Genomic DNA, 72,089 nt, shown 5'->3' with positions numbered 1-72,089 from the left:
GGAGTTGCAGCAAGCACTAAGCAAATATGGTGACTAACATACTAGTACAAGAGTAAGATGAGAAACTACGCAACGGACGCAGAGCTAGAAGTGATCCTGAACTACTTACGTTCAAATATAACCCCACCGTGTTCACTTCTCGAACCTCGTCGAAAAGAGACCATCATGGTTACACACGCGGTTGGCGCATTTTAATTAAGTCAAGTGTCAAGTTCTCTACAACCGAATATTAGCAAATTCCCATCTGCCGCATAACCGCGGGCATGGCTCTCGAAAGTTTAAACCCTACAGGGGTGTCCCAACTTAGCCCATGACAAGCTCATGATCCGCGGAGACAATCCTCCATCGCGGGACCCTCCGACTAGACTTGGAAACTCGGTGCACAAAACATTTCGACAATGGTAAAACAAGTCCAGCAAGACCTCCCAATGTGCCGACACCCCGATAGGAGCCATGCGTATCTTGTCTCAGGCCACGATCGGATAGGTCAAGCTATGGGTAAAACCAAATACCTCATGTTTCCCCGAGGCGGCCCCGCAGGCTGCCCGGTTCGGACCAACACTCATGAGGAGCACTGGCCCGGGTTGTTGATTAAGAATCCTCGGGTTAATTACTCCCTATGAAAGTTTTAGTTATTATTAGGCAAATGGTAAAACCAATGTTGGGCCTTGCTGGAAGAGTTTTATTCAAAGCAGACTGTCAAGAGGGGCCCATAAACCCTCACCGTGTTAGGGACGCAAAATCAAGGAACATAACACCGGTATGACAGAAACTAGGGCGACAAGAGTGGAACAAAAGAGCAAAAGGCCAAGCCTTCCACCCTTTACCAAGTATATAGATGCATTAATTAAATAAGAGATATTGTGATATCCCAACATATTCATGTTCCAACATGGAACAACCTGCACTGCACCTGCAACTAGCAACACTATAAGAGGGGCTGAGCAAAAGCGGTAACATAGCCAAACAATGGTTTGCTAGGAAGGTGGGTTAGAGGCTTGACATGGCAATAAGGGAGGCTATATAACAAGTGGTAGGTAGCGCGACATAGCGATAGAACGAACAACTAGCAAGCAAAGATAGAAGTGATATCGGTGGTAATGATCATCTTACCCGCAAAGTTCTTAGGGTTGTCGAAAGCTTGCTCCTCGTAAACGTACTCAACAGGATCCTCATTCACGAACTCATATCCCGGCTCTACCCAAAGCAATAACACAAGAAATAGAACAACAATCAATCACGGTGCAATGTGCAAGCAACATGATGCAAGACATGGCATGGAATGCAAGGTATGATGTGCAATGCACATGGGTACTCCGGAAGGGAAAAGATGATCATGGCATTAAATTGGCAAACCAAGCATGCCACTAGATAGATTGAGAGATTTCAGTCGAAAACGATATAAAGATCACCGGGAACGGACGCACGGTTTGGAAATGAGAAGCCAAACAAAATGCAACGCAATTTGCCGAAAATAGCAACATACCAAGTTGGATGCAAAGTTTAAACATGCTACAACACCCAAACATGGAAACAAAATACATGATAGTGAAGTAAAGGAGAAGCTCCACAAATCATGAACACTGAGCTACTGCTAGAACTCACTAGAACAGGTCTGAAACAGCATGGCAAAAATGCAAATGCTAACTGGTTTACAGACTTAGTGAAAATACTAAACATGGCATAAACAGCATCAGATTGCAAAGTTTAGAGCTAGTAACCTACATGCTGCAGGAACATAACATGGCAAACTTGAGCATGGCATGCTAGTACTAAAAGCAATGAACAAAACTCCCTTACTGAACTTGAGCCAAAGACCCACAGAAAAGATGATAGCATCAATGCAAACATGGCAAGTGATATGAACAGATTCAAACTTAGTAGAAATACATGGCATGGCAAAAGCAGATTCATGTAGGCATGTTTACGAGCTTGTGCAACTCACCACAAAGCATTTCATGGCATAAAAAAGCAACCAACAGTAAGAAGACACATTTATGAAGGTAAACATGTAAAGAGCATGGTCATAGGATGCATGGATCACTAGCAAAACACATGGCAAAAATGAACTTCCTGTTAACAGACTGACATCAATATTATTTGGCAAAATGAGAGCATGGTAATGACAAGCTACAGTACCCCATAATTTCAAACAAAGCCATGGATGGATAGATCATAACAATATCTGCAAAACACCCTTACTGAGCATCATCAAAATACACATGGATTCACTTGTAGCATCAAATTAACATGGCAACATAATGTAGCAGGAAAAGACTTAGCAGAAAAACTAAGTCACTGAAATCAGCAACATCAAGTAACCAACTTTGCATGCTTGTGCTAGTCACCACAGAGCACATAAAAATACAAGGATTGCACCACTTCAAAGATGGCATGAAGATTATCCTAAGACATGTCGACATGATGCTCAAAAGATAAACACACAAAATGTTATGGAAACGACAAATCAGCAAGTTATGATAGATTCCAGCAGATAACATCATTTAGCACTTTTGCAATGAAGATTAGGGCATCAATATGGACTGTAACATGCAAACAAACTACACCAACATGTAGAGCATCACGAGATGAACATTTAGATATATCCTATGCACAAACCGGAACTACGAGCACGAAGTTATGGCATGATGAAGGGGCACACATCATCACAGATCTGGGGACTTAGCAATTTCACCTCACCGAGAAAGTCAACGGGCGGAGTGGATCGGGTCGGGTCCGGCGCGGATCAGGGCAGAGAAGGACCCGGGCCGGCGAGGCAACGGTGGTCGGCTCCGACGACGACGAGGGGGCGCCGGGGATGTCGGTCCGGCCGGATCCTGCGACCGCGCGCCTGCGGACGATGGCGGCAGGCGCGGGCAGCGTGACGGAGGCGGCGGACGGTGGGGAGGCACGGCGGAGGCGGCGGTCGGCGGCCGAGACGAGGCGTTGCGGGCGACGGACAGGCGGTGCGGGAGGCGCACAACGAGGGGCGGCGGCTGATGGGCCGGGCGGGCCCCGCTTGGGCCGGGCGGGCCGCGCGGGCGACATAGTGGACGGGCGGCGGGGGGTAACATGGCAGATGGCGATTGGGCGCGAGGCGGCGGCTGGACACGTCCGGACGGCGGCGGACGTGTCCGGCGTGGAGGTAGAGGTGGATCTAGGGTTTTTGCCCGGGATTTGAACGGGGGAGGCCTATTTATAGATTGTGGGAGCTTGGAGAGGGCTATTGAGGTGCAGTTTTCTCCCACACGATTGTGATCCAACGACGGAGAGCATGGAGGGGGTTTAGATGGGCTAGCGGGCTATTGTGGAGGGGTGTTGGGCTGCAAAGAGAGAAGGGTTTCGGCGGCTACATGGTTAACCATTGGGGCATCAAACGACCTCCAAGTGGAAAGAAATTTGACAGGCGGCCTACCGGTGATGTACCAAGGCCACTCGACAAATCTCGGCCCATTCCCAGAACATTCTTCTCCTGCTCACGAAACGAGATCCGAGAGGTGCATCGGGTGCATGTGTGAGTGTCGGAGTCCGAAACGGACAACGGGGAAAAATGATCGGATGCAAGAGACGAACACAAATGCAAATGAGATGCACATGATCACATGAGATGAAATGCATGACATGAACAAAATGCAAAAGGAGGACAAACCCAACCACAGAGGATATAACATATAACATTGTCGGAAATGGCAAGAGTTGGAGTTACAATTATGGAATGTTACATCCGGGACGTTACAGAGATCAAAGGCACAAGATGATCATGGGCATATCATATCACTTATTTTGATTGCATGTGATGTTTATCCTTTATGCATCTTATTTTTCTTAGTACGGCGATAGCATTATAAGATGATCCCTCACTAAATTTCAAGGTACAAGTGTTCTCCCTGAGTATGCACCGTTGATATAGTTCGTCGTGCCGAGACACCACATGATGATCGGGTGTAATAAGCCCTACATTCACATACAACGGGTGCAAGCTAGTTTTGCATGTGCAGAATACTCGGGTTAAACTTGACTGGCCTAGCATATGCAGATATGGCCTCAGAACACTGAGACCGAAAGGTCGAACGTGAATCATATAGTAGATATGATCAACATAGTGATGTTTACCTTTGAAAACTACTCCATCTCACGTGATGATCGGACATGGTTTAGTTGATATGGATCACGTGATCATTTAGATGACTAGAGGGATGTCTATCTAAGTGTGAGTTCTTAAGTAATATGATTAATTGAACTTTAATTTATCATGAACTTAGTACCTGATAGTATTTTGCATGTCTATGTTGTTGTAGATCAATGGCCCGTGCTACCATTCCCTTGAATTTTAATGCATTCCTAGAGAAAGCTAAGTTGAAAGATGATGGTAGAAACTACACAGACTGGGTCCGTAACTTGAGGATTATCTGAAGGAAATATGCCCTAGAGGCAATAATAAAGTTGTTATTTATATTTCCTTATATCATGATAAATGTTTATTATTCATGCTAGAATTGTATTAACCGTAAACTTAGTACATGTGTGAATACATAGACAAACAGAGTGTCACTAGTATGCCTCTACTTGACTAGCTCGTTAATCAAAGATGGTTAAGTTTCCTAACCATAGACATGAGTTGTCATTTGATAAACGGGATCACATCATTAGAGAATGACGTGATTGACTTGACCCATCCGTTAGCTTAGCATTATGATCGTTTAGTTTATTGTTATTGCTTTCTCCATAACTCATACATGTTCCTATGACTATGAGATTATGCAACTCCCGAATACCGGAGAAATACTTAGTGTGCTATCAAACGCCACAATGTAACTGGGTGATTATAAAGATGCTCTATAGGTATATCCGATGGTGTTTGTTGAGTTGGCACAGATCGAGATTAGGATTTGTCACTCCGATTGTCGGAGAGGTATCTCTGGGCCCTCTCGGTAATGCACGTCACTATAAGCTTAGCAAGCAATGTGACTAATGTGTTAGTTATGGGATGTTGCATTATGGAACGAGTAAAGAGACTTGCCGATAACGAGATTGAACTAGGTATGATGATACCGACGATCGAATCTCAGGCAAGTAACAACAACGTATGTTGTTATGCGGTTAGACCGATAAAGATCTTCGTAGAATATGTAGGAACCAATATGAGAATCCAGGTTCCGCTATTGGTTATTGACCGGAGACGAGTCTTGTTCATGTATACATAGTTCTCAAACCCATAGGGTCCGCGCGCTTAATGTTCGATTACGATCGGTATTATGAGTTTATGTGTTTTGATGTACTGAAGGTAGTACGGAGTCCCGGATGTGATCACGGACATGACAAGGAGTCTCGAAATGGTCGAGACATGAAGATTTATATATTGGAAGGTTATGTTTGGACACCGGACCGACATTACATGATCGCGTTCATAGGACTGGTTCTACCGATGTGCTTTGCACACAGGTGGCTGGCGGGTGTCAGTTTATCCAACTTTAGTTGAATCGGATTCAATGAACAAGGTTCTTTCTGAAGATCAAAAAGAAATCACTATACCGTGTTGTGGTTTTTGATGCGTAGGTAAGAATGATTCTTGCTAAGCTCGTAGCAGCCACGTAAAACTTGCAACAACAAAGTAGAGGATGTATAACTTGTTTTGCAGGGCATGTTGTGATATGGTCAAGATGTCATTATATAAATTGTTGTATGCGATGATCATGTTTTGTAACATAGTTATCGGCAACTGGCAGGAGCTATATGGTTGTCACTTTATTGTATGAAATGCAATCGCCATGTCATTGCTTTACTTTATCACTAAGCAGTAGTGATAGTCGTAGAAGCAATAGTTGGCGAGGCGACAACTATACTACGATGGAGATCAAGGTGTCAAGCCGGTGGCGATGGTGATCATGACGGTGCTTTGGAGATGGAGATCAAAGGCACAAGATGATGATGATGGCCATATCATATCACTTATATTGATTGCATGTGATGTTTATTCTTTATGCATCTTATTTTGCTTAGTACGGCGGTAGCATTATAAGATGATCTCTCACTAAATTTCAAGGTATAAGTGTTCTCCTTGAGTATGCATCGTTGCTACAGTTCGGCGTGCCGAGACACCACGTGATGATCGGGTGTGATAAGCTCTACGTTCACATACAACGGGTGCAAGCCAGTTTTGCACAAGCAGAATACTCAGGTTAAACTTGACGAGCCTAGCATATGCAAATATGGCCTCGGAACACTGAGACCGAAAGGTCGAGCGTGAATCATATAGTAGATATGATCAACATAGTGATGTTCACCATTGAAAGCTACTCCATCTCACATGATGATCGGACATGGTTTAGTTGATATGGATCACGTGATCATTTGGATGACTAGAGGGATGTCTATCTAAGTGGGAGTTCTTAAGTAATATGATTAATTGAACTTATGAACTTAGTACCTGATAGTATTTTGCATGTCTATGTTGTTGTAGATAAATGGCCCGTGCTACTGTTCCTTTGAATTTTAATGCGTTCCTAGAGAAAGCTAAGTTGAAAGGCGATGGTAGCAACTACACGGGCTGGGTCCGTAACTTGAGGTTTATCCTCATTGCTGCACAGAAGAATTACGTCCTGGAAGCACCGCTAGGTGCAAAGCACGCTGCAGGAGTGTCGGTGTCAAAACCGGCGGATCTCGGGTAGGGGGTCCCGAACTGTGCGTCTAGGCCGGATGGTAATAGGAGGCAGGGAACACTTTGTTTTACCCAGGTTCGGGCCCTCTCGATGGAGGTAATACCCTACTCCTGCTTGATTAATATTGATGATATGGGTGGTACAAGAGTAGATCTACCACGAGATCAAGGAGGCTAAACCCTAGAAGCTAGCCTATGGTATGATTGTTGTGTATGGAGTTGATTGCCTACGGACTACAACCCTCCGGTTTATATAGACACCGGATAGGGTTAGGGTTACATAAAGTCGGTTACAATGGTAGGAGATCTTGAATATCCGCATCGCCAAGCTTGCCTTCCACGCCAAGGAAAGTCCCATCCGGACACGGGACGAAGTCTTCAATCTTGTATCTTCATAGTCCAGGAGTCCGGCTGAAGGTATAGTCCGGCTACCCGAACACCCCCTAATCCAGGACTCCCTCAGTAGCCCCTGAACCAGGCTTCAATGACGACGAGTCCGGCGCGCAAATTGTCTTCGGCGTTGCAAGGCGGGTTCCTCCTCCAAGTCCTTCATAGAAGATTGTAAACACCAAGAGTAGTGTCCGGCTCTGCAAAATAAGCTTCCACATATTGCCATAGAGAGAATAATATTAACACAAATCAAATCTGCTGACGTATTCCGCAGTGCGTCATCACACTACGGCCAAGTCCTTTACTCGAATCGTTTTTACTTTTCCACCTCAGCATGTTTTGCGAGGCGGTTTCCTTGGCACGTCTTGTCAAAGCAGAGATCGTGTGCCCCCCTTTTACGGGATTCTCATCAATACGGACGTGGGTAACCCAATCGTGCCCGTTAGCATGTTTTCTCGATTAAAGGCGAGTCCCAAACGGTTATGGGGAGGGCTCCTGGTATTCAACCTCTTATAAAGAGACCAAGGCCTTACTCCTTTTTTCAATCTCAAACGAGTTCGCCCGTCGCCTCGAGTTCCAACACCCTAGGCTCCAGATTCCAGGCGCTTCGGACCTTCGACAATGTCCGGTTCCGACCTTCAAGGCCGATGGATGCCCTCCTCCGTCACGGAGGAGGACGTGCTAAAGTTGAGAGAGGCTAAGTTCTTGACCGCTGAAATTCCGCATAGGTTTCCTGCTCAAAGGCAGGCTATTCCCAGTCCCCAGCCCGGTGAGAGCGTAGTGTTCATGTCTCACTTCCTTCGGGGGTTAGGCTTCCCGATGGATCCCTTCGTGAGGGGGCTGCTGTTTTATTACGGGCTGGAATTTCATGACTTAGCTCCGGAGTCCATCCTCCACATTTCCTCATTCATCGTTGTGTGCGAAGCGTTCCTTCGTGTTACTCCTCACTTCGGATTATGGCTCAAGACTTTTGGAGTGGAGCCGAAGATGATCGAGGGACGGCACGCAGAGTGCGGAGGTGCTGTCATAAGTAAGAATGCTGATGCTCCATGGCCCGAGGGCTCCTTTCAAGAGGAGCTCGGCTTGTGGCAACGAGAATGGTTCTATATCACCGCTCCCAGGAGCGCCAAGTGGGCGGCGCCTCCTGCCTTTCGCTCGGGTCCCCCATCACGGCTAGCGTCATGGGTCAACAAAGGATTAGATTGGGGTTTGCCCAAAGACGTGCCCCTGCTACAGGGCCGAATTAAGGATCTCTTGGAAGGAGACCTCAGCTTGGTCAAGGTGACGCAGGTCATGCTGATTCGCCGAATATTGCCCGGCAAACGTCGCCCCCTTCGCCTGTGGGAGTTTAATCCAGAGGGACCGCGAGCTCTCCAGAACTTTATGGGCGCAACGCCCGCGGAGATGTATAGACTGTTCTTCGGATCACAAGAGATGTGTCCGGATTTAACCGAGGACGCAGGCCTAAGCTGCAATCGCCCGGATACTCAAGTAAGCAACCTTGTGACCGGACCTTCTATCCGTATAATTGTCATAAACTTGCCCCTAAAAGAGCCGTCCTTTTAAACAGGAGTGGATAGCGAAGTCAAAGCTGATTAGGTGTCCGGCTCCCCTTCCTGAAACCAGGCCGGATCCTGTGCTGGTCAGGATGCTGGAGATAATGCCTTTGGAGGGGGAGGACAAGGAAGCTATGGCCTCCTCGAAGGAGGCTGCTCCGAAGGGAGGAACCGACAATTCCTCTCCTAAGGGGAAGAAGAGAGCCGCCTCTGACGACCCGGAAACCATGGCCTCGAAACGGGGGAGAAAATCCTCGTCAGAGGGTCCGACGCCGGGGAGTTCCTCGGCCGGACTACGCCCTCAAGGGGATCAGCCCTCCAGCGAGCCGTAAGTAGAGAGAGGTTTTCCTTTTGAGGGATGAGAGAAATCCTTGATTTATATCTGAGAAGATTAACCGAAATTTTACCTTGTAGCTCGGACCTCAGCCCTTCTCAGCAGAGCTCGTCTTCGGGGGATCTTCTTCCGGAGATGATGGAGAGCGGGACGCCTCCCCCTGCCGTACCGCCTAGCGAGGCGGGCGACCCTGAGGTGTCGTCGCGGAGGGTTTCTCTGAATCCGGCAGGGGCGGAAGATAGCTATGTGGCCCCCCAAGGCTCTCCGCGTCCGGCCTTCGAAAGAGGCCATAGGACAAGTCCGGCACCGTCTGGTGCTCGGCCGGAGGAGCTAAAGATTCTGCTGGGGCGAGCTTCTATCTCAGAGGAGCACCGTGCATTGATGGGCACGGTGATTGAAAGGATTTCATCCGCAGAAAGCGGATTGCATGAGGCCGTCAAAAGTTTACTGACGGGTTTTGAGGTACGTTAGATAATGTACACTTTTGTCAGTTGCGCATAAGTAAGATGCGCCCTGTGTAGATAGTAGCCCCTGAGACTCTGCGCGTTGTCAAGAAATGACGGCACGCAGAGGATCATAATCCCAGGTCTAAGATGTCGCCTTTGAATGTAGGTGGCGAGGTGTCCGGAATCAAGCCGAACTGATGATGTGGCCGAACTAAAGCGGCAACTGGACGTGGCAGATGCCGACATCGCGCTTGTCAACAAGCGGCTTGATGAGGCTCAAGGTATGTAATTCTTCGGGCGGCATTAGGTAAGAGGAGCTTCATGCTAGTGTCTTACAATGAGTGTGTGCTTAACGCAGATGGTACGGCCGCCATGGAGAATCTTAGGGCAGAGCTTGCCCGAGCTAAGGAGCAAGCCAGAAAAAGCGATGCGGCTGCCGAGAAGGCCCTTGAAGAGCTGAGAGCCGAACAGGCTGCTCACTGCCGAAGCAAACAAGAGATGGCCGAGATGGCCGAGAAGTTAAAGAGCGCTGCAGACCGTTGCAAACTTTTTGAGAAAGAAGACCGGGCGAGACAGACGGACTTAGAGAAGGCCGTTGCCGATGCCAAGGACGCTCGCTCTGCGATGAGAGCTACGAAGGAGGAGCTGCGTCAGGCCGAACAGATTGCGGATGGAAAGCCCTTTATGCTGCGGAGGAAGTTTTGTGATCCGAAGTTTGCTCCGTTGGACCGGATGTGGAGTGTGGAGGATACCTATCTGGACTTGTCAGCGAGTGCTGCTGATGCGACCGAACACTTTCAAGATCAGAAAGATCGCGAAGTGGAAAAGCTTTTCTGGTCGCAATTTCACAATCCAGAGCGTCCACTGGCAGTGGATGATCGTTTGGCTCAATGGGCCGAACTGAATAGGTTGTCTGGACTCGCCATGAAGTACGTCATGGGTCACCTGTGGCCGGGGAGATCGGAGCCGAAGAGTTATTTCAGCTTGGTGCAGCAATTCCTTGACACGGTGCCGCGTATAAATGCAATGAAGAGGTCAGCATGCATAGAGGGCGCTAGGATGGCTCTTGCCCGTGTTAAGACATACTGGGCAGAGATGGAGACCACCGTTGTTGCGTCCCGAGATTCGGACAAAAGCCGAGTACCCTCCGAGCACTATTTTCAGGAAGTTCTTGAAGGCACTCGTGTAATAGAGACGCAGTGCCCGAAAGATGCTATGTTATGATAGCATATGTAATTATAAAGTAATATTTTGATAAACTGTAGTGGCCTTTTTTATACTTGTGCCTCCAAGTATTGGGAACACCTCCTGTGCGGCCGTTTTAAGATATATATATATATATATATATATATATATATATATATATATATATATATATATATATATATATATATAGAATCTGAAAGATGGCAGTCGTTGGCTTCAGCCCCCACGCACATAGTGCGGGGGTGCTCGCAGAAGACGCATTTTCACACTTAACCCAACGTCTTGGTCCTACAAAGGAGGTGATAGCGCAGCGGGCCAGGCAACCGGACTATAATGCTTTAACACTTTCACTTAGCCATAGGAGTTTGACAATGAGACTCTTTAGGTAGCTCCTTGGTGGCAACTGCGCTCGTCCGAATTCGGGGCGCGTATGTGCCTGACCGGGAAGCGGCCCTTCGTTAAAGCGGAGGAATCCGATAGATTCCGATAGGTCATCGAGTGGCTGACCAGTCTCACGCTACATCATGACAGTCAGTTTTCGGCTTTCTCTACTGAGGTGCTCGCCCGGCCGAACCGGGGGCACAATCGCAGTAGTTCTCCTGGTGCTACCTTAGCCGATAGAGCGGAACGTAAGGTAGCCGAACTCAGGAGCCGGGCAACCCAACATTTGACCAAAGACATGATTCGGAGCTGATGCATATAATGCCAAAACTCGCGACGCCGAACACTCCCTAAGGTGTTCGGTCTTTATGAGTGCGGGCGAAACAACACTCTTTATTAAAAAAGCCCCTAGTGTCCAGGTACGTGCAAAAATTCTGACGTGGCCACATGCCAAGACGCCAGCCTCCTCCTTGGTTATATCAGAAAGAAAAAACCAGGGGATGTGTAGCAACAAGAGACAGTAAAAAAGGTTTACGCAGGGTCTTAATCTAAAAAGAATCCTTTAGGACGGGTCCCTACTGCATGTCCGCGCCTGTGTCTCCGTTGTGCCGTATCCTGGACGGGCGCCGCACGACGTTCATCTGTAAAAGAGAGGAACTGAGTTGAAAATGGGTCGTGCCGAAAAAAGTTTAAAATAAACAAAGTATAAAGTAAGATATATTGAGCTTTATTGTCTCTTATTGTATATGCGTGGAGCCCCTAGTGCGGGGGTATATGGCTTCTAGGCCTGCATCAATGATGATTTTGCACCGAACTCGTCTATCCATGTTCGTGGTCTTTAATGACCTATTTCAAAGTTTTCTGGCCGGTGAGGCCATTTTGCTGTGGGGTTGTCAAAGCGGCCGCACAGTCCTCCGCTTGGGGAGGCGCACTTTAGTGCTTCCCCTTCAAAGAGATGATGCCTCGTGGACCGGGCATCTTAAGCGTAAGAGATGCATAATGCGGTATTGCGTTAAAGCGAGCGAAAGCTTCGCGTCCCAGTAGTGCTTGATAGCGACTTGAGAATGGGACGAAATGGAAGGTCAGCTTTTCACGGCGGAGGTTATCGGCAGAGCTGAATATCACTTCGAGCCGGAGAAAACCCATACAATGGGTGTTCGGACCAGGTATTACCCCTTGAAAGGAGGTTTTGCTGCAGCGGATTCTTGCTGGGTTTATCCCCATGTGCTGGATTGTATCCTGATATATCAGGTTTAGTCCACTGCCGTCGTCCATAAGGACATTTGAAAACTGGAGTCCGCCAATTATTGGATCGAGTATCAAGGCAGTCCAGCCTACATTCTTGATATTCCTAGAATAATCTAGCTGATCGAAGATGATCGGTTTTGACAACCAGTGGCAGGACCCTTTGGGGATGGGTCGTGTGGTGCGTACCTTTACGGGCGCCGCATGTTTTGTTATGTGAAGTGAGTTCACTGTTTTTACTTCTTGTGGGAAGTTCTTTTGTTTCCTGGTGCTCTGCTTTTGGGGTTCGTCCTCATCTTCGCTTGGTGTGTCGAGCCCCTTGTGTTCGGCATTGAGTCTGTCGGATTGTTTGAAAACCCAACAGTCTCTGTGGGTATGGTTAGCAGGCTTCCTGGGAGTACTGTGTATCTGACATATCCTATCCAGGCTTTTATTTAGGTTGGATGGATCATCCCTGTTATCCTGGGGAGGCGATTTTTCCTGTTTTTGTCGTGAGCCTTTGAATCCGGCATTGACTGCCGTGCTCTTTGGACTTTTGTCCTTAGTCCAGCGACGGTCCTTGTTGCATCGCAGTTTTCCGTTTCCATCCCTAGTTTCAGATGTACTTGGGTCGCTGGGGCTGCACCTTGCCAACCAGCTGTCCTCCCCTGCACAAAAGCGGGTCATGAGGCTTGTTAGTGCGGCCATTTTTCTTGGCTTTTCTTGGCCGAGGTGTCTGGCGAGCCATTCGTCTCGGACGTTATGCCTGAAAGCTACTAAGGCTTCGGCGTCCGGACAGTCGACTATCTGATTCTTTTTAGTGAGGAATCTATTCCAGAACTGCCGAGCTGATTCTCCGGGTTGTTGAGTTATGTGACTAAGATCGTCTGCATCCGGAGGGCGGACATAGGTCCCTTGAAAGTTTGCTCGGAAAGCATCCTTGAGCTCTTCCCAGCTTCCAATTGTGTTTTCGGGAAGGCTTTTAAGCCAATGCCAGGCTGGCCCTTTAAGCTTAAGGGGTAGATATTTTATGGCGTGGAGATCATCTCCTCTAGCCATGTGTATGTGGAGGATATAATCCTCGATCCAAACTCCAGGGTCTGTTGTTCCATCATATGCCTCTATGTTTACGTGTTTGAATCCCTCTGGGAATTCATGGTCTAGGACCTCATCGGTGAAACATAGGGGGTCTGCGGCGCCCTTGTATTTGGGTGTGCCGGATTCTGATGATGGCTTCATAGCGTTGCTTACGAGAGCTTGCTTTCTTGGCCCATAAATGGACCTGACTGGGCCATGATGCGAATCCTTAAGTGGGTCGCATGCCGATTTAGGTGCGGCGCCGCTTGCCGCTTTATGGGGTCGTCTATCCGACCGTGTGGCTTTTTCGTTTTTTGAATGCGAGGGCTCTAGGGCCTCTTCGTCGAATTCAGGCAGTAGCTTTCTTTTCGGATAGCTTTTAGTGCAGCGACTATCGCCGTACTTATCTGTGGTATTGATTACTTTGCTCCATCTAATCCGGAGTGCATCTTCCGCTGTTTTTAGCTTCCGCTTCTGCTTTTTTAGGCCGCGTGCAGTTGCAACGAGCCTCTCGTGGAGATTCTTCTGCTCCATAGGTTTATTCAGTGTGAGGTCGTCCAGAATGTCGTTTTCGCCGGAGGAGGGATGTTCGGTTTCTCTATCCGTGTTGCCCTGTTCGGATGGTTGCTCTAATGCCTGCTCGTCGTCTACCGGCTCGTCCTGCTCTATGGCTGGGTTTTTGTCGAGGCGGGGCTTCGGTCGTCGTTTACGCCGACGCTTTGATTGCTTTTCGGGGGGTCGATCTCCCATCCCATCCCCTTTTTCCTCGTTGTCGTTTCCTTTAGGGGTATCCACCATGTACACATCGTGAGATGAGGTGGCTGTCCAATGCCCTATGGGCGTTGGTTCGTCGGTATCTCTTGCATCGTCATCCATGATGTCGATGTCTCTGGAGTCGAAGTTGAGCACGTCGTTTAAATTGTCGACAGTGGCTACCAAGTGGGTGGTGGGTGGGCTTTGAATTTCTTCATTGTCCGTATCCCATCCTCGCTGACCGTAGTTCGGCCAGGGCTCTTGTGATAAGGATAGAGACTTGAGAGAGTTCAGGATATCGCCACAAGGCGAGTGCTAAAAGTGTCTGCGGCGGTGAACTCCATTATCGGCGCCCGATCGGATTCGATTGGCAGGGGCGCGGGAGGTTCGGAGTCCGGGGAGGAGTCCGGATCCTTGGAGTCATGGGTAGTGCAGAGTGCGGGGCTAGCGTTCGGCTCGATCGATTTCGGGATCGCAGCCCCCGAGGTGACGTCCAACCGCTCATCCTCAATTGGCGCAATAGGCTCCGAGTTAGGGGTCGGAACCGATGCGTGTGCGGCCTCCAGGACACTGTCCGGGGGCAGAGCTAGATCATGCCCCTCAAGATAGTGCGGCGCGCTTGGCCGTGGCTCGAGCCCGTCGAAGATCAAGTCTCCGCGGATGTCAGCCGTGTAGTTTAAGCTTCCAAACTTGACTTGATGGCTAGGGGCGTAGCTTTCGGTCTGTTCCAGGTGGCCGAGCGAATTGGCCCGCAGAGCGAAGCCGCCGAAGACGAAGATCTGTCTGGGGAGAAAAGTCTCACCCTGGACCGTATCGTGGTTGATGATTAAAGGAGCCATCGGGCCTAAAGGCGACGACACAGAGGAACTCTCAGTGAAAGCACCAATGTCGGTGTCAAAACGGCGGATCTCGGGTAGGGGGTCCCGAACTGTGCGTCTAGGCCAGATGGTAACAGGAGGCAGGGAACACTTTGTTTTACCCAGGTTCGGGCCCTCTCGATGGAGGTAATACCCTACTCCTGCTTGATTAATATTGATGATATGGGTAGTACAAGAGTAGATCTACCACGAGATCAAGGAGGCTAAACCCTAGAAGCTAGCCTATGGTATGATTGTTGTGTATGGAGTTGATTGCCTACGGACTACAACCCTCAGGTTTATATTGACACCGGATAGGGTTAGGGTTACATAAAGTCGGTTACAATGGTAGGAGATCTTGAATATCGCATCGCCAAGCTTGCCTTCCACGCCAAGGAAAGTCCCATCCGGACATGGGACGAAGTCTTCAATCTTGTATCTTCATAGTCCAGGAGTCCGGCTGAAGGTATAGTCCGGCTACCTGAACACCCCCTAATCCAGGACTCCCTCAAGGAGCAACTCCAGATGTTATGAACGTCTGTCAGAGCAAAGCAGATGACTAATCGATAGTTTAGTGTGCCATGCTTTACGGCTTAGAATCGGGACTTCAACGATGTTTTGAACGTCATGGAGCATATGAGATGTTCCAGGAGTTGAAGTTAATATTTCAAGCAAATGCCCGGATTGAGAGATATGAAGTCTCCAATAAGTTCTATAGCTGCAAGATGGAGGAGAATAGTTCTGTCAGTGAACATATACTCAGATTGTCTGGGTACCACAACCACTTGACTCAACTGGGAGTAAATCTTCCTGATGATAGTGTCATTGACAGAGTTCTTCAATCACCGCCACCAAGCTACAAAAGCTTCGTGATGAACTATAATATGCAAGGGATGGATAAGACTATTCCCGAGCTCCTCGCAATGCTAAAAGCTGCGGAGGTAGAAATCAAGAAGGAGGATCAAGGGGGGCGTGAGCAAATATTATTTTTGCACTAGCGCTCGTCCTGCGCAGGTTGCCACCCCCACTACATCAACACACGTGACTGACTCATTATCCGTGCCCATGGCCAAATTGCCTACGTCTATGACGTTTCCAACGCCACGGTCGACTCTCTCGTCTGGACTGGCTTACAACACCGCTGCCGACTCTTCCCGTCCGCACCGGCTTACAACGCCGCGGCCGACTCATCTGTCTGCTCCCGCGGCCGATTCGACCGTGATTGATTCCATCTTCACCATGGTGATCATCAACTTCACGGTGGATAATTTCTGGCCTAACATATTAGGTTAAATCCATCCAGTGTGTTTTTATATTGCTTTCTTTAAAAAGAGTGATTACTTTGTCTTGTGAAGTTCTCCAATGCAGGACAAGTTGTCTATTGCAAAAGGGATTATTATATCATTGAGCTATTGAATGACTCATGCCGTTTATATCATGGTCAAATATGGATAATCTCAAGACAACTCCTCGAGTTGTTTTAAGACTCAGGGTCTACAATGACATGACTCTCGGTTTAAAATCCCGGTTCAAGAAGAATTTATCTCTCGCAAGTTCGAGTTCTCAGAAGAATTAAAGGTTGCCAAAGAGAACTTGCTACCATGATGCACGGTTCAAACATGGGTATCCTGCCTTATGGGCTCATCTTATTATGGTCACTTGGGGGCTTCCTGCTTGTATTCGAAGCATAGCTGTAAATATCCCTCTTGATCGGTGCAATGCCATACTTATAATCACTTGGGGGCTTCCTGTTCAAACATAGGTGTATTCACCAAAGAGAACATAGCGTTACTACCCTTTTGATCCAGTGCAACGCCACGATTATGGTCACTTGGGGGCTTCCTGATTGTATTTGAATCATAGTGTTACTACCCTCTTGACCAAATATGTCACTTGGGGGCTTCCTGTTCAAACATAGGTGTATTCACCAAAGAGAACATAGCGTTACTACCCACTTGATCTTGGTAATTCGCCTATCAAGCCAATATGGTAATGCCATAAGAGCACAGTCTGGTTATCTTGGTAATTTGGCTATCAAGCCAATATGAAAATTCATAAGAGCACAGCTCTAGTTATCCTGGTAACTCGGCTACCAAGCCAAAATGACAAATTCGTAAGAGCACAGCTCTGGTTACCTTGGTAATTCGGCTACCAAGCCAATATGATAATTTCATGAGAGCACAGCTCTGATTACCTTGATAATTCGGCTACCAAGCCAATATGATAATTTCATGAGAGCACAGCTCTGATTACCTTGGGATTTCGGCTATCAAGCCAGTATTATAACTTCACATGAGCATAGCTCTAACCTACTTGGCAGATTAATGACCGGGTTACACAGATCAAAGAGAGTCTGATTGCATAGAACAGCTCAAACATAGGTTTATGGTGACCCGGCAGCATATTATGGTATTAAGTACTTGGAATTATTCGTCTTCTAAGTTTTGGGTTATCACCCTTACTGCATTGGTATGATAAGTCGGCAGTATGAGCAAACATCACAGGTATGATATTTTGTTATGATTATATAAGGTTGTGATTAAACCGGCCCTGGCTTTAGATGTTAAGTCACCAGGGCATATATTGTTTAAACTCTATGCAGGATTTGCGGAACTATGACTTATATAAATAATTAAGTTCAAACTCATCATCAAAATTGATGTTTCAAATGGGTTATCCATTTTGGATTTTCTCAAAGGCTATAAGCCGCCGAGTTATAAAAATTCCGGCTTACGATGAATGCGCATTAAGTCACCATCGTCCAAGAGCCACTGAGTATTTGAAACTCCGGATTTACTTGTCAACTAATAAGGTATTCAAATCTTTAATAGCCAAAATTGGCTAGATTTTCATGATGATATTGAATGATTGAGGTTTTCATACCGGATTATATTATTCAAATCTTTAATAGCCAACATGGCTGATTTTTTTTATTATGGTTATCAATAACCAATATTATGATTGAGGTTTTCAAAGTCGGTTCAGCGCAATGGCTATTATTTAATCAATGGACATAATTTATTCTACAATGGAAGGAATAGTCCCGAGTTGCTGCAGGCTTACGACCCGGCACTTGGGGGCTACATTATTCAAGTTGAGATTACATCAAATATGCAAGTCTCATTCACTGCCAGCATGCACCATGGCACTTGGGGGCTAATGCAAAGTCATTTTGTGCTCACCTTATTGAAGAACCGACTCATCACATTATAATGAGCCGGCCCTTGGGGGCTACCAATTGCTCATGTCAACAATTCAAGGTACACAAATCTTAAATCCATCATATTGAAAGATCCACTACTCAGTCGGAAGAGTACAAAGCTATTAACCTTATGGACGTGGGTTCGAGCCCCATGGAGAGGATTACATCATATGATATTATTTTCAATGAAGTATATATAAAGTCCCAGCTCAGTATTATCTTACTAAGCCGGCCCTTGGGGGCTATACATTGCTGTTCAAGTCTACATAATCATATCTATAAAGTCCCTGCTCATTATTGCATAATGACCTGGCCCTTGGGGGCTACACTGGTTGAAGTTTTTATGAGCATAAGGCAATTACAAGTCCCGGGTTGCTGCAAGCATGACAACCTGGCACTTGGGGGCTACATATGTGGAATACTCAGTTTTGACTACTGACTGCAATGAACAACTGGGATTTCTTCAAGATTGAAATATTTATATTGAAGCAAGTCTTAAGTTGTTGTTACGCTACCTTCTTAAGACTTGGGGGCTACAAGTGATATGCATATAAGAGGTACATTTTCAAGATTGATGTTAACTACAATTATGACCCAGTGTCACCAAAATTTACAAGCCGACAATTTTGGCAATGATAAACCGGCAAGTTTTACATCTTCAAGCCGGCCGAAGAATCAGATGAGTATTTCAAAGACCAATATTTTTTAAGCATTGGGAGCTGAGTCAAATGAATTATTCTTCACCATTTTTCTCTATGAGAAACCAACGTCAGCAAATTGATTATGAAGTTGGCCTATTGAGCCGGATTTTCTAGAAGAAGGAAATGACAATGAATTAAGGATGATTAGGTGTCGGCTTACAAAAGCATAATCTGTCAAAATTGTTCTTGTGTTTGTTTACAAGATCAGTTTAACATGGATAAATCCAAATTAAACTAGGGGCTAATGTCGGGGATATACTCCGCGGTATGACCCGGCTGGAGATATGACCCGACCGGGACCTGGTGTTTTATTGGTAACCCGGAAGATGATAAGCCAGATGGTAAGTCAGATGTTAAGCCGGCAGACGTTAAGCCAGATGTTAAGCCGGCAGATGATAAGCCAGATGATAAGTCAGATGGTAAGCCGGCAGACGTTAAGCCAGATGTTAAGCTGGCAGATGATAAGCCATATGGAAAGTCAGATGGTAAGCCGACAGACGTTAAGCCAGATGTTAAGCCAGACGGTAAGCCAGATGGTAAGTCAGATTGTAACAGAGTCGCCCGACACAGTTAATAAGCCTGAGATGTTAAGAAGCCCAAGACGTTAAGAAGCCCATGATGAGAAGTCAGAATAGTTTAAGTCCCAATCCGAGTTGGACTCTATACGTAACCCGCCCCTTCAACTTATATAAGGAGGGGTAGGGCACCCCAAGAGGGAGAGGTAGGCAAACAATCGCTAAGGTCAGACACAACTAGGAGAGCTGGTTTACGGCGACTCCCTCGTGATGATAATGAGACCTGGCCACAAACAGCATGTAGGGTTTTTACCGGATGATGTTTCCCAGGGCCCGAAGCTGTCTAAGCCCTTGTCTTGTGTTGCGTCTCTCGATTCCGACCAACCTCGTTCAAGCTACCACATAGATGTGTTGGCCTCACGACTAAGTCCTCACACTAGGACATCTGCCGTGACAATTCCACGACACCCTTCTTGCAAAGATGACAACGTGGAAACGCTTCGTGAAGGCCCGTACGATGGCCGCCCCCCCCCCCACCCCCACCCCCCACCCCGAGCGCCGCCGCCTGCACCGAGAGTGCCGCCGCATCCGCATTGAGCGCGGCCACTTCCACCGAGAGGGCGTCTGTGGCAACCGATAGAGCAGTTGCAGCAGCCGAGACGGTTGTATTTGCTGCTGCGACGGCGGTTGCAAACACCGAGAGCACTCGAGTTGCTGTCCGTCCCGCTGATGTTGCCCTGGCCCGGGTCGAGGACATCCACGCCAAGATCGAGGATGCACACGCCAAGATATTCCAGGCCACCTCAGACTCCAGCATGCAACCCACCTCTGAAAAGGCGGTGGTGGCCATGGAGCACCTGCTTCCTCATGAGGTCGCCGAGCGGGAGCTGCAGATGCAGGAGGCGGCGAAGATCGAGGAGCGCCAGGAGGAGGAGTTGCACGTGGTCGAGGTCGAGGTAGAGAAGAGTCTGTCCATCGAGGAATCGGCGGTGGAGTACCAACGCGAGCTCTGGCGCAACCAGTACTACAACCTTGAGGGCGGCGCCGAGGACGAGGATGCGGTCGACTTCAGCAGGGGGGACGCAGAGTCCACCAACGGCGGCATGTCACCAGGACAAGTCATCGACGTCTCATCTCACACCAGCGATGCATAGGCCAGCGCGGCGGTGGATTTTTTAAAATTATGCGTACTTAGGCTTTGTTTTTAATGTTGGTCTTTTGTTAGAGCAATGTTTAGGTCAACTTGCTCTGTTTAATTACAAAAATTGCTCGATTCAGTCTGTTGTACGCTCTTTTGTGTGCCCAAATTAGCAAGCGATGTTAAATTATGCAATGACGTAGCTGGGGAAATTTCCACCAAAAGTTTGAATTATCAAACTCATCCCATGTGCGTAAAGCAGAAGAATTGTTTTCGATGCACACAATCGTTCAAAGTGAATGGTTCGGCGGCACCGCGTGCAAAGTTTCCCTCCACATTTCCAAAATTTTGGCCTACCACCAAAATATCTACCCCGCCCCCTTCCCCCCTTCCGCATCCCCTTTTCTCCTCGACCACAAGTCACATTTCCCCTATTTCCTCCTTCCTTCCTTCCTTACTAAGCTATAGCCACTTCCTCGCTCTCGTCGTCTTGCATCCTACCGCTGGGGTCGCCATGGTCTTCTTCAAAGACCTCTCCAGCGGTTCCTCCTTCGGCGACTACTCCTTCACCACCCAGGTATGCCTCTCTTCTCTCTCTCTCTTGGGCTATGACTTGGAATGAAGGATTTTTACTCAGCGATCAATTTGAGTCATTTCTTCCTCTTGTAGCTCCCTAAGACCATCAGTGGCAATGAATGGAGCGGGGTGGCTGAAGATCTATCTGCTCGTTGTGACCATCAATCTTCATGCGTGAAGCTAGTTGTGTTTGATTCTGTAGACAGTGGGAGGAAGTTTCTGGCATGTGCAGAGAAGGTTAGACCCTCTTTCGTTGTTACAAATCATTTGTTAGATGTGATTCAGACACTGTCACGGTCCCAACCCATTCATACCACACCTTCAACCAAATGCATCCTAAGAGAGTGTCACAGTTTGTAGCTAGTATCTTAAATTGTTGCCATCTCATCAGCGGTGCCATTAGAAAATTATTTGGCACCACTTTAGCAGTTTGTGCAACCAACTTTGGTCCACACATCCGAGTAGCCAAGCAGTAAAATACTAAATCTTTATGGCATGAAGGAACTGGGCATCGGAGCAACTACGTGCTCCGGAGTCCGGGTCCCTGACTTTTTTCCGCTGCATCGGCTCGCTGGTGCAGGGCACCGGTGCGAGATGTAGCAACAGTTGTCTTTACCCCAGTTTTGGCATACATAGTGGACGGCCTTAGTGCTATTAGTTCTATGTTACTAAATTTGTGCATGTACACACCTGTTAGTATAAATATGTTGTCATCCAAACACTGTCGCTATGCTGTTGCAGTTATATTTACCTTCCTCATAAAATGTTCGATATTTTATTTATTGTACATGAGTAAGAACTTGTAGCGTCGTTGTAGTTAATTATAGCTTCTGATGTTCCAGAATTTGGTTGTTTTCTCAGTACCAATTATTTCATTTGCACATTGATCTTTTTGAGAAGATATGTCATAATTAACATGTTTCTTCAGTTTTTCAAATTAGAATTGGTGATTTTCTATGTTTCTATAAACCCATTTCCCCTACAATTGTTACTGATCTAGTTTTAAATATTATAGGATGAACGGAAGTGTTCTTACTTGGAGTGGGTTGATCAAGAGTGGCCACAGTCTTTGAAGATGTGCCTAGCGAAGCTCTGGAGCATGTATGAGGAAGAGAACACACGTAGGCTTAGAGAAAGTGTTGTCAACACTGAAGCATATTTCAAGATTCAGGATAAAAAGTTGAAGGTGGAGAATGAGCTCAGATTTTTTAAATCAGACTTTGCTAAGATGGTGTTGGCAAAGGAGGAGGCACTTTCCCAGTTGGCCCGTGCAAATGGGTTCTTACTGAAATGAAAGTAGAGGTGGATAAGATGAGCCTGGATGATCTCGATTAGTGAAATGAATCTCGCCCGATCGCACATGGCCCCAGCCTGGGTCCCAGGAGGGCCTATCCCCGATGATTTCTGGGTCGTGTGTGAAGGACACCCTATCGCACACACTCACTTGGCGACGGTTCCAAATGTCGTCGCGGAAAGGGGTTAAAAACCGTTTGTTTAGGACCGACGCGCACCAGTGACACCTTGTGTGCTATCAAACATCACAACGTAACTAGGTGATTATAAAGATGCTCTACAGGTGTCTCTGAAAGTGTTTGTTGAGTTGTCATAGATTGAGATTAGGATTTGTAACTCCGTGTATCGGAGAGGTATCTCTGGGCCCTCGAGGTAATGCACATCACTATGAGCCTTGCAAGCAATGGGACTAATGAGTTAGTTACGGGATGATGCATTACGGAACGAGTAAAGAGACTTGCCGTTTACGAGATTGAACCAGGTATGATGATACTGACGATTGAATCTCGGGCAAGTAACATACCGATGACAAAGGGAACAACGTATGTTGTTATGCGGTTTGACTGATAAAGATCTTCCTAGAATATGTAGGAGCCAATATGAGCATCCAGGTTCCGCTATTGGTTATTGACTGGAGATGTGTCTCGGTCATGTCTACATAGTTCTCGAACCCGTAGGGTCCGCACGCATAACGTTCGATGAGGATTTGTATTATGAGTTATGTGATTTGACGAACCGAAGTTTGCTCGGAGTCCCGGATGAGATCACGGACATGAAGAGGAGTCTCGAAATGGACGAGACGTAAAGATTGACATATTGGAACGTTATGTTTGGACACCAGAATGGTTTTGGAAAGGTTCGGACATTTTCTGGAGTACCGGGGGATTACCGGAACCCCCGGGGGGGTTAATGGGCCTTCATGGGCCCTAGTGGAAGAGAGGAGGCGGCGTCCAGGTGGAGGCGCGCGCCCCCAAGCCCAAACCGAATTAGACTAGGGTTGGGAGGGCCGGCCCCCTTTCCTTCTTCTCCTCCACCTCTTTCCCCTTCCCTCCTTCTTCGGAAAGGAAAGGGGGCGGGCCGAATCCTACTTGGACCGGGAGTCCAAGTAGGACCCCCCCCCTTGGCGCGCCCCCCTTGGGTCGGCCTCCTCTCCTCCCCCCTTTATATACGTGGGAGGGGCACCCCAAAGGCACACCAAGTCTTCTCTTAGCCGTGTGCGGTGCCCCCCTCCACAGTTACACACCTCGGTCATATCGTTGTAGTGCTTAGGCGAAGCCCTGCGTCGGTAACTTCGTCATCACCGTCAACACACCGTCGTGCTGAGGAAACTCTCCCTTTTCCTCAACTAGATCAAGAGCTCGAGGGACGTCATCGAGCTGAACGTGTCCTGAACACGGAGGTGCCGTATGTTCAGTGCTTGGATCGGTTGAATCGCGAAGACATTCAACTACATTAACCGCGTTACTAAAACACTTCCGCTTTCGGTCTACGAGGGTACGTGGGCACACTCTCCCCTCTCGTTGCTATGCATATCCTAGATAAATCTTGCGTGATCCTAGATAAATTATTTGAAATACTGCGTTGCCCAACAGTGGCATCCGAGCCAGGTCTATGCGTAGATGTTATATGCATGAGTAGAACACAATGAGTTGTGGGCGATAATAGTCATACTGCTTACCAGCAACGTCTTACTTTGATTCAGCGGTATTGTTGGATGAAGCGGCCCGGAACGACATTACATCACCGTGTTCATGAGACTGGTTCTCCCGACGTGCTTTGCACACATATGGCTGGCAGGTGTCTGTTTCTCCAACTTTAGTTGAATCGAGTTTGACTATGCCTGATCCTTGTTGATGGTTAAAACAACACACTTGACGAAAAATCATTGTGGTTTTGATGCGTAGGTAAGAACGGTTCTTGCTAGAAACCTGTAGCAGCCACGTAACACTTGCAACAACAAAGTAGAGGACGTCTAACTTGTTTTTGCAAGGCATGTTGTGATGTGATATGGTCAAGACGTGATGAGATATAAATTGTTGTATGAGATGATCATGTTTTGTAAAAGTTATTGGCAACTGGCAGGAGCCTTATGGTTGTCGCTTTATTGTATGAAATGCAATCGCCATGTAATTGCTTTACTTTATCACTAAGCAGTAGCAATAGTTGTAGAAGTAATAGTTGGCGAGACGACAACGATGCTACAATGGAGATCAAGGTGTCAAGCCGGTGACGATGGTGATCATGACGGTGCTTTGGAGATGGAGATTGTAACGCCCAATATGCGACTATACTCCACACGTGTCGAGGCATGACTTGGGGTATAAGCGCATATTGGTATGGTCGCAAGAGTGGTCGTATCTTTGCTCATCTCATGTACTGAATAGATAGAATACGAGCGTTGGCTTACAATCGCCACAATGTCACACAATATCATCAAGTTATACAATCATTCAAGATGAACACAAAGTCCGATTACGGAAGAAACCAAATGAATAAAAGAAAACCACCCATGCTAAATCCCGATAGACCCTACCGGGCAACACTACTGATCATCTGGAAAAGAAACGTAGTAACGGCCACGGTCCTCGTCGAACTCCCACTTGAGTTCAATGGCATCACTTGCATTAGTCTCGTCGGTACCTGCAACTGTGTTTGTAGTATCTGTGAGCCACGAGGACTCAGCAATCTCAAAACCCACAATATCAAGACTATTTAAGCTTAAAGGTAAGATGTGGTTATATGGTGGAGTTGCAGCAAGCACTAAGCAAATATGGTGACTAACATACCAGTACAAGAGTAAGATGAGAAACTACGCAACGGACGCAGAGCTAGAAGTGATCCTGAACTACTTACGTTCAAATATAACCCCACCGTGTTCACTTCTCGAACCTCGTCGAAAAGAGACCATCACGGTTACACACGCGGTTGGCGCATTTTAAATAAGTCAAGTGTCAAGTTCTCTACAACCGAATATTAGCAAATTCCCATCTGCCACATAACCGCGGGCACGGCTCTCGAAAGTTTAAACCCTGCAGGGTGTCCCAACTTAGCCCATGACAAGCTCATGATCCGCGGAGACAATCCTCCATCGCAGGACCCTCCGACTAGACTTGGAAACTCGGTGCACAAAACATTTCGACAATGGTAAAACAAGTCCACCAAGACCTCCCAACGTGCCGACGCCCCGATAGGAGCCACGCGTATCTCGTCTCAGGCCACGATCGGATAGGTCAAGCTATGGGTAAAACCAAATACCTCATGTTTCCCCGAGGCGGCCCCGCAGGCTGCCCGGTTCGGACCAACACTCATGAGGAGCACTGGCCCGGGTTGTTGATTAAGAATCCTCGGGTTAATTACTCCCTATGAAAGTTTTAGTTATTATTAGGCAAATGGTAAAACCAATGTTGGGCCTTGCTGGAAGAGTTTTATTCAAAGCAGACTGTCAAGAGGGGCCCATAAACACCCACCGTGTTAGGGACGCAAAATCAAGGAACATAACACCGGTATGACAGAAACTAGGGCGACAAGAGTGGAACAAAACACCGAGCAAAAGGCCAAGCCTTCCACCCTTTACCAAGTATATAGATGCATTAATTAAATAAGAGATATTGTGATATCCCAACATATTCATGTTCCAACATGGAACAACCTGCACTGCACCTGCAACTAGCAACACTATAAGAGGGGCCGAGCAAAAGCGGTAACATAGCCAAACAATGGTTTGCTAGGAAGGTGGGTTAGAGGCTTGACATGGAAATAAAGGAGGCTATATAACAAGTGGTAGGTAGCGCGACATAGCGATAGAATGAACAACTAGCAAGCAAAGATAGAAGTGATATCGGTGGTAATGATCATCTTACCCGCAAAGTTCTTAGGGTTGTCGAAAGCTTGCTCCTCGTAAACATACTCAACAGGATCCTCATTCACGAACTCATATCCCGGCTCTACCCAAAGCAATAACACAAGAAACAGAACAACAATCAATCACGGTGCAATGTGCAAGCAACATGATGCAAGACATGGCATGGAATGCAAGGTATGATGTGCAATGCACATGGGTACTCCGGAAGGGAAAAGATGATCATGGCATTAAATTGGCAAACCAAGCATGCCACTGGATAGATTGAGAGATTTCAGTCGAAAACGATATAAAGATCACCGGGAACGGATGCACGGTTTGGAAATGACAAGCCAAACAAAATGCAACGCAATTTGCTGAAAATAGCAACATACCAACTTGGATGCAAAGTTGAAACATGCTACAACACCCAAACATGGAAACAAAATACATGATAGTGAAGTAAAGGTGAAGCTCCACAAATCATGAACACTGAGCTACTGCTAGAACTCACTAGAACAGGTCTGAAACGGCCTGGCAAAAATGCAAATGCTAACTGGTTTACAAACTTAGTGAAAATACTAAACATGGCATAAACAGCATCAGATTGCAAAGTTTAGAGCTAGTAACCTACATGCTGCAGGAACATAACATGGCAAACTTGAGCATGGCATGCTAGTACTAAAAGCAATGAACAAAACTCCCTTACTAAACTTGAGCCAAAGACCCACAAAAAAGATGATAGCATCAATGCAAACATGGCAAGTGATATGAACAGATTCAAACTTAGTAGAAATACATGGCATGGCAAAAGCAGATTCATGTAGGCATGTTTACGAGCTTGTGCAACTCACCACAAAGCATTTCATGGCATAAAAAAGCAACCAACAGTAAGAAGACACATTTATGAAGGTAAACATGTAAAGAGCATGGTCATAGGATGCATGGATCACTAGCAAAACACATGGCAAAAATGAACTTCCTGTTAACAGACTGACATCAATATTATTTGGCAAAATGAGAGCATGGTAATGACAAGCTACAGTACCCCATAATTGCAAACAAAGCCATGGATGGATAGATCATAACAATATCTGCAAAACATCCTTACTGAGCATCATCAAAATACACATGGATTCACTTGTAGCATCAAATTAACATGGCAACATAATGTAGCAGGAAAAGACTTAGCAGAAAAACTAAGTCACTGAAATCAGCAACATCAAGTAACCTACTTTGCATGCTTGTGCTAGTCACCACAGAGCACATAAAAATACAAGGATTGCACCACTTCAAAGATGGCATGAAGATTCTCCTAAGACATGTCGACATGATGCTCAAAAGATAAACAAACAAAATGTTATGGAAACGACAAATCAGCAAGTTATGATAGATTCCAGCAGATAACATCATTTAGCACTTTTGCAATGAAGATTAGGGCATCAATATGGACAGTAACATGCAAACAAACTACACCAACATGTAGAGCATCACGAGATGAACATTTAGATATATCCTATGCACAAACTGGAACTACGAGCACGAAGTTATGGCATGATGAAGGGGCACACATCATCACAGATCTGGGGACTTAGCAATTTCACCTCACCGAAAAAGTCAACGGGCGGAGTGGATCGGGTCGGGTCCGGCGCGAATCAGGGCAGAGAAGGACCCGGGCCGGCGAGGCGACGGTGGTCGGCTCCGACGATGACGAGGGGGCACCGGGGACATCGGGCCGGCCGAATCCTGCGACCGCGTGCCTGTGGACGACGGCGGCAGGCGCGGGCGGCGTGACGGAGGCGGCGGACGGCGGGGAGGCACGGCGGAGGCGGCGGTCGGCGGCGGAGACGAGGCGGCGCGAGCGACGGACAGGCGACGCGGGAGGCGCACAGCGAGGGGCGGCGGCTGATGGGCCGGGCGGGCCCCGCTTGGGCCCGGCGGGCCGCGCGGGCGACTTAGTGGAGGGGCGGCGGGGGGTAACGTGGCAGACGGCGATTGGGCGCGAGGTGGTGGCTGGACACGTCCGGCCGGCGGCGGACGTGTCCAGCGTGGAGGTAGAGGTGGATCTAGGGTTTTTGCCCGGGATTTGAACGGGGGAGGCCTATTTATAGATTGTGGGAGCTAGGAGAGGGCTATTGAGGTGCAGTTTTCTCCCACACGATTGTGATCCAATGACGGAGAGCATGGAGGGGGTTTAGATGGGCTAGCGGGCTATTGTGGAGGGGTGTTGGGCTGAAAAGAGAGAGGGGTTTCGGCGGCTACATGGTTAACCATTGGGGCATCAAACGACCTCCAAGTGGAAAGAAATTTGACAGGCGGCCTACCGGTGATGTACCAAGGCCACTCGACAAATCTCGGCCCATTCCCAGAACATTCTTCTCCTGCTCACGAAACGAGATCCGAGAGGTGCATCGGGTGCATGTGTGAGTGTCGGAGTCCGAAACGGACAACGGGGAAAAATGATCGGATGCAAGAGACGAACACAAATGCAAATGAGATGCACATGATGACATGAGATGAAATGCATGACATGAACAAAATGCAAAAGGAGGACAAACCCAACCACAGAGGATATAACATATAACATTGCCGGAAATGGCAAGAGTTGGAGTTACAATTATGGAATGTTACATCCGGGACGTTACAGAGATCAAAGGCACAAGATGATCATGGGCATATCATATCACTTATTTTGATTGCATGTGATGTTTATCCTTTATGCATCTTATTTTTCTTAGTACGGCGGTAGCACTATAAGATGATCCCTCACTAAATTTCAAGGTACAAGTGTTCTCCCTGAGTATGCACCGTTGATATAGTTCGTCATGCCGAGACACCACGTGATGATCGGGTGTAATAAGCCCTACATTCACATACAACGGGTGCAAGCTAGTTTTGCATGTGCAGAATACTCAAGTTAAACTTGACTGGCCTAGCATATGCAGATATGGCCTCAGAACACTAAGACCGAAAGGTCGAACGTGAATCATATAGTAGATATGATCAACATAGTGATGTTTACCATTGAAAACTACTCCATCTCACGTGATGATCGGACATGGTTTAGTTGATATGGATCACGTGATCATTTAGATGACTAGAGGGATGTCTATCTAAGTGTGAGTTCTTAAGTAATATGATTAATTGAACTTTAATTTATCATGAACTTAGTACCTGATAGTATTTTGCATGTCTATGTTGTTGTAGATCAATGGCCCGTGCTACCATTCCCTTGAATTTTAATGCATTCCTAGAGAAAGCTAAGTTGAAAGATGATGGTAGAAACTACACATACTGGGTCCGTAACTTGAGGATTATCTGAAGGAAATATGCCCTACAGGCAATAATAAAGTTGCTATTTATATTTCCTTATATCATGATAAATTTTTATTATTCATGCTAGAATTGTATTAACCGTAAACTTAGTACATGTGTGAATACATAGACAAACAGAGTGTCATTAGTATGCCTCTACTTGACTAGCTCGTTAATCAAAGATGGTTAAGTTTCCTAACCATAGACATGAGTTGTCATTTGATAAACGGGATCACATCATTAGAGAATGATGTGATTGACTTGACCCATCCGTTAGCTTAGCATTATGATCGTTTAGTTTATTGCTATTGCTTTCTCCATAACTTATACATGTTCTTATGACTATGAGATTATGCAACTCCCGAATACCGGAGGAACACTTAGTGTGCTATCAAACACCACAATGTAACTGGGTGATTATAAAGATGCTCTACAGGTATATCCGATGGTGTTTGTTGAGTTGGCATAGATCGAGATTAGGATTTGTCACTCCGATTGTTGGAGAGGTATCTCTAGGCCCTCTCGGTAATGCACATCACTATAAGCTTAGCAAGCAATGTGACTAATGTGTTAGTTATGGGATGTTGCATTACGGAACGAGTAAAGAGACTTGCCGATAACGAGATTGAACTAGGTATGATGATACCGACGATCGAATCGCAGGCAAGTAACATACCGATGACAAAGGGAACAACGTATGTTGTTATGCGGTTAGACCGATAAAGATCTTCGTAGAATATGTAGGAACCAATATGAGAATCCAGGTTCCGCTATTGGTTATTGACCGGAGACGAGTCTTGTTCATGTCTACATAGTTCTCAAACCGTAGGGTCCGCGCGCTTAACGTTCGATGACGATCGGTATTATGAGTTTATGTGTTTTGATGTACTGAAGGTAGTTCGGAGTCCCGGATGTGATCACGGACATGACAAGGAGTCTCGAAATGGTCGAGAGATGAAGATTTATATATTGGAAGGTTATGTTTGGACACCGGAATGGTTTCGAATGAGTTCGGGCATATACCGGAGTACTGGGGGGTTATCGGAACCCCCCGGGGGCTTAATGGGCCTACATGGGCTTTAGTGGAAGAGAGAGGAGGCGGCCAAGTGGTGGGGGCACCCCCCCCCAAGCCCAATCCGAATTGGGAGGGGGGCCGACCCCCCTTTCCTTCTTCTCCTCTTCCCCTTCCTTCCCCCTTCTATTAGGACTAGGAAAGGGGGGAAACCTACTCCTAGTAGGAGTAGGAATCCCCCCTTGGGGCGCACCATGAGGGCCGGCCGGCCCCCTCCTACCCTCCTTTATATACGGGGGAGGGGGCACCCCATAGACACACAAGTTGACAATTGTTTTAGCCATGTGCGGTGCCCCCTCCACAGATACACACCTCGATCATATCGTCATAGTGCTTAGGCGAAGCCCTACGCCGCTAACTTCATCATCACCGTCAACACGCCGTCGTGCTGACGAAACTCTCCCTCGGCCTCAACTGGATCAAGAGTACGAGGGACGTCATCGGGCTGAATGTGTGCACATCACGGAGGTGTCGTGCGTTCGGTACTTGATCGGTTGGATCGCGAAGACGTTCGACTACATCAACCGTGTTTCTTAACGCTTCCGCTTTTGGTCTACGAGGGTACGTAGACATACTCTCCCCTCTCATTGCTATGCATCCCTAGATAGATCTTGCGTGATCGTAGGAATTTTTTTGAACCCCAACAGTGGCATCCGAGCCAGGTCTATGCGTAGATGTTATATGCACGAGTAGAACACAAAGGAGTTGTGGGTGTGGGTATATACATAGTGCTTTCCGTCACTAGTTGTTTCTTGATTCGGCGGTATTGTTGGATGAAGCGGCCTTGACCGACATTACATGATCGCGTTCATAGGACTGGTTCTACCGATGTGCTTTGCACACAGGTGGCTGGCGGGTGTCAGTTTATCCAACTTTAGTTGAATCGGATTCAATGAACAAGGTTCTTTCTGAAGATCAAAAAGAAATCACTATACCGTGTTGTGGTTTTTGATGCGTAGGTAAGAACGATTCTTGCTAAGCTCATAGCAGCCACGTAAAACTTGCAACAACAAAGTAGAGGATGTCTAACTTGTTTTGCAGGGCATGTTGTGATATGGTCAAGATGTAATTATATAAATTGTTGTATGCGATGATCATGTTTTGTAACATAGTTATCGGCAACTGGCAGGAGCTATATGGTTGTCACTTTATTGTATGAAATGCAATCGCCATGTCATTGCTTTACTTTATCACTAAGCAGTAGCAATAGTCGTAGAAGCAATAGTTGGCGAGGCGACAACTATACTACGATGGAGATCAAGGTGTCAAGCCGGTGACGATGGTGATCATGACGGTGCTTTGGAGATGGAGATCAAAGGCACAAGATGATGATGATGGCCATATCATATCACTTATATTGATTGCATGTGATGTTTATTCTTTATGCATCTTATTTTGCTTAGTACGGCGGTAGCATTATAAGATGATCTCTCACTAAATTTCAAGGTATAAGTGTTCTCCTTGAGTATGCATCGTTGCTACAGTTCGGCATGCCGAGACACCACGTGATGATCGGGTGTGATAAGCTCTACGTTCACATACAACGGGTGCAAGCCAGTTTTGCACAAGCAGAATACTCAGGTTAAACTTGACGAGCCTAGCATATGCAAATATGGCCTCGGAACACTGAGACCGAAAGGTCGAGCGTGAATCATATAGTAGATATGATCAACATAGTGATGTTCACCATTGAAAGCTACTCCATCTCACATGATGATCGGACATGGTTTAGTTGATATGGATCACGTGATCATTTGGATGACTAGAGGGATGTCTATCTAAGTGGGAGTTCTTAAGTAATATGATTAATTGAACTTATGAACTTAGTACTTGATAGTATTTTGCATGTCTATGTTGTTGTAGATAAATGGCCCGTGCTACTGTTCCTTTGAATTTTAATGTGTTCCTAGAGAAAGCTAAGTTGAAAGATGATGGTAGCAACTACACGGGCTGGGTCCGTAACTTGAGGTTTATCCTCATTGCTGCACAGAAGAATTACATCCTGGAAGCACCGCTAGGTGCAAAGCACGCTGCAGGAGCAACTCCAGATGTTATGAACGTCTGGCAGAGCAAAGCAGATGACTACTCGATAGTTTAGTGTGCCATGCTTTACGGCTTAGAATCGGGACTTCAACGATGTTTTGAAAGTCATGGAGCATATGAGATGTTCCAGGAGTTGAAGTTAATATTTCAAGCAAATGCCTGGATTGAGAGATATGAAGTCTCCAATAAGTTCTATAGCTGCAAGATGGAGGAGAATAGTTCTGTCAGTGAAAATATACTCAGATTGTCTAGGTACCACAACCACTTGACTCAACTGGGAGTTAATCTTCCTGATGATAGTGTCATTGACAGAGTTCTTCAATCACTGCCACCAAGCTACAAAAGCTTCGTGATGAACTATAATATGCAAGGGATGGATAAGACTATTCCCGAGCTCCTCGCAATGCTAAAGGCTGCGGAGGTAGAAATCAAGAAGGAGCATCAAGTGTTGATGGTTAACAAGACCACTGGTTTCAAGAAGAAGGGCAAAGGGAAGAAGGGAACTTCAAGAAGAACGGCAAGCAAGTTGTTGCTCAAGTGAAGAAGCCCAAGTCTAGACCTAAGCCTGAGACTGAGTGCTTCTACTGCAAAAGGACTAGTCACTAGAAGTGTAACTGCCCCAAGTATTTGGCGGATAAGAAGGATGGCAAAGTGAAAGGTATATTTGATATACATGTTATTTATGTGTACCTTACTAATTCTCGTAGTAGCGCCTGGGTATTTGATACTGGTTCTGTTGCTCATATTTGCAACTCGAAACAGGGGCTACAGATTAAGCGAAGATTGGCTAAGGATGAGGTGACGATGCGCGTGGGAAATGGTTCCGAAGTCGATGTGATCGCGGTCGGCACGCTACCTCTGCATCTACCTTCGGGATTAGTTTTAGACCTGAATAATTGTTATTTGGTGCCTGCGTTAAGCATGAACATTATATTTGGATCTTGTTTGATGCGAGACGGTTATTCATTTAAATCAGAGAATAATGGTTGTTCTATTTATATGAGTAATATCTTTTATGGTCATGCACCCTTGATGAGTGGTCTATTTTTATTGAATCTCGATGGTAGTGATACACATGTTCATAGTATTGAAGCCAAAAGATACAAGTTTAATAATGATAGTGCAACTTATTTGTGGCACTGCCGTTTAGGTCATATTGGTTTAAAGCGCATGAAGAAACTCCATGCTGATGGGCTTTCGGAATCACTTGATTATGAATCACTTGATGCCTGCGAACCATGCCTCATGGGCAAGATGACTAAGACTCCGTTCTCCAAAACAATGGAGCGAGCAATAGACTTGTTGGAAATAATACATACTAATGTATGTGATCCAATGAGCGTTGATGCTCGCGGTGGGTATCTTTATTTTCTGACCTTCACAGATGATTTGAGCAGATATGGGTATATCTACTTAATGAAACATAAGGCTGAAACATTTAAAAAGTTTAAAGAATTTCAGAGTGAAGTGGAAAATCATCGTAACAAGAAAATAAAGTTTCTACAATCTGATCGTGGAGGTGAATATTTGAGTTATGAGTTTGGTCTTCATTTGAAACAGTGTGGAATAGTTTTGCAACTCACGCCACCTGGAACACCACAGCGTAATGGTGTGTCCGAACGTCGTAACCGCACTTTATTAGATATGGTGTGATCTATGATGTCTCTTACTGATTTACCGCTATCATTTTGGGGTTATGCTTTAGAGACGGCTGCATTCACGTTAAATAGGGCACCATCGAAATCCGTTGAGATGACACCATATTAACTATGGTTTGGCAAGAAACCCAAGTTGTCGTTTCTTAAAGTTTGGGGCTGCGATGCTTATGTGAAAAAGCTTCAACCTGATAAGCTCGAACTCAAATCGGAGAAATGTGTCTTCATAGGATACCCAAAGGAGACTGTTGGGTACACCTTCTATCACAGATCCGAAGGCAAGATATTCGTTGCTAAGAATGGATCCTTTCTAGAGAAGGAGTTTCTCTCGAAAGAAGTGAGTGGGAGGAAAGTAGAACTTGATGAGGTAATTGTACCTTCTCCCTTATTGGAAAGTAGTTCATCACAGAAATCAGTTCAAGTGATTCCTACACCAATTAGTGAGGAAGCTAATGATGATGATCATGAAACTTCTGATCAAGTTACTACCAAACCTCGTAGGTCAACCAGAGTAAGATCCGCACTAAAGTGGTACAATAATCCTGTTCTGGACGTCATGTTACTTGACCATGACGAACCTACGAACTATGAGGAAGCAATGATGAGCCCAGATTCCGCGAAATGGCTTGAGGCCATGAAATCTGAGATGGGATCCATGTATGAGAACAAAGTATGGACTTTGGTTGACTTGCTCGATGATCGGCAAGCCATAGAGAATAAATGGATCTTCAAGAAGAAGACTGACGCTGACGGTAATGTTACTGTTTACAAAGCTTGACTTGTTGCGAAAGGTTTTCGACAAGTTCAAGGAGTTAACTACGATGAGACCTTCTCACCCGTAGCGATGCTTAAGTCTGTCCGAATCATGTTAGCAATTGCTGCATTTTATGATTATGAAATTTGGCAAATGGATGTCAAAACTGCATTCCTGAATGGATATCTTAAAGAACGTTGTATATGATGTAACCAGAAGGTTTTGTCGATCCAAAAGGTGCTAAGAAAGTGTGCAAGCTCCAGCGATCCATTTATGGACTGGTGCAAGCCTCTCGGAGTTGGAATATACGTTTTGATAGTGTGATCAAAGCATATGGTTTTATACAGATTTTTGGAGAAGCCTGTATTTACAAGAAAGTGAGCGGAAGCTCTGTAGCATTTCTGATATTATATGTGGATGACATATTGTTGATCAAAAATGATACTGAATTTCTGAATGGCATAAAAGGATATTTGAATAAGAATTTTTCAATGAAAGACCTCGGTGAAGCTGCTTATATATTGGGCATCAACATCTATAGAGATAGATCAAGACGCTTAATTGGACTTTCACAAAGCACATACCTTGATAAAGTTTTGAAGAAGTTCAAAATGGATCAGTCAAAGAAAGGGTTCTTGCATGTGTTACAAGGTGTGAAGTTGAGTCAGACTCAATGCCCCACCACTACAGAAGATAGAGAGAAAACGAAAGTCATTCCCTATGACTCAGCCATAGGTTCTATCATGTATGCAATGTTGTGTACCAGACCTGATGTGTGCCTTGCTATTAGTTTAGCAGGGAGGTACCAAAGTAATGCAGGAGTGGATCACTGGACAACGGTCAAGAACATCCTGAAATACCTGAAAAGGACTAAGGATATATTTCTCGGTTATGGAGGTGACAAAGAGCTCGTCATAAACGGCTACGTTGATGCAAGCTTTGACACTGATCCAGATGACTCTAAGTCACAAACCGGATATGTATTTATATTGAATGGCGGAGCTGTCAGTTGGTGTAGTTCCAAGCAGAGCGTCGTGGCGGGATCTACGTGTGAAGCGGAGTACATAGCTGCTTCAGAAGCAGCAAATGAAGGAGTCTGGATGAAGGAGTTCATATCCGATCTAGGTGTAATACCTAGTGCATCGGGTCCAATGAAAATCTTTTGTGACAATACTGGTACAATTGCATTGGCAAAGGAATCCAGATTTCACAAGAGAACCAAGCACATCAAGAGACGCTTCAATTCCATCTGCGATCAAGTCAAGGAGGGAGACATAGAGATTTGCAAGATACATACGGATCTAAATGTTGCACACCCGTTGACTAAGCCTCTCTCACGTGCAAAACATGATCAACACCAAGACTCCATGGGTGTTAGAATCATTACTATGTAATCTAGATTGTTAACTCTAGTGCAAGTGAGAGACTGAAGGAAATATGCCCTAGAGGCAATAATAAAGTTGTTATTTATATTTCTTTATATCATGATAAATGTTTATTATTCATGCTAGAATTGTATTAACTGGAAACTTAGTGCATGTGTGAATACATAGGCAAACAGAGTGTCCTAGTATGCCTCTACTAGACTAGCTCGTTAATCAAAGATGGTTAAGTTTCCTAGCCATAGACATGTGTTGTCATTTGATGAACGGGGTCACATCATTAGAGAATGATGTGATGGAAAAGACCCATCCGTTAGCTTAGCACTATGATCGTTTAGTTTGTTGCTATTGCTTTCTTCATGACTTATACATGTTCCTATGACTATGAGATTATGCAACTCCCGAATACTGGAGGAACACTTAGTGCGCTATCAAACGTCACAACGTAACTGGGTGATTATAAAGATGCTCTACAGGTGTCTCTGATGGTGTTTGTTGAGTTGGCATAGATCAAGATTAGGATTTGTCACTCCGTGTTTCGGAGAGGTATCTCTAGGCCCTCTCGGTAATGCACATCACTATAAGCCTTGCAAGCAATGTGACTAATGAGTTAGTTACGGGATGATTCATTACAGAACGAGTAAAGAGACTTGTCGGTAACGAGTTTGAACTAGGTATGATGATACCGATGATCAAATCTCGGGCAAGTAACATACCGATGACAAAGGGAACAACGTATGTTGTTATGCGGTTTGACCGATAAAGATCTTCGTAGAATATGTAGGAGCCAATATGAGCATCCAGGTTCCGCTATTGGTTATTGACCAGAGATGTGTCTCGGTCATGTCTACATAGTTCTCGAACCCGTAGGGTCCGCACGCTTAACGTTCGATGACGATTTGTATTATGAGTTTCGTGTTTTGATGAACCAAAGTTTGTTCAAAGTCCCGAATGAGATCATGGACATGACGAGGAGTCTCAAAATGGTCGAGACATAAAGACCGATATATTGGAAGGTTATATTCGGACACCGGAATGGTTCCAAAGTGTTTCAGGTATTTTCCGGAGTACCGGGAGGTTACCGGAACCCCCCGGGGGTTAATGGGCCTTCATGGGCCCTAGTGGAAGAGAGGAGGCAGCGGCCAGGTGGACGCACGCACCCCCCAAGCCCAATCTGAATTGGACTAGGGTTGGGGGCGGCCCCCCTTTCCTTCTTCTCCTCCTTCTCTTTCCCCTTCTCCTTCTTGGAATAGGAAAGGGGGGGCGAATCCTACTTGGACCGGGAGTCAAGTAGGACTCCCCCCCTTGGTGCGACACACCTTGGCCGGCCTCCTCCCCCCTCCTTTATATACGTGGGAGGGGGCACCCCAAAGGGACACCAAGTCTTCTCTTAGTCTTGTGTGGTGCCCCCTCCATAGTTACACACCTCGGTCATATCGTCGTAGTGCTTAGGCGAAGCCCTGTGCCGGTAAACTTCATCATCACCGTCGTCACGCTGTCGTGCTAACGAAACTATCCCTCGGCCTCAACTGGATCAAGTGTTCGAGGGATGTCACCGAGCTGAACGTGTGCTTATCGCGGAGGTGCCATATGTTCGGTACTTGGATCGGTTGGATCGCGAAGACGTTCGACTACATCAACTGCGTTACTAAACGCTTATGCTATCGGTCTACGAGGGTACATGGACACACTCTTCCTGCTTGTTGCTATGCATCTCCTAGATAGATCTTGCGTGATCGTAGGTAAAATTTTGAAATACTGCGTTCCCCAACAAATTTATGACACCTGGATGCGGATCGGCGTTGGAGCTCGACTGCAAATAGACATCTCAGATGCAGATTGGTGTTGGAGCTCGGCTGCAAAAAGACACCTCATATGCAATCCAGGGTTGGAGCTTGGACGCAAGAGGACATGGCCGCACAGGAAACACTTTAAACCCGAGGTGTGGCATAAATAATAACAAGGCATTGATAAAGGTCGAAGAGTTAAAGGGCTCCTTGGATGCCCAACATGTGAACACTTCGTATTTAGCTCAGCAATCCTCAATATCGAAGATGGGAATATTTGTTGAACCGGTTTTCAAGACCGACGGCCGAAGATGAAGAACAGTTCGGAAGAATAGAGAAGTGTTCCCAACTTGAAGACCGGTTCACGGGGCTAATAACTGTGTCCTGGACTAGGGGGTACTCACTATGTTGTCTCCCGACCAGGTGGATCGGGCCAAGGACCTCCATGGTGGTTCACTCATGGGCCACTTCGGGCAGCCCATGACGCATACAAGGAGGATTCCACAAGACTTGGCGCACAAGATAAGGACTCCTCTAAATCCTAGGCCTCCGGTGCATTATATAAATCGAGACCGGCTAGTCAATAGATGAACATATATTCATTAGAACAACCTCGTGGTAGATACATGTACTCTGTACTATGTCCCATATGAATACAATCAAAAGCAGGATGTAGGGTATTATCTCTTCAAGAGAGCCCGAACCTGGGTAAAATCCGGTGTCCATGTTACCATTGCTCCAAGACGCCTGGCTTAGGATGCCTACTACGAGATATGCCGAATTCAATACCGACAACGGCGAGGAGGAGAGGAGGTGTGGAAGAGGGGCGGCCCGGCAGCAACTATGGTTCGCCCTGCCGCACGCGGGAGCGGCTCGGGCGAGAGCTTGAGGATCAATCAATGGTGACAAAGTATCTTTTGTTTTTTATATATTCCGGTGTATTCCATGTTTTCCGTATCCACAACACACCCGCCGCGCTTTTGAATCCAACAAAATGAAAGATATGGTATGAATATTATCCCTCTGAATCAGATCCGATTTCACCCTTACTGTTGTCATTTAGTACCATGTAATTCAGTGGCAAACCTAGAAGAGAATAGCGTTGGGTCAGCTCTATTGCTTATAGCTCATTTTCTACTAAGTGAACAAATTTTGTGAAGGATTTATTATTTTCCATTGGGTTCAACTCACTGAGTGGTTCTATATCAGCTTAATTCTACCCTATATGATTTGATAATTCGCCGAATTTGTTCTATCATTTCTTGATAAAAGAACTTATTCCATCGTATAGATGTACTCTTCATGCTTCTTTTTACCCTGCATATAACATTTGTCTTAAGTCATAAAGTTTGACCAAATTTTATATTAAAATACATAAATACCTACAACACTACAAATACATGATATGAAAATTAATTCCATGATGCATCTAGTGATATTGATTTGATATTGTGAATGTTTACAATATTTTCTAAGTATAATCTTGTTTAGACCTTACGAAATTTGACTTAACACAAAACTTTCATGCAAAGTATTTCATATCCAGACTGCCCCAACAGAAAATAAATTTGATGGTTCATAAGTTTGGAGTTGACCTCACCTGCATATGTGGGCCCGAACTTCTGTTTATATTTTCTGTTGTTATCTCTTGTGTTCTTTGATTTAGCACACCAACTTTGTTGTAAGCGTCCCTTCAAAAACCAAAAGCAAACATGTCTCTTCTTCTTATTCACTATTTTAAGGGGAAAAATAAACCATGTGGCCTATCAAAAGGAAGGTGAAGTGGTATTTCTTCCACTCACTTTGATACCTTTTAACTTTTATAAGATGGATCAGGTTTAGGAAGATAGATGGTTGGAAAATGCATCTTTTCGGCCAGGTGCACTGGTGCAGTTGAATCAACGTGTGCCGAACAAGCACAAAGTAATTACAGAGATTTGTGTATCACCTTACAAATAATCATTTTAGCTGTGATTAGCCGAGGGAGAATTGGTACAAAATATGGTCCCGACTGTTAGAATATAGAGTTGTAATCTCAACCTCCTTCCTTCTCTTGTATTCTACCCAAACTCTTTCTGTCATAACCTTGTACGTCAAGCCAGGCTTCGGCCACGCGTCAATATAAACTACCACGCGGCTCCCTCGATGGAGTAGGAACGCTTCATATCTTTCATGGTAATCAGAGCCACCTCTTCTCATACATCTAGCCACAATCCAAAACCCTAGAAACCACACATCATCGTCTCCATGGCTTCCTCCGCCGGCGTCTCCCTCAACCGTGGATCGCCGCCGTCTGAGAAGCTCGCAAGAGGTAATTTCATCCTCTGGAAGACGCAGGTCCTCCCAGCCCTGCGAGGCGCGCAGGTGACGGGGCTCCTGGACAACACCGATGCCGCTCCACCCAAGATGGTGGAGATCACGAAGGCAGACAAGACCACGGCCCTAGAGCCGAATCCCCTATACGGACCCTGGATCGCCAAAGATCAGCAGGTTCTATCATACCTTCTCAATTCCATGTCTCCAAAATTCTTGCACAAGTTGTTGGGAAAGATTCCACCTTTGAGCTCTGGACGACGGTGACAAATCTCTTCGCCTCACAATCTCAGTCTCGGATTACTAATCTGAGAATCACCATCACCAATACCAAGAAGGGCTCGATGTCAAGCTCGGCGTATATGGCGAAGATGAAAAGTCTTGGGGATGAACTAGCTGCTGCAGGTCGTCCCGTATCTGATCCGGAGATGGTGGACTATATTCTGGCCGGACTGGACCGCGACTACGACCCCGTGGTGGTGGCGATTGGCGCTGTCAAAAACATCATCACAGCCGACGATCTTTTTGCCCAGATTGCTGCCTTTGATCAAAGGATGGAGATGCTAGGCGACTCATCTTCAGGCGGGTTCTATTCATCCGCTAATGCGGTCTACAGAGGCCGTGGCCAGTCCCGTGGCAGATCTCGCGGGCATGGAGGAAGAGGCCGTGGCCGTGGTGATCGTGGTGACCGCGGTGACCGACAGTCGTCTTCCTCCAATGGAGGCGGCGGATTCAGAGGCCGTCCTCGACAGCAACAGCAACAGCAGGCTCGTGAGCAACAGCATGACTATCCAGAATGTCAGATATGCTACAGACACCATCCAGGAGGTGCACGAGTTTGCTGGTGGCGTTATGAAGAAAACGACCAGGAAGAAAAGCAAGCACATGCAGCCTCCTATGGCGTGGACACCAACTGGTACGCCGACAGTGCAGCAACAAACCACATCACAGGTGAACTTGACAAGTTGACGATGCGGGAGAAGTACAATGGAGGCGACCAAATTCGCACGGCAAGCGGTTCTGGTATGGATATCACACACATTGGCAGTTCAATTGTTAAAACCCCCGTGAAAAATTTACACTTGACCAATGTCTTGCATGTTCCTCAAACCTCTAAAAATCTTGTTTCCGTTCATCGATTCACTCTTGATAACAATGTTCTTATTGAGTTCTATCCTTATTTTTTCTTGGTTAAGGACTTGAAAACAAGGAGAGTCATTCTTAGAGGACGGTGCGTGGGAGGACTCTACCCACTCATATCATCATCATCATCATCATCATCATCTTCATGGTCCAATAAACAAGCAAATATTGTCACCAAGCTATCTACATCAAGGTGGCATAGTCGTTTAGGTCATCCATCTTCAGTCATAGTTAGATATTTTCTTAGCAAAAATAAACTCTCTTATGAGCCTAGTAGTGAGTTAGTTTGTGATCCGTGTCAACAAGCAAAAAGTCATCAATTACCTTACCCAATTTCTACTAGTGTGTCTACTGCCCCTTTACAACTTATCTTTTCAGATGTATGGGGGCCAGCTCCTATTTCAGTTGGTAGATTTTCCTATTATGTAAGTTTTATTGATGACTATAGTAAATTTACTTGGATTTATCTGTTGAAAAAGCGATCTGATGTATTCCAAGTTTTCCTCAATTTCAAAAATCTTGTTGAACGCAAACTGAACTCTAAAATCATTGCTATGCAAAGTGACTGGGGTGGTGAGTATGAAAAACTAAATTCTTTCTTTCAAAAGCTTGGCATATCACACCATGTATCTTGTCCTCATGCTCACCAACAAAATGGATCCGCTGAAAGAAAGCACCGTCACATAGTTGATATGGGGCTTGCCTTGTTAGCAAATGCTTCCATGCCGCTTAAATTTTGGGATGAAGCATTCTTAACTGCTACATATCTCATCAACTTGCTTCCAAGTAAAGTTATCAAATTTGAAACACCCATTACACGACTTCTTGGTGTCACACCCAACTATACATCTCTTCGTATTTTTGGTTGTGCCTGTTGGCCCAATCTTAGGCCTTACAACACACGCAAACTCGCTTTCCGCTCAAAACGGTGTGTCTTTTTAGGCTATAGCCCCATGCATAAAGGGGTTAAGTGCCTTGATGTTCCTACTGGTCGGGTGTATATATCCAGAGATGTTGTATTTGATGAGTCCGTGTTTCCCTTTGCATCCCTTCATCCTAATGCTGGTGCACTTCTCCGCAAAGAAATTCTTCTTCTTCCTTCACATCTTCGGTCTTTTGATCATGGGGGCGACAACAATTGTACTAACCAATGTGATGATATTCCTGCTGGTACTAGTCTTTCTCTTATGCCTGTGCAGGTCCCTGGAGAAAACGGTGCTCAAAATGACCAAGATCTCGAAAATATGGCTGGTTTTGATCCTATATTTCATGCTGAGGAAGGAGACGAAGCTGGCACAGATGACGAAGAAGATCTGGCGGCGCCTGCCACCCCTGCACGCGCGCAGATCTCGGATCACGCGACCACATCCGCCTCGGATCAAGCCCCTGATGGCTCCAGTCCTGGATCCAGGGCGGTCCACTCCCGTGCTGCCGCGTCAGCTTTAGGCGGGACCAGCAGCGGGGCCGAATCCCCCTCGCCCCGTGCGCCAGCATCATACGGGACCAGCGGCGGGACCAGATCCTCTCTGCATCACGCGCGCCTCCAGTCGCGGTCGGGTGGCGGATCCTCTGCGCCAGTGCCTGCAGGAGGGGGAGCCACACCAGAAGCCACATGATCCCCTGCGCATATGACGACAAATCGGTCCACTGCATCAGCAGATTCTCCTGGATCTTCTGTGGCAAGTATACCAGCGGTGCAGCGAGAGGTATCTTCACGTGTTATGACCCGGCTACAGAAAGGTATACGGAATCCTAAAATTAGGAAAGATGGAACTATACCATATGGAATGTTGTGTATTTCAGGAGAACCAACATCGTTGAAGAATGCACTTGATGATCCTAAATGGAAAAAGGCAATGGATGAGGAGTATTCTCCGCTCATGAGGAATAAGACTTGGCATCTTGTACCAAATCAGAGAGGTAAAAATATTATTGATTGCAAATGGGTGTATAGAATTAAGAAGAAGGCAGATGGCTCCATTGACAGATATAAGGCACGTCTAGTTGCAAAGGGCTTTAAGCAACGTTATGGCATTGACTATGAGGACACCTTTAGTCCCATTGTGAAAGCTGCAACTATCAGACTTGTGTTAGCCATTGCTGTATCCAGAGGATGGAGTTTAAGGCAGCTAGATGTACAGAATGCGTTTCTGCACGGTGTTCTGGAAGAGGAAGTGTTTATGAGACAACCACCTGGGTATGAGAGTAAGAAATTGCCACAGTATGTCTGCAAGCTTGATAAAGCACTCTATGGTCTAAAGCAAGCACCCAGAGCATGGTATTCCAGATTGAGCTCACAGTTAAAATATCTTGGCTTTGTTGCTTCCAAGGCTGACACATCCTTGTTTATTTATAACAAGGCAGGAGTAGTCATTTTTGTGCTTATATATGTTGATGATATCATAGTTGCAAGTTCTTCACAAAATGCTACTAATGCTCTTTTGCATGATTTGAGCTCAGAGTTTGCCTTGAAGGACCTAGGTGATTTGCATTTCTTCTTGGGTATTGAAGTCAAGAAAACTCAAGATGGTATTGTGTTAAATCAGGAAAAATATATTCTTGAGCTTCTGTCTCGCATGGGGATGAAAAATTGCAAGCCAATGTCTACACCTTTATCCTCCTCAGAAAGTCTCTCAGCATATGAGGGTGAGCCACTTCAAGAGGAGGAGAGTACAAGGTATAGGAGTACTGTGGGAGCACTACAATATTTAACTCTCACACGTCCAGATATCTCATTTGCTGTCAACAAGGTTTGTCAATATCTTCATGCACCTACTTCTGCACATTGGTCAGCTGTCAAGAGGATTGTGAGATATGTGAAACATACTATGGGAATAGGACTTCATTTCAAACGGTCTAATTCTTCTCTTGTGAGTGCATTCTCTGATGCTGACTGGGCAGGATGTAGTGATGACAGAAGATCAACTGGAGGTTTTGCAGTGTTCTTTGGATCTAATCTTATCTCCTGGAGTGCTAGAAAGCAAGCTACTGTGTCACGCTCAAGTACAGAAGCTGAATACAAGTCTTTGGCTAATGCAACTGCTGAGATCATTTGGGTTGAATCACTTCTTGAGGAATTGGGAATCAAGAAGAATCGTATCTCATGTTTATGGTGTGATAATTTGGGAGCAACATATCTGTCTGCAAATCCAGTGTTCCATGCCAGGACAAAGCACATAGAAATTGATTTTCACTTTGTACGAGAAAGGGTTGCGGCAAGGAAACTTGAGATTCGATTTATTCCTTCTAATGATCAAGTGGCTGACGGTTTTACAAAAGCACTACCAGCAAGACCATTTGAAGAATTCAAGAGTAATCTTGACTTAGGTTAGTTGAGATTAAGGGAGGGTGTTAGAATATAGAGTTGTAATCTCAACCTCCTTCCTTCTCTTGTATTCTACCCAAACTCTTTCTGTCATAACCTTGTACGTCAAGCCAGGCTTCGGCCACGCATCAATATAAACTACCACGCGGCTCCCTCGATGGAGTAGGAACGCTTCATATCTTTCACCAACTACTGATTGGCATGGCAGTGCTTTCTTGGTTGCTATGTATACGTAGAAACCACATGGTCCTTGGTGCGTAGATATTTTCCCTCCTTTACAGGTTATGCATTTATGCACACATTAACTCCATTCCTGATCAATGGTTCAACAACCGGAGGAACGGGAGCTGGTGACCACAACTTGTGCAGAGGTAGCATGGGTAGCCAAATACTCCATCCGTTCCTAAATATAAGTCTTTTTAAAGATTTTAACAAGAAACTACATGCAGAGCAAAATAAATGAATCTATATTTTAAAATATGTCTACATACATCCGTATGTTATAGTCCATTTCGGACAGAGGGAGTAGTATTTAGGAACGGAGGAAATAGGTATTTACCCAGCATGGATATCGATATTTGGGGACTTCAGTTTGTTCTTTTAATGTGCTTTGGTCGTGCGCATCTCGGATGCGGTGGTTAAGGACTGTGATGCTGTTGTATTAACTTGATGTGATGATGCGTATTCAATAAAAGCTTTCTTGATAATAAACCATTGCACATGACTGTATGAGTAACTTCCGTCAATCTTTGCGTGAGCCAAGCATAACCTAAAAGGCATTTCATATCGCAGACACGTCTGATCATAGACTTAATATTGAAGTAAAAGAATTCACCTGACCGAGTTGGCAGGCACGTAAGCATCTTTTTTTAGTACCTAGTATAATACAATTACAGGATAGTTAACCTACTCAGTTTGAATGAACCTATCATAGTTTTTAGGGAAAAAATACATTCTTCTTAGATGAATGTTCTTGAGCTGACTTGTACATCAGACTGGAATATTCTCGCATCTCAATCACATCATGCAATATAAAAGGAAATTATTAATAGGAGTACTAACAAGTTGATGTGTACCAAGTTTGGCCACTCGCATGGATACTAATTAATGCGTTGCATGCTGGGTGAACCAGATGTGTGCCTTCTAAAGTCTAAACTACTGCATGTTTGGTAGCATCAGACAACGAATAGACCAAATTAGCTCTTCTGTATGCAATAAATCCAAATGCATGATTCATGGGCTAAGTAGTGTATAGATTTTATCCTCGAATCCATCGATTTCAAGAAGGTTGATGTTTATGTATTGGACATATAAGTTTGAAGTTACTGTACGTTTGACATCCAGTCAAATTCTTTCAATGTTATGGCCGCATACGTGGAAGCAGTATGTGCACAATATTGATCTTGAAAAGGAAAAGTACTTTCACTATAAACATAATTTCAATTGATTCAACTATATTGCTCCATGATTAGTCAAAGATATGTTTCTAAGATCTTCCAATACACTTGCTCTTTCTATCCAATTGAGTACATAAAGGCAGAAGTTTCCTAGGATTGCACAAGGAAACACTCAACAAGTAATTAGCAAGTCACCTTGGTAATTAAATATACCAAAAAGTAGAATTGATCCGGAGTTTAAGCTGGAGTATGATTGAACAAGACATGCACAACTTACTAGAGGATCAACGTGTTGAACACGAACAACGACAAGTCCACAAGTGAAGTAGTGTTTCTTAATAGATATCATCTAGATACATTTCGGTATACATGCATCCGGAAACCAGTATGAAATAACTCAAGCATACTCATCGACATCTATGAGAGTTAATATGAAAGCCTTATACATATAATAACGGACACATCACCATCACCGTAACACTACGGATGAGCCGTTGATATTACATAATTTGTTTTATGGAAATTTGCAAGAAATACATAGTGTGACTATTCCAGTTTTAAGTATAAATTATTGGCTCCAATAAGATCATTTGTATATTGAAATGAACTTAGGTCTACTAGATTACGGGACTCTTTGAATCTCAACTTACTTTAAACGAGCGCTTCCCACACAGATTGTTGGAAAGAGGAGTGAGTCAGGGTAGAACTTACCGAAAAAGGGTTTCCCCCCATTTTATATTATAAAGCAACCATCACCGATTACAACCGAGAGACCGATACAAGCGCACACCATCACCGCACACAACACACACCCAAGACAAGATACAAAGGTGACGGGCACCGACACACCAGACCTCCACCATGAGCATCCACAATAGAGAGGTGAGTCGGACAACAACGAAGCCAGGACTCCAAAGCGTTCCCTCCCAGAAGGGTAAGACCATGGATAGCCACCACCGCCCAATCCCGAAGACTAGGTTTTCACCCAGAGAAAGACGACATAAGTGGGAACGTCGCGATGGTGCCTTCAGGAAGGATATGGCGTCAACGGCTGCCACCACCGTCTGGTGTACCCCGGCGCTCACACCCCTCCGTTGCACCCTAACTCCGTCAACCATGCCACCCACATGGCCATGGTTGCCCGCCCGCACGTGAAACGCACGCTCTGCCCCCAAACATCGTGCCTCCCGCCGCCAGGGCCGCCACCCTGCAACTAAACAACCCCGAGGCCACACAAAGGCCCCGGCTTTGGCCCAGCCGGCAGCCCCCTACCGACGGAGAACTTGAAGCACGGGATAAGGAAAAAATAAGTATGCAAAAGGTGTGTAATTGGTATATGTACGTTAGGGGTGTAGAAAAAACAAAATGAAATAAGCCGGTTACGTTATTATATATGTTTCTTCTTGTGTGACAGTGCAATTACATATCCTCCACCAAAATGTGACATGGTATCATCATGTACATCTATCTATGAAAACCGGTTTCACGGGCATGATTAGTGTCGCCTCCTCACGCCCCTCCCCCCTTCCCCCCTCCCTAAGCACTAGCCGCCACCACCAATTTTACATCACGTAGCCGCCTCTCTCTCCTATCCTCTCCCGCACTCCCAACATCCCCCTGGTGTCGAAGGGGGCCTCTCCATCAGCCATAGCACAAGTATCTCTTCCCATCTACCTCGTCGCCATTGCTTCCAACCTTACTGAGATGGACGTAGACCCCCCCCTCCCCCAAACCCCATGGAAAGTGTTGATGGGGTCTTCATCTAGTGGAGCAACAGTGTCTAGTTGTCATCTTCTTGGTATGTGGGGAGGGGGAGGCGGTTTGGCCGTGTTGACGATGGGGCATCGTTTCGCTGGTGTGCCATGTATGATCATGTCGTGGTATTGCGCTTGATTTGTTGTACCATGACGGTGGCGCTTCAGTGTTGCATGAGTACGCGACGGTAGGGACCACCACAGTCTAATCTTGGATCAGTAATGTACTTGACTACTTCATCAGGGACTACTTAGTCATAGATTTTTCTTTTCACCTATTGTGACGGGTCGGTTGGCCCTCTTTATGTACTATATATGCTTATATGGAGTTTTGACCTTGTTGTGTTGCCCCTATTTAGTAAAATGATAGTTGTGTGCACCCTACGTATAACCTACTATAACCTACTCCCTTTGTAAAGGAATGTATATAAAAGAGTGTTTAGATAACTAAACTAATGATCTAAACACTCTTATATTTCTTTACGGAGGGAGTATGTACATTTTTGGGTGGGGGTGGGGGTCTTCTATCTATGCGGAATAATACAACTCGTGGTCATGTAAAGGAAATCCCCGGTTTACCGTGGTGTGGACCTGGCAAATCGTTGAATAAATTTTCCGTGCGTCCATGCATCTCTTGTCTATGAGGGACAAATATGATGCCCCAGCTAGATTATATCCCGAGTTACATATCAACAAATGCTTTTCACAGAATATATGCCTGGATGCCCTAGAATTGATAGGCTTTGGCCTATGTTCCAAGCTACTATCTAACAATTATTATTTCTGCCACTTCGATACACATGAAGCTAAGTGATCCTAGATAATATATACTATGAGAAATCCAACTAGTGTCTCATGGTATATATTACATTGTTGCTGTGTAGGTTCCTCCTATATGGCTTTTAACTCTAGGCAACATTATACATAGCTCCTGGCATGTCACTAGCACAAGCTATATGGGTAGTAGTAAATTGTTTGTTACGTCTAATTAGGTCCCATGAGTAGTTCTCTCAACATGTTTAATTAAGCAGACAAAAAAGAAGCTTGAGATCGACCGTGACGTCGAATTGCAGATATGGTGCTATGGCCCTAGATCTTGAGAAAACAATTCCAACCGCCGCTCAATTTCAGAAAACAATTCCAACCGCTGCTCAATTTCAGAAAACAATTCCATTGCTATATCAAACTAAGCAAGAATATAGCATGAATGGAAGTGCTTTCAAAAATGAGAAAAGAACAGATATCATAATGTCACAGGAGATTGGCTTGAACAGATGCATCTTCATCCCCTCCGTCATCCGCTTATACGTACGTACGTATGCGTGTAGTGTACAACAATCAGCTGGAGCACTAAAACCTACGGGAGCACAAATCAATAATGGAGCACAAAGTTGGAACTGATACCGCTGGTCACTAGCGGAAACCCAAGCCAGGTTTTAACTGAATGTGCCCCGAAACATCGCGCGACAGAGCAGATAAGAACAGGCGTATATTTTATTTCGGGACTGGCTTGCCATCATACTCAATCAAACACTAAGCTCACAAGCTCATACTACCACTTTACTACTAACCAAGATGCATGATTATTTTAGTGCCCTTGTGTCCCTTTGTATATCACCCTGTTATTTCTGGCCGGCCCCACCGCGCCCCCGGCCCTCTCCTACCCTCCCCCCCTCTCCCTGTCAACCTACGTGTATAAATTCCCAGTTCCTTCCCTCCAAGCAGACCACAGGCGGCGGCAGCAGCAGCAGCAGCAGCAGCACTCACCAAGAGATTGCTACAGTCTCACAAAACCACGCAAAAGTTGGCTGTAATCATATATTGATTGATTGTGCTCGTAGAGAAGCTTGAGGGAGGGAGAGAGAGATTGTTTGATTCGACATGGGCGAGGGCGAGGAGAGTAGGAAGGACACGATGGCGATACGGGTCCGGGAGTTCGACATGGAGAGGGACCTGGCGGCGGTGGAGGAGCTGGAGCGCCGGTGCCAGGTCGGCCTCTCGGACGACCAGGCGGACGACGCTGAACACGACGATGGCGGCGCCACGAAGTGCAGGAGGAGGAAGAAGAAGAGGGGCATGTCGCTCTACGTGGAGCAGATCGGCGACCCGTTCGCCCGGGTGCGCCACTCGCCGGACTATGTCATGCTGGTATGTGCAACAATTACGCCTGCCCCCGCTGCCATTGACACTTGTCTGGCTACACGACACCCCTTTGACAGCGATGTTGTGCAGCAAAATTACAGTATGTGCTAAGGAAGTACACACATCAGGGTGGGTTAACTGACCATGTGATAATGCTAATATGGTGCTGTAGGTTGCCGAGTACGGCGAGGAAGGAGCTGGGGAGGCGGTGGGCGTGATCAAGGCCTGCGTCCGGACGGTGAGCCGGGGGAAGACGATGACGAAGACGAAGCAGCAGTTCGCCAAGGTGGCCTGCCTCCTCGGCCTCAGGGTCTCCCCGTCCCACAGGTAAACAAAAAAAAATTGTATTTGTACGACATGGCACACCGCGCGCACGTGTGCGTGTGGCTAGCTGCATTTGCACATGCGAGGAGCTATGGTGTGGTGGCTCACTGTACGGGCTGTGTGTACGTGTGCGTGCAGGCGGCTCGGGATCGCGACGGAGCTGGTGAGGCGCGCCGAGGCGTGGTGCGCGGCGAGGGGCGCGGCGCACGCCACCATGGCGACCACGGCGTCCAACGCCGCCTCGCTCGCGCTCTTCGCGGGGCGCTTCGGCTACGCGCCGTTCCGGCGGCCGGTGTTCCTCGGCCACCCGGTGCACCGGCACCGCGCGCGCGTCCCCGGCGCGCACCGCGTGCTGCAGCTGCCGCCGCCGCTCGCGGCCGCGGCCTACGCCGCCCTGCTCTCCCCGGCCGAGTTCGTCCCGGCCGACCTCCCGGCGCTGCTCGCGCACAAGCTCACCCTCGGCACGTACCTCGCCGTCGAGCGCGGCCCGGACCCGTCCCTCCCGCCGTCCTTCGCGCTGCTCAGCGTCTGGGACGCCACGCGCTCCCTCCGCCTCCGCGTCGGCGGCGCCGCGCCGCTCCTCCGCGCGTCCCTCGCCGCGGCGCGCGCGCTCGACCAGCACGCGCCGTGGCTGCGCGTGCCGTCGCTCCCCGACGTGTTCCGCCCGTTCGGCACGTACCTGCTCTACGGCCTCCGCATGTCCGGGCCCGAGGGCCCCGCGCTGCTCCGCTCGCTGTGCCGCCACGCGCACAACGTCGCGCGCAAGAACCCGGCCTGCGCCGTCGTGGCCGCCGATCTCGGCCCCGACGACCCCGCCGCCGCCGCGGTCCCGCACTGGCCGAGCTTCTCGTGCGACGAGGACGTCTGGTGCGTCAAGAAGCTCGGCGTCGCCGCTGACGGTGCCGGCAATGCCGGCGACGATGACGACGACTGGACGACGGCGCCGCCGGCTGACGTCCTGTTCGTGGATCCCCGGGAGTTCTGACGCCGACGTCCTCCCAGAATTAATGTCGTCCGTTTTGATTTCTACCGACGGTGTAGATACATCATACTCTCATAGCTAGAATTGACATTTGTATGGTGCAAATTGATGCAGCATCCCAGGTAGTGCAGTAACCAAAATTAGCCCTGGACACTAAAGAACAATAATATGGTCAGCTTCTGACTCTGTCAACATGAACTTGGTTGTTCATCTGTCTCACAGATAGAAATACTAGTAGATGGCTTCATGTACAATATATTAACTATTTTATAAGCCAAAAGAGAAACTGACACTTTGGTTCCACTGCAGAATAGGAAAAAATGATATTGAGAATCAATTTATGAAACCATTCTTTTAAGGGACATATTTTTTATTATATTCAAACTTTTTTTTTTTTTGCCAATCATCTCCTCCTTCATTCATTCATAAGGATCGTAGCATCATTTACTCCCTCCGGTCCTTTTTACTCTGCATATTAGAATTCTCTGAAGTCAAACTTCACAAAGTTTGACCGTATTTATATGAAAAAATATCAACATCTGCCATGCTAAAGTTATACAATATGAAACTTTAAGTCATGACACATCTATTGATATTGATTTCAGATTGTGAAAGTTGGTACGTTCTTCTATAAAGTTGGTCAAACTTTACGGAGCTTGACTTCAATCAAATCTTATATGCGAACTAAAAAGGACCGGAGGGAGATATCACCACCTCCGGGGCAGAGTCCATCCAGAGATTAGGAGGAGAAAATGTAGCTATTCTAGCCAATTCATGAGCTACCTGGTTACTCTCTCTATTACAATGATCATAGACAAAATAAGTCTAGAAACATGAAGTAACAGTCATCAAAGATGGCACTTGCTACTGAAGAAGAATTACCATCTGTCAAAGATGAAACAGCCTCCGCACTGTCCGTGTTGACGTTAATCTTGCTGCATCCACAGTTTGGGCAAGGATTATTCCCAACCTCGTTGTGAAGGAATCGAAGCATATGTTGTCATGACGACAACACCCACGAAAGGGGGGGGGGGGGGAGCGAGAATGAAGAACTTCAGGTGATGAGGGTCAAGTGTTACAGATGGAGATTAACAGCAACCTACTAACAATAATTTAGGGTATCTAATCAGAAAACAAGTAGCAATCACCAGATGTCGCTAAGTTATGTAGTGCATATCAATGATAGTATGAACACAACAAAAGAATGATAATAAGTAATGGTTCCACTGGTTGTATATTCCAGCCAAATCTTCTTTGTTGCACAAGATCAGATATGCTAACATCAAAGCCCAGAAACAGAAGGCTGAGTACAACAATTTGATGGGTCCAGTTTAACTGCCAGTCCACAAAAGAAAGTATCCATTTTGAGACCACATCGTACCTACCCCATAAGGCATAAAAAGGAGCTCAGATATTAATCAATATATAGCAGTTGAATTCGGCCCTGGCCAGAGCGTTTCAGACAATCAAAACAGAAACAACTGAATCTACACAAATGATGAACAAATTAATCATCAGTGGTTTGCACCAGTATCGTTTTGCTCTCCGGAGTCTGGAATGTTTACCGCCCTTCAATAAGAGCACGGCAAAGAAGGAAAACAAGGTAGTAGTTGGAAAGAAAGGAATGTATAGAATAACACATCTGACGCACAAAAAACAATCAGGTGGTTTGGAATATGTTCTATAAATAAAGAATGGAACGCAACCTAGGATAAACTACATGACACATTCAATGGAGCAACTGCTGATGCAACAAAGACAAAACATATGGAAGTCGGAATAGAGGTGCATATAGTTCTTTCCAAGTGCACTAAGAAAACAAACAGATAGTTATTCTTTTGTTAGAAATGAATTGAATTTTTTATGTCACATCTTTGTATATTTTTTCAAAACTACCCAAAGAACATTTTTTGCATTTGTCTTGGTCTAAAGAACTTCCATGGATAAGAGGCTACAAATTAAAGGCAAAAGCATATCTATTGTTGGCTATCATATGCAGATTGAGAATAAATTTTATGACTGTCATGACACCATGCCTGAGCCTAATAAAGACTGCAATATGGACAATGATGCGCATAATAAGTCCAATCTGCTTGCATGACACTATGCACCTAATTCTAATATAAACCGCAATTTGGCTAAGGAAAAACAAAATATCAGTCCAATCAGATAGTGAGCCACTCGAGGAAAAAAAAAGATCTTACATAAAAAAGGGGCAGAAAGGGATACACAACAGCAATCCACTTTAGACGCCCTTGTAGGTGCATAAGGAATGTACCAAAACAATAACTGAAAAGGAAAAATAAATGTCTAATATACATACGCTAGAAGGAATCAAGGAACAAGGAGGGTAAGACCGAAAAGTAGTTAGTGAATGGTAATGTGTAGCTCAACATATTATTTTACACCAACAGGCATAGAGACTGTTTTCTGAATGAAAACGTTACCAAGATAGGCATCTGCGTCTTTTGGAAAGCAATAGATTCAAAAGAATAAAGAGGAGCATGCATATTTATTTTAATATATTCTTTAAATGGGTTGTCCAGGAGCACTCGGCGAGTCTCTATTGGTACTCACTCTCCAAATAACTCCCTTCCCCTCGCACCCTATTACATCAGTCTTGCTTCGTTCTGCAGAATGCGGCTAGTGTCAGAAATATATTGGAAGCTATAGATTTTCATTTTCTACCATGTCAGACACTCCAAGAAGGAGCAACGATTAGGTCAATAAAATCATAGTGGAACCCACTGTTGTGATGAATAGGATGATGATATGTGCCCATCAAATTTATCTTACTTTATAGAACACATAAAGTATTTCCTCATCATAGCTATCGTGGATGAATGTATGACATGCTTATCTTTGTAATTTGCAACTATGCTGAACTTATTCTACATTACGACCACAACGCTGACACGAGAGTATATCCCCATGAAATTCCTGTCAGTATAGACAAACTACAACAATCAATAGTACGATCACACGTGGCGATGGCTCTTATCGTATATCCTCATCTACAATAACACCCCAAAAAACATGAACATTTCTAATATAAGAATAACTAATCGCAATTTGGAGCAACGAAAATACTTTTTGTGGCCAGTAAGAATCGATTCCCCATTTCACAAACTGATTACACTCTAGAGTAAATGCCTGTGAACTATTTTTATTTAGTACTCCCTCCGTCCCAAAATAAGTGTCTCAACTTTGTACTAACTTTAGTACAAAATTGTACTAAGGTTAAGACACTTATTTTGAAACAGGGGGAGTATTAGGCATTAAAATACGATTGCACAGTCATGCTACAAATGAAAAATGCGTCAAATCTAGTGATCATAGTCCAGCATAGAATTAAACATGTTTAAAGCAAGTGGGATAGTAAATAAGCAGTACATGGGTGGCTGGGTGCTGATACCCAAATTACATAAGGAGCAAGGGGTCAGTACTATAATCCGCTTGATCAAATTTATTAATTAATTATACATTTTCAGCTGCAGAAGAAGAGGAAAACATGGATTCAGCATCTTTGATGTGTGTTTCTGGTTCAAAGTAGAGGCAGCGAAACCAGCGACAAATAATCAGATGACAGAGCTCATATACTTATAAATAGCTTCGTTAGTTACCTACATACCAATAACTTGCTACTCCAATCATGTCAAGTGCATGATTCTAAGCCAAGTACAATGGTAGGACGAAAATAGCATAAGCAAAGCTGCTCTCCTTGTGAATATATTCCTAGTTGAAATGAAACTGTATCTAGTGACCACCCCTCAGAGCAAGCACAAGATGGAGCACTGAACCACCTTCAATGTTGTAATCTTTAGCAGTTTTATCGTCAGCAAGTTGCTTTCCAGCATAAATGAGCCTGCAAAAGCAACAGTCAGAGTAAGGATGACGTGCTAGTAAACATTACAGGATTTCAAGTCTAAACTCGGGTTGAAACAGGGCAGTGTTATGACTAGGATAGGATGCCCAACAATATAATTAGTTCGACAAGAAATTTCCCTCAATTAATGTACAGATGTTCTCAACCATTAAAGTCGGCAAGCTAAAAAAGGTTACGGATAACCTAGTCCTGTTTTGAAGATTATTAGTATCAGAGAAAGGACTGCTTCGAAGTCAGGTTTAGTTGAATATACTCATAGAGTCATAGGCCCAAAAGCATAGCAAGATCAAATCATAACAGACTGAAGAAATAATCCACGTTACCAAGATTTTAGGGATGCTAATAACTGCTATATTTTTTTATCATGGCAAGGGAAAAATTGACACAAAGGCATGCTCACTCTTTGCACGGATTTGTTGGGACTCCGATTCTAAGGCACATAGATCTAGCTCCATCAAACCATATTAAGTACCCTGAGACTCACGCATGGTCCAGGGTCGTCCGGGGCGAAGAGGAGGCAAGCAGGCAGGGTGGAAGTGGCCGACGCATGCGCGCGCGCGGGACACACACCCACATTCTCCTGACACGGTGGGGAAGAAGACTCCCCTGCCCCTGGTGGGCTAGGCTGGCCAGGTGGGCTGTGCAGGTGAGCACTCTCTCTGTGACTGCTTTTCCTATTTTGTTTCTGTTCTCTATTTTTCTTTTCTATGCTGATTTAGTCCTGGCACTAAATCATTTTTGTAAATTCTGAAAATAATTGTGCGCATCAACTGAGATATTCCAGAGGCCCTCAAACAATTTCAGAATTATTGGAGCTATAATTTATATATATATGTGTGTGTGTGTGTGTGTGTGTGTGTGTGTGTGTGTGTGTGTGTGTAATAACTCCAATTCAAATAATTGTTGAGTTAATTCAAAGCCCACTTATGCCATGGAAAAATGTGCATCATCAATGGTTGAGGTTTTCACCTTTTGTAGGGCATTTTGGGTTCATTGAAAATTATTTAAAGTTGAACCTATTTGAATTAATTTGGTGCTAGGGTTTGATCATCCCCAGTTCAAATGTATTTGGAATTTAAACGTGATGCAAGCAAGGAGAGCTAGCCTAGTGCATTACCAAACTAGGGATGTGACAGGATTTAAGAGGGTAACTGAAGTATGACACAAAGCAATTGCTACTAGGTAAGTCGAGGAGCTAAAGACCAAGCAACCACTAATAATGCATAAACACCAAGTTCAAGGCATAAGAAGCATACCTCTGCTGAACAGGGGGGATGCCCTCTTTTTCCTCGACGCGCTCCTTGATCCTATCAATTGTGTCGGTAGGCTCGATGTCGATCTCGATCTCCTTACCAGTGAGTGTCTTCACCTTGATCATAGTCCCACCCCTGAGCCTCAGGACCAAATGAAGTGTTGACTCTTTTTGAATGTTGTAGTCAGCTAATGTCCGTCCATCTTCCAGCTGCTTTCCAGCAAAAATTAACCTTTGCTGGTCTGGCGGGATGCCTTCCTTGTCCTGCATCAATGATAAATCTACCTAAGTAAGCGATCAATATTCTCGGTACAAATCTAAACATGAATAGGCCAACAATTCCACCGAGTATTACTACGCAGTCTGCTCACTGGATAGAGTTTTGGAAATTGCTACAGAGGCCAGAACTACGAGGGGCGCAGGTCAAAGGGGCAAGACTACTGCTGCAGGTGGTAGCTGGCACTTTCAGTAGGAGAAGATGCTGGGCGCCAATGGTCCTCAGAAATCAGAATTGCTGGATGATTGCAGGAAACAGGAACTTTTGGAGTCATGGTAGACGTTATGTGGTGGTTTTGGTCGCAAGTGATCGTTCTGCAGGCAGTGGCTGTAGCTGTAATTTGTTTTCTATTTTGTGATGTGTTGTCGGCTGTGCAACCTGTTATAGGATCCTGGTGGTTCTGCTGGTTAGATGTTTTTGCTGTAAGGAGGTCGTTTGTGGACCTGGGTTGTGACGCTGGGGCTTGTGCTTCAGCGGACACCACGTGAATGCTTGTGTTATCAGTTTTCAGAAAATGAAAATTTGGGGGAAACCCCTTAATTCTCGAAAAAAAATTGTCCAACAATGTCTCTTATAACTATAATCAGGGAAGAAACTGTTCATACAATAACATACACCCTCTATCCACTAATGTAAGGCGTTTTGGCAGTCCAAACCAAAACGCCTTACATTAGTGAACAGAGGTACCTTATAAGTGTTGATGCCACGCAGAACTAAAACTATGAGGAAACTGCAAGTAGATGGGCAATACGCGCAGAACTCGGTAGGGGACTGAAACGGATACAGGGCCATCGTCTCGTCTCGCGCGGGACGACGCGCGCGAGCCCGCGAGACGGGGAAAAGAAGGGGAGGACTGACCTGGATCTTGGCCTTGACATTGTCGACGGTGTCGCTGCTCTCCACCTCGAGCGTGATCGTCTTCCCCGTCAGCGTCGTCACGAAGATCTGCATCTCCTCCCCAGTCCCCTCTCCCTCCGCCTCCGAGGTTTTTCGGCTCCTCTCTCCCTCCGCGGCGGCCGGTGTGTGAGAGGAAAAGCGGAGGGAAGGGTAGGGAAGGGCCGAAGTGGACGGGATACACAGAACTGGGCTGTTAACTATTCAGCCCATGAGGAGTAGCAGCCCACGTAGAGATTGTTCGGCAGTTTTTTTTGAGACCTTTGAGAGCGCGGCGACTATTAGGCCTTCTTTGGTTCATAGGATAGGAATTTTATAGGAATATATGAAAATCATAGGAAGTGAGATGACATGCATGTCAATTCCTATAGAGAAAGAGATGTCATTTGGTGCATAGGATAGGATTTTTTTCATTGAATCTAGGCTAATGTTTTTTTCCTCCAAAACGTGAAGGATTGATTCCTATCGTACATAGGAATAGGAATCCATTCCTACAAACCAAAAGGCTTCAAAGGAATTATTATTTTTTGCAAATCCTATCCTATAGAATTCCTACAAAAATTCTACAAAGCAAAAGGGGCCTATAATTGGTTCCCCTCAAAATTAGTATAATTGGTTTGATGCTAAAAATTGGCATGCCAAATTTTGGCAAGTGCCAAATATTGGCTAGAGATTGGTTGTTTGCTAATCTTCATTGTCAATCTCACAAAAAATTGCCAAATATTGGCAACTTTTGATTTTGACAAATGTTGACTTGCCAAATATTGACAATACCAAATGTTGGTATCAAATCAATTATGCTCTATATCTCACTTTCAGAGAGACAGTAGGATGTCTCGCTCAAGGGCTACAGCAGTTGGGCTGGCCCATTATGCGCACTATATCTATATCTATATCTATCTATATCTTCTATACCTACTATTAAAGGAAATAGATATTCTTAATTTGGTTTAGTCCTTTACGTTTGATTTACACACATTAAGCGATCTGGGCCAGTTACTTGTATGTTGATGGGCCTTTTATGGGCTTTCATAGAGAGACCACGAAAAATAATTGGGTCAAAATAAATCAACATTGTGGGAATTGAACACAAGACCTCCTATCTATCTCTTAAATGTAATAATCAAAGACTTATGCACCTTTCATATTTACTAATCCCAACTCACTCTAAATATACGAGTGGCAGTCATCATGTTTATTTTTTTGCGAGAAAAGGAGTTGATATTAAAACGGCCAAATTACTAAAAGGTCCACGCAGAAAAGGAAATTACAACCAAGCCCCTCTACAACCCGACTACGCATGCGCCGTGGACGAGCCGGTGACGCGTCGTTCGCTGCTGCTCGCTGACGCCTTGGATCGAAGCAGCCCCGGGCGAAACGGGAAGTCTCCAATCAACGGTCCCTGAGGACCTACACCCATGGCCGTCGTCGTCGTCGCACCGCTCAACATCGCCTTCCTTCTCCAAATCTTCAACCGCCGGAATCGCCATCCCTCGATCTCCGGCACGGGGGAACCGTGCATGGCCTTTCCACCGAGCAGCGAGCACGAAGAAAGGAGCTGTTCCACCGCGGAGCTCCACTGTAACGCCCCGAGACCGATGTGCCAGGTGTCTTCCAGTTATTCGCTGTTGTTGCCTTGTCATTGCTTGTGTGTCATGCATTCCATATCATGTCATCATGTGCATTGCATTTGCATACGTGTTCGTCTCATGCATCCGAGCATTTTCTTCGTTGTCCGTTTTGCAATCCGGTGCTCCTATGTCACCCGGTGTCCCCTTTTATCTCTTTTCGTGTGCGGGTGTTAAACGTTTTCGGATTGGACCGAGACTTGTCATGCGGCCTTGGTTTACTACCGGTAGACCGCCTGTCAAGTTTCGTACCATTTGGACTTCGTTTGATACTCCAACGGTTAACCGAGGGACCGAAAAGGCCTCGTGTGTGTTGCAGCCCAATACCCTTCCAAAGTGGCCCAAAACCCACCTAAACCTCCTCCATAATCTAGAGCGTTCGATCACGATCGCATGGCCAAAAACCACACCTCCTAGCTCCCTCTACCTATAAATATGTGCTCTCCTCCGAAAATTCCGCGCAGATCAAACCCTAGTCTCCCTCCTCCTCGCGCCACCGGACATGTCCGCTCCGCCGCCGGACGCGTCCACCCTGTCACCATGTCGCCACCGCCGCCTCCCTCCTCCACTCAGGCGCCGCCACCTGGCCCGAGCCGCCGCCTCTCCCGCGCGGGCCCGGGAGGCCCAGATCCGGCCCCCCCGGCCCGGTGTGCCGCGCCCGCCGCTGTTTCCCGTCGCCGGCCGTCCGCCATCTTGCTCCACCGCCGCGCCTCGCCTTGAACTGCGCCGGCCAACAAGTTGACCAGCGCCGCCCACGCCTCGCCGCCTGTGGCACCTCCGCCGCCTCCGATCGTGGCGTCGCCCAGGTCCATGTATTTTTGTGATCTTTGTGGTGACTAGCACAAGCATGCAAAGTAGCTTACTCAATGATGTTGTTTTCAGGGACTTAGAATTTCACTAAGTCCTTGTCATGATATTGTTTTTAGGCCATATGTTCATGTTGTTTCCTAGTGATCCGTGCCTCTTTTGAGGATGATCAGTAAGGATGTTTTGTTAATATTGTGGTGCTCTATCCATCCATGTCTTTGTTTGCATTTATGGAGCACCCTAGCTTGAGTCAATCAAGCTCTACTTTTTCTATAAAATGTTCCTGGCAGATTGTTAACATGTTTAGCGATTTTGCCGAGGTTGTTGCTATTGATCAGTGCATGCTATGATGTTGTTCTTGCCATGTCTAGCTTCTATGCCATGTATTATTGTTGGAAATATCCCCTAGAGGCAATAATAAATTAGTTATTATTATATTTCCTTGTTCATGATAATCGTTTATTATCCATGCTATAATTGTATTGATAGGAAACTCATATACATGTGTGGATACATAGACAACACCATGTCCCTAGTAAGCCTCTAGTTGACTAGCTCGTTGATCAATAGATGGTTACGGTTTCCTGGCCATGGACATTGGATGTCGTTGATAACGGGATCACATCATTAGGAGAATGATGTGATGGACAAGACCCAATCCTAAGCCTAGCACAAGATCATGTAGTTCGTATGCTAAAGCTTTTCTAATGTCAAGTATCATTTCCTTAGACCATGAGATTGTGCAACTCCCGGATACCGTAGGAGTGCTTTGGGTGTGCCAAACGTCACAACGTAACTGGGTGGCTATAAAGGTACACTACAGGTATCTCCAAAAGTGTCTGTTGGGTTGGCACGAATCGAGACTGGGATTTGTCACTCCGTGTAAACGGAGAGGTATCTCTGGGCCCACTCGGTAGGACATCATCATAATGTGCACAATGTGATCAAGGAGTTGATCATGGGATGATGTGTTACGAAACGAGTAAAAAGACTTGCCGGTAACGAGATTGAACAAGGTATCGGGATACCGACGATCGAATCTCGGGCAAGTATCGTACCGATAGACAAAGGGAACTGTATACGGGATTGATTAAGTCCTTGACATCGTGGTTCATCCGATGAGATCATCGTGGAACATGTGGGAGCCAACATGGGTATCCAGATCCCGCTGTTGGTTATTGACCGGAGATTCATATCGGTCATGTCTGCATGGTTCCCGAACCCGTAGGGTCTACACACTTAAGGTTCAATGATGCTAGGGTTATAAAGGAAGTTTGTATGTGGTTACCGAATGTTGTTAGGAGTCCCGGATGAGATCCCGGACGTCACGAGGAGTTCCGGAATGGTTCGGAGGTAAAGATTTATATATAGGAAGTCCTATTTCGACCATCGGGACAAGTTTCGGGGTCATCGGTATTGTACCGGGACCACCGGAAGGGTCCCGCGGGTCCACCGGGTGGGGCCACCTATCCCGGAGGGCCCCATGGGCTGAAGTGGGAAGGGATCCAGCCCAAAGTGAGCTGGGGCGCCACTTCCCCCTAGGGCCCATGCGCCTAGGGTGGGGGAAACCCTAAAGGAAGAGTCCTAGGAGGGGAAGGCACCTCCTAGGTGCCTTGGGGAGGAGGGATTCCTCCCCTTGGCTGCACCCCCTAGGAGATTAGATCTCCTAGGGCCGGCGCCCCCCCCCCTCCCCCCGCTTGGCCCTCCTATATATAGTGGGGAGATGGAGGACTTCTAACCTTTGCCTTTGGTGCAGCCCTTCCCTCTCCCAAGTCCTTCTCCTCTCCCGCGGTGCTTGGCGAAGTCCTGCAGGATTGCCACGCTCCTCCTCCACCACCACGCCGTTGTGCTGCTGCTGGATGGAGTCTTCCTCAACCTCTCCCTCTCTCCTTGCTGGATCAAGGCATGGGAGACGTCACCGGGCTATACGTGTGTTGAACGCGGAGGTGCCGTCCGTTCGGCACTAGGATCTCCGGTGATTTGGATCACGACGAGTACGACTCCTTCAACCCCGTTCTCTTGAACGCTTCCGCGCGCGGTCTACAAGGGTATGTAGATCCACTCCTCCCTCGTTGCTAGATGACTCCATAGATAGATCTTGGTGACACGTAGGAAAATTTTGAATTTATGCTACGTTCCCCAACAGTGGTATCAGAGCTAGGTCTATGCGTAGTTTCTATGCACGAGTAGAACACAAAGTAGTTGTGGGCGTTGATTTTGTTCAATATGCTTACCGTTACTAGTCCAATCTTGATTCGGCGGCATTGTGGGATGAAGCGGCCCGGACCAACCTTACACGTACGCTTACGTGAGACCGGTTCCACCGACTAACATGCACTAGTTGCATAAGGTGGCTGGCGGGTGTCTGTCTCTCCCACTTTAGTCGGATCGGATTCGATGAAAAGGGTCCTTATGAAGGGTAAATAGCAATTGGCATATCACGTTGTGGTTTTTGCGTAGGTAAGAAAATGTTCTTGCTAGAAACCCATAGCAGCCACGTAAAACATGCAAACAACAATTAGAGGACGTCTAACTTGTTTTTGCAGGGTATGCTATGTGATGTGATATGGCCAAAAGGATGTGATGAATGATATATGTGATGTATGAGATTGATCATGTTCTTGTAATAGGAATCACAACTTGCATGTCGATGAGTATGACAACCGGCAGGAGCCATAGGAGTTGTCTTAATTTATTTATGACCTGCGTGTCAACATAAACGTCATGTAATTATTTTACTTTATTGCTAACCGTTAGCTGTAGTAGTAGAATTAATAGTTGACGAGACAACTTCATGAAGACACGATGATAGAGATCATGATGATGGAGATCATGGTGTCATGCCGGTGACGATGATGATCGTGGAGCCCCGAAGATGGAGATCAAGAGGAGCAAAGTGATGATGGCCATATCATGTCACTATTTGATTGCATGTGATGTTTATCATGTTTATACATCTTGTTTACTTAGAACGACGGTAGTAAATAAGATGATCCCTCACTAAAATTTCAAGAAGGTGTTCCCCCTAACTGTGCACCGTTGCGAAAGTTCGTCGTTTCGAAGCACCACGTGATGATCGGGTGTGATAGATTCTTACGTTCACATACAACGGGTGTAAGCCAGATTTACACACGCGAAACACTTAGGTTGACTTGACGAGCCTAGCATGTACAGACATGGCCTCGGAACACAAGAGACCGAAAGGTCGAGCATGAGTCATATGGTAGATACGATCAACATGAAGATGTTCGCCGATGTTGACTAGTCCGTCTCACGTGATGGTCGGACACGGCCTAGTTGACTCGGATCATGTAATCACTTAGATGACTAGAGGGATGTCTATCTGAGTGGGAGTTCACAAGATGAACTTAATCATCCTGAACATAGTCAAAAGGTCTTCGCAAATTATGTCGTAGCTCATGCTTCAGTTCTACTGTTTAGATATGTTCCTAGAGAAAATTTAGTTGAAAGTTGATAGTAGTAATTATGCGGACTAGGTCCGTAAACTGAGGTTTGTCCTCATTGCTTCATAGAAGGCTTATGTCCTTAATGCACCGCTCAGTGTGCTGAACCTCGAACATCGTCTGTGGATGTTGCGAGCATCTGAGATACATGTTTTGATAACTACGTGATAGTTCAGTTAAATGGTTTAGAGTTGAGGCACCAAAGACGTTTTGAAACGTCGCGAAACATATGAGATGTTTTGAGGGCTGAAATTGGGATTTCAGGCACGTGCCCACGTCAAGAGGTATAAGAGCTCCTATGATTTTCTTAGCCTACAAACTAAGGAGAAAAGCTCAATTGTTGAGCTTGTGCTCAGATTGTCTGAGTACAACAATCGCTTGAATCGAGTGGGAGTTGATCTTCCAGATGAAATAGTGATGGTTCTCCGAAGTCATTACCACCAAGCTGCTAGAGCTTCGTGATGAACTATAATATATCAGGGACATATATGATGATCCTTGAGATATTCGCGATGTTTGACACCACAAAAGTAGAAATCAAGAAGGAGCATCAATTGTTGATGGTTGGTGAAACCACTAGTTTCAAGAAGGGCAAGGGCACGAAGGGATACTTCATGAAACGGCAATTCAGCTGCTGCTCTAGTGAAGAAACCCAAGGTTGAACCCAAACCCGAGACTAAGTGCTTCTGTAATAAGGGGAACAGCCACTGGAGCAGAATTACCCTAGATACTTGGTAGATGAGAAGGCTGGCAAGGTCGATAGAAGTATATTGGATATACATTGTGTTGATGTGTACTTTACTAGTACTCCTAGTAGCACCAGGGGATTAGATACCGGTTCGGTTGCTAAGTGTTAGTAACTCGAAATAAAAGCTACGGAATAAACGGAGACTAGCTAAAGGTGAGCTAACGATATGTGTTGGAAGTGTTTCCAATGTTGATATGATCAAGCATCGCACGCTCCCTCTACCATCGAGATTGGTGTTTGCGTTGAGCATAGACATGATTGGATTATGTCTATCATAATACGGTTATTCATTTAAGGAGAATAATGGTTACTCTGTTTATTTGAATAATACCTTCAATGGTCTTGCACCTAAAATGAATGGTTTGTTGAATCTCGATCGTAGTGATACACATGTTCATGCCAAAAGATAGTACCACCTAATTGTGGCACTGCCACGTAAGTCATATCGGTATAAAACGCATGAAGAAGCTCCATGTTGATGGATCTTTGGGCTCACTCGTTTTTGAAAAGTTTGAGACATGCGAACCATGTCTATTGGTGTATATGCATGAAGAAACTCCATGCAAATGGACCGTTTTGACTCACTTGATTTTGAATCACTTGGGACATGCAAATCATACCACATGGGCAAGATGACTGAAAGCCTCATTTTCAGTAAAATGGAACTAGAAAGCAACTTGTTGGAAGTAATACATTTTGATGTGTGCAGTCCAATGAGTGCTGAGGCGTGTACTGGATATCATTATGTTCTTACTTCACAGATGATTTGAGTAGATGTTGAGTATATTTACTTGATGAATCACGAGTCTGAATTATTGAAAGGTTCAAGTAATTTTAGGGTGAAGTTGAAAGATCGTCGTGACAAGAGGATAAAATATCTATGATATGATCATAGAGATGAATATCTGAATTATGAGTTTGGCACAGAATTAAGACATTGTGGAAAATTGTTTCACAACTAATACAGCCTGGAACACCATAGTGTGATGGTGTGTCCGAACATCATAACTGCACCCTATTGGATATGTTGCATATCATGATGTCTCTTATCGAATTACCACGATAGTTTATGGGTTAGGCATTAGAGACAACCACATTCACTTTAAATAGGGCACCACGTCATTCTGATGAGATGACACTGTATGAACTATGGTTTAGAGAAACCTAAGCTGTCATTTCTTAAAAGTTTGGGGCTGCGACGCTTATGTGAAAAAGTTTCAGGCTGATAAGCTCAAACCCAAAGCGGATAAATGCATCTTCATAGGACAACCAAAACAGTTGGGTATACCTCCTGTCTCAGATCCGAAAGCAATAAGGGATTGTTTCTAGAATCGGGTCCTTTCTCGAGGAAAAGTTTCTCTCGAAAGAATAGAGTGGGAGGATGGTGGAGACTTGATGAGGTTATTGAACCGTCTCTTCAACTAGTGTGTGACAGGGCACAGGGAGTTGTTCCTGTGGCACCTACACCAATTGAAGTGGAAGCTTATGATAGTGATCATGAAACTTCAGATCAAGTCACTACCAAACCTCGTGGGATGACAAGGATGCGTACTACTTCAGAGTGGTACGTAATCCTGTCTTGGAAGTCATGTTGCTAGACAACAATGAACCTACGAGCTATGGAGAAGCGATGGTGGGCCCGGATTCCGATAAATGGCTCGAGGCCATAAAATCCGAGAGAGGATCCATGTATGGAAACAAAGTGTAGACTTTGACAGAACAGCTCGATGGTCGTGAGGCTGTTGAGTGCAGATGGATTTTAAAAGGAAGACGGACAATGATGGTAAATGTCACCATTAAGAAAGCTCAACTTGTCGTTAAGAAGGTTTCGACAAGTTCAAGGAGTTGTCTGCGATGAGACTTTCTCACTCGTAGCGATGCTAAGAGTCTGTTGGAATTATATTAGCAATTACTGCATTATTTATGAAATCTTGCAGATAGGATGTCAAAACATTGTTTCCTCGATGATTTTCTTGAAGAAAGGTTGTATGTGATACAACCGGAAGGTTTTTGTCAATCCCGAAAGATGCTAATAAGTATGCAAAGCTCCAGCAATCCTTCTAAGGACTGGAGTAAGCATCTCGGAGTTGGAATGTATGCTTTGATGAGATGATCAAAGATTTTGGGTGTATACAAAGTTTATGAGAAACTTGTATTTCCAAAGAAGTGAGTGGGAGCACTATAGAATTTCTGATGAGTGTATGTTGTAGACATATTGTTGATCAGAAATGACGTAGAATTTCTGGAAAGCATATAGGGTTATTTGGAAAGTGTTTTTCAATGGAAAGCCTGGATTAAGCTACTTGAGCATTGAGCATCAAGATCTATAAGGATAGATCAAAATGCTTAATGGTACTTTCAAATGAGCACATACCTTGACATGATCTTGAAGGTGTTCAAGATGGATCAGTCAAAGAAGGAGTTCTTGCCTGAGTTGTAAGGTATGAAGTTAAGACTTAAAGCTCGACCACGGCAGAAGAAAGAGGAAGGACGAAGGTCGTCCCCTATGCTTTTGTCATAGGCTCTATACGGTATGCCATGCTATGTACCGCACCTAAAATGTGCCTTGCCATGAGTCAGTCAAGAGGTACAAGAGTGATCCAAGAATGGATCACAGGACAGCGGTCAAAGTTATCCTTAGTAACTAGTGGACTAAGGAATTTTCTCGATTATGGAGGTGGTAAAAGAGTTCATCGTAAAGGGTTACGCCGATGCAAACTTTGACACTAATCCAGATTATTCTGAGTAGTAAACTAGATTCGTATAGTAGAACATTTATTTGGAATAGCTCCAAATGTAGCGTAGCAGTTGCATCTACAAGATGACATAAGAAATTTGCGAAGTACATACGGATCTGAAAGATTCAGACCCGTTGACTATAACATCTCTCACAAGCATAACATGATCAAACCCAGAACTCATTAAGTGTTAATCACATGGTAATGTGAACTAGATTATTGACTCTAGTAAACTCTTTGGGTGTTATTCACATGGGGATGTGACCTTGAGTGTTAGTCACATAGCGATGTGAACTGGATTATTGACTCTAGTGCAAGTGGGAGACTGTTGGAAATATGCCCTAGAGGCAATAATAAATTAGTTATTATTATATTTCCTTGTTCATGATAATCGTTTATTATCCATGCTATAATTGTATTGATAGGAAACTCAGATACATGTGTGGATACATAGACAACACCATGTCCCTAGTAAGCCTCTAGTTGACTAGCTCGTTGATCAATAGATGGTTACGATTTCCTGGCCATGGACATTGGATGTCGTTGATAACGGGATCACATCATTAGGATAATGATGTGATGGACAAGACCCAATCCTAAGCCTAGCACAAGATCATGTAGTTCGTATGCTAAAGCTTTTCTAATGTCAAGTATCATTTCCTTAGACCATGAGATTGTGCAACTCCCGGATACCGTAGGAGTGCTTTGGGTGTGCCAAACGTCACAACGTAACTGGGTGGCTATAAAGGTACACTACAGGTATCTCCAAAAGTGTCTGTTGGGTTGGCACGAATCGAGACTGGGATTTGTCACTCCGTGTAAACGGAGAGGTATCTCTGGGCCCACTCGGTAGGACATCATCATAATGTGCACAATGTGATCAAGGAGTTGATCACGGGATGATGTGTTACGAAACGAGTAAAGAGACTTGCCGGTAACGAGATTGAACAAGGTATCGGGATACCGACGATCGAATCTCGGGCAAGTATCATACCGATAGACAAAGGGAACTGTATACGAAATTGATTAAGTCCTTGACATCGTGGTTCATCCGATGAGATCATCGTGGAACATGTGGGAGCCAACATGGGTATCCAGATCCCGCTGTTGGTTATTGGCCGGAGATTCATATCGGTCATGTCTGCATGGTTCCCGAACCCGTAGGGTCTACACACTTAAGGTTCGATGACGCTAGGGTTATAAAGGAAGTTTGTATGTGGTTACCGAATGTTGTTCAGAGTCCCGGATGAGATCCCGGACGTCACGAGGAGTTCCGGAATGGTCCGGAGGTAAAGATTTATATATAGGAAGTCCTATTTCGGCCACCGAGACAAGTTTCAGGGTCATCGGGTATTGTACCGGGACCACCGGAAGGGTCCCGAGGGTCCACCGGGTGGGGCCACCTATCCCGGAGGGCCCCATGGGCTGAAGTGGGAAGGGATCCAGCCCAAAGTGGGCTGGGGCGCCACTTCCCCCTAGGGCCCATGCGCCTAGGGTGGGGGAAACCCTAAAGGAAGAGTCCTAGGAGGGGAAGGCACCTCCTAGGTGCCTTGGGGAGGAGGGATTCCTCCTCTTGGCCGCACCCCCCTAGGAGATTAGATCTCCTAGGGCCGGCGCCCCCCCTGGCCCTCCTATATATAGTGGGGAGATGGAGGACTTCTAACCTTTGCCTTTGGTGCAGCCCTTCCCTCTCCCAAGTCCTTCTCCTCTCCCGCGGTGCTTGGCGAAGTCCTGCAGGATTGCCACGCTCCTCCACCACCACCACGCCGTTGTGCTGCTGCTGGATGGAGTCTTCCTCAACCTCTCCCTCTCTCCTTGCTGGATCAAGGCATGGGAGACGTCACCGGGCTGTACGTGTGTTGAACGCGGAGGTGCCGTCCGTTCGGCACTAGGATCTCCGGTGATTTGGATCACGACGAGTACGACTCCTTCAACCCCGTTCTCTTGAACGCTTCCGCGCGCGATCTACAAGGGTATGTAGATCCACTCCTCCCTCGTTGCTACATGACTCCATAGATAGATCTTGGTGACACGGAGGAAAATTTTGAATTTATGCTACGTTCCCCAACAATTATTGATGGGTGTATGCTTAGTTTGTCATGCAATTCCTTGTAGTGAGTGCATCAAGCTCGTTAACATGCCTACTTGTTAATCTGTTTTGCCATGCTCCAGTTTTTCACTAAGTCTGAATCTGTTTATGTTTTTGCCATGTTCACATGCTTGCAATTGTATTCTCTGATCCCTTTTGGCTCATGGTCACTAAGGGACTTTTGTTATATGCTTAGAGTATCTTCATGTCATGCCTTGCTTTGCCATGTTATGTTCCTGTAGCATGTAGTTTTCATGCTCTAAAGATTGCTTCCTGATGATAAATTCCCGACCTGTGTTAATTTCACCAAGTCTGAAACCTGTTATCATTTGCTCTTTTGCCATGCTTGTTTGAACCTGTTAATCAGTGAATTAGCTGTATCTTAGTGTTCATCTTTTGTCAAGCATCATGAGTGGATCCCTGCCATGTATCTTGTTGCTATGTTTGAGTGTTGTAGCTTGTTGTTCTTGATGCATTTAGATGGCTACTTGCTGTTTATCGCAGACCGGTGCCATAATTGTTTTGCTTGCCATTTCCAAACCGTGCATCCGATTCAGGTGATCTTTATATCGATTTCAACCGAAATCAACTCACCTTTTCAGTGGAACTCTTGGATTTCCAAGTTGAGGTAAGGTTCAATCATTCCTTTCCAAATCATGCATATGCACCGCATACCGCATAGCGCATATCATGCCATGTTCATGTGTTGGTTGTTTACTATGTTGTGTGCTTCTTTCCGGTGTTGCTTCTTCGGGTTGGTTCCGATAACGTCGCGTTTGTGAGGACCCGTTCGACTATGTCCGTTTGTCTTCTTCGTGGACTCGTTCTTCTTCCTTGCGGGATTTCAGGCAAGATGACCATACCCTCGAAATCACTTCTATCTTTGCTTGCTAGATGCTCGCTCTTTTGCTATGCCTATGTTGCGATACCTACCACTTGCTTATCATGCCTCCCATATTGTTGAGCCAAGCCTCTAACCCACCTTGTCCTAGCAAACCGTTGTTTGGCTATGTTACCGCTTTGTTCAGCCCCTCTTATAGCGTTGTTAGTTGCAGGTGAAGATGAAGTTTGTTCCTTGTTGGAACATGAATATGTTGTTCCTTATTGGAACATGTTTATATGTGGGGATATCACAATATCTCTTATTTAATTAATGCATCTATATACTTGGTAAAGGGTGGAAGGCTCAGCCTTATGCCTGGTGTTTTGTTCCACTCTTGCCGCCCTAGTTTCCGTCATATCGGTGTTATGTTCCCAGATTTTGCGTTCCTTACGCGATTGGATTATAATGGGAACCCCTTGACAGTTCGCCTTGAATAAAACTCCTCTAGCAATGCCCAACATTGGTTTTACCATTCGCCACCTAGCCTTTTTCTTTCCCTTGGGTTCTGCAGACTCAAGGGTCATCATTATTTAAACCCCCCCCCCAGGGCCAGTGCTCCTCTGAGTGTTGGTCCAAACTAGAGCCCCTTGCAGCGCCACCTCGGGGAAACTCGAGGGCTGGTTTTAGTTGTACGGATTGCTCATCTGAGTGTGCCCTGAGAACGAGATATGTGCAGCTCCTATCGGAATTTGTCGGCATATTCGGGCGGTGTTGCTGGACTTGTTTTACCATTGTCGAGATGTCTTGTAACCTGGATGCCGAGCCTGATCGGATTGTCTTGGGAAAAGGAATATCCTTCGTTGACCGTGAGAGCTTGTGGTGGGCTAAGTTGGGACACCACTGCAGGGATTTGAACTTTCGAAAGCCGTGCCCGCGGTTATGGGCAGATGGGAATTTGTTAATGTCCGGTTGTAGAAAACCTGAAGTTGATCTTAATTTAAAATACATCAACCGCGTGTGTAGCCGTGATGGTCTCTTTCCGGCGGAGTTCGGGAAGTGAACACGGTGTTGGAGTTATGTTTGACGTAAGTAGTTTTGGATCACTTCTTGATCATACTTTCTCGATCGTGCTTTGCCTTCTCTTCTCGCTCTCGTTTGCGTATGTTAGCCACCATATATGCTAGTCGCTTGCTGCAGCTCCACATCATACCTTTTACCCTTCCTATAAGCTTAAATAGTCTTGATCGCGAGGGTGTGAGATTGCTGAGTCCCCGTGACTCACAGATACTTACAAAACCAGTTTGCAGGTGCCAATGAACTGTGCAGGTGACGCAACCCGAGCTCAAGGAGGAGCTCGATGAGATCTCGTTCATTATGTTGTTCCGTTTCCAGTTGATCAGTAGTGGAGCCCAGTTGGGGTCGATCGGGGATCTGTGTAGCTTTTGGGGTAGTCTTCTTTTATTTTGGTTCCGTAGTCGGACCTTGATTGTATCTGGATGATGTAATGTTTTATTAATGTAATTGTGTGAAGTGGCGATTGTAAGCCAACTATGTATCTCTTTCCCTTTATGCATTACATGGGTTGTGTGAAGATTACCTCACTTGCGACATTGCTTTCAATGCGGTTATGCCTCTAAGTCGTGCTTCAACACGTGGGAGATATAGCCGCATCGAGGGCGTTACAAGTTGGTAATCAGAGCCATCCTCGACCTTAGGAGCCCCCTGCTTGATCGAATCGCTGGCATTGTTGAGTCTAGGAAAATGTTTTGAGTCATTTAGGATTATATATATCGGAGAGTAGGATTCTTTTTACTCTCCAGTCCCTTCGTCGCTCTGGTGAGGCATCCTGACGTAGAGTTTTGACTCTTCTCTTCTCAAATTTCACTAAATTTTTTTAGGATCACGTGGGTATCTTGGAATCGTTCCGATGGTTTTGTGACGAGAACATTG

General features: G+C 45.7%; 2 protein-coding genes across 5 annotated transcripts; one reads left to right on the top strand and one right to left on the bottom strand.

Moving 5' to 3' along the window:
- Positions 1-49,828: 49,828 nt before the first annotated feature.
- LOC123130459 (probable N-acetyltransferase HLS1-like) lies at positions 49,829-51,844 on the top strand. Its single transcript, XM_044550355.1, has 3 exons — positions 49,829-50,233; positions 50,400-50,554; positions 50,690-51,844. The coding sequence occupies exons 1-3, from the start codon at positions 49,967-49,969 to the stop codon at positions 51,534-51,536; spliced, it is 1,269 nt and encodes a 422-aa protein (XP_044406290.1). The 5' UTR covers positions 49,829-49,966; the 3' UTR covers positions 51,537-51,844.
- Positions 51,845-53,904: 2,060 nt separating this feature from the next.
- LOC123130458 (ubiquitin-NEDD8-like protein RUB1) lies at positions 53,905-58,000 on the bottom strand. 4 transcript variants are annotated; one of them, XR_006463831.1, is made up of 4 exons: positions 57,807-58,000; positions 56,676-56,935; positions 55,157-55,398; positions 53,905-54,163 (listed from the first exon to the last, which is right to left on the bottom strand). XR_006463831.1 is itself a non-coding variant. In XM_044550353.1 (4 exons), exons 1-4 carry the CDS (start codon positions 57,897-57,899, stop codon positions 54,063-54,065), a joined length of 516 nt encoding a protein of 171 aa, XP_044406288.1. In that variant the 5' UTR covers positions 57,900-58,000; the 3' UTR covers positions 53,905-54,062. The 4 variants fall into 4 exon arrangements, 2 of the variants coding, with proteins under 2 accessions (XP_044406288.1, XP_044406289.1); XR_006463832.1 differs by having other exon boundaries at positions 55,165-55,398; XM_044550353.1 differs by having other exon boundaries at positions 55,337-55,398.
- Positions 58,001-72,089: the final 14,089 nt, after the last annotated feature.

The sequence above is a fragment of the Triticum aestivum genome, chromosome 6A (genome assembly GCF_018294505.1).
Source record: "Triticum aestivum cultivar Chinese Spring chromosome 6A, IWGSC CS RefSeq v2.1, whole genome shotgun sequence".
Classification (NCBI taxonomy): Eukaryota; Viridiplantae; Streptophyta; class Magnoliopsida; order Poales; family Poaceae; genus Triticum; species Triticum aestivum.
This window is presented reverse-complemented; position numbering and strand designations above follow the sequence as displayed.

Excerpts from the sequence above, each read along its gene's own strand:
- LOC123130458 (XM_044550353.1), bottom strand. The coding sequence starts at position 57,899 with ATGCAGATCTTCGTGACGACGCTGACGGGGAAGACGATCACGCTCGAG. Across the intron at positions 56,936-57,806 it reads ATGTCAAGGCCAAGATCCAG|GACAAGGAAGGCATCCCGCC; the intron begins GTCAGTCCTCCC and ends TCATTGATGCAG. Across the intron at positions 55,399-56,675 it reads ATCCCCCCTGTTCAGCAGAG|GCTCATTTATGCTGGAAAGC; the intron begins GTATGCTTCTTA and ends TTGCTTTTGCAG.
- LOC123130459 (XM_044550355.1), top strand. The coding sequence starts at position 49,967 with ATGGGCGAGGGCGAGGAGAGTAGGAAGGACACGATGGCGATACGGGTC. Across the intron at positions 50,234-50,399 it reads CGCCGGACTATGTCATGCTG|GTTGCCGAGTACGGCGAGGA; the intron begins GTATGTGCAACA and ends ATGGTGCTGTAG. Across the intron at positions 50,555-50,689 it reads AGGGTCTCCCCGTCCCACAG|GCGGCTCGGGATCGCGACGG; the intron begins GTAAACAAAAAA and ends GTGTGCGTGCAG.